The sequence below is a fragment of the Panthera pardus genome, unplaced genomic scaffold (assembly GCF_024362965.1).
Source record: "Panthera pardus isolate Hobbes unplaced genomic scaffold, ASM2436296v1 HiC_scaffold_12, whole genome shotgun sequence".
In the NCBI taxonomy this organism is placed as follows: domain Eukaryota; kingdom Metazoa; phylum Chordata; class Mammalia; order Carnivora; family Felidae; genus Panthera; species Panthera pardus.
The window spans coordinates 25,050,901-25,122,989 of record NW_026526677.1 but is presented as its reverse complement, the minus strand read 5'-3'; positions in this window follow the sequence as shown (position 1 = coordinate 25,122,989).

Sequence of the window (72,089 nt, the reverse complement as noted above, 5' to 3'; positions counted from 1 at the left end):
TAATATGCTCAGTGATACACTTCTGTGCTCCTTTAAACCAATATTCTTTCTCCTGAATTTTAATTTTAATTTATTAAAATGAGGACAATCATTGCAGTCTAACAGAGAATTAAAAAGTAACATTTCGGCCAGAAACAGGTGTTAAAAATAGCAGTGATTTGGGTTTGCTATCACTTTCAGTTTAGAAACTTTGTCTTTGCATATTTCAGTGGTTCCTTTAGCCCTGAAAAGTCACCACTTCAATGAACAACTGGCCCATTTTTATGTTATAAGGCCCTGGGAATCCAGAGGCAAAAGCAACCTCTATCCATCTTCTCTAATTTGCTTCAGTAGATGCAATATGAAAAAAGCATAGCATTAAGGAAGGATCTTTTCTCTTTTTTTCCTTTCCCTCTCAGGAGCAGAGTTAAAATGGAATACAGTCATTAAAAGGTTATCTAGTGTAACAAGCTCCCTGCCAAAGGCAGAGCAGAAGGCTCTATTCCTCTGTGAGTTGTTTTATGAAGTAGCTCATGGCTGACAATCAGTGAACTAAATCCTTTGACAAGGAGAGATTTACAAGGACTTGTCTACAGAGACGAAGTGTTTCTACAGACTTGAGCAGAACTGGGACCAGGGATTAGCAACCCTGCACATAAATACAGCTTGCGGCTTCAGGATTCTGCAGCTGGGAGCTTTGGGTAGCCACTCTGTGTAAATATGCCTATGGAATTGAGTTCTAAATACCGCTGAGTTCTGAATACTGACTGTGCTACATACAGGATTCATGTGGCTTCCAAGATCTATGGATGGTTCAAAAAAGTATTCTCCAGACACACATTGCAACAGTGGGGTTCATCTTCTTGAGCTCTCGGGAAGCTACAGTGTTTATAAACCAATCTCATCCCCTGTCACTAAGGAAGGGGCTTCCCAATTTAAGTTTTCACCCCAATCTCTTTTCTTCTGGCTTCCAACTGTATATTGTCCTTTGCAGTAGGTGACTCTTGTTAGGTGTGAGGAGTGGTGATAACACCACATGGTACAGTGTGCCCGTGGACATTTGCTATGGTCTAAATATTTGTGCACCCCCCCCCCAAATTTGTATATTGAAATTCTAACCCCAATGTGATGGTATTAGGAGGTGGGGGCCTTTGAGAGGTGCTTAGGTCTTGAGAGTGGAGCCCTCATGAATGGGATTAGTATTCTTACAAGAGACCATAGAAAGCTTTGTAGACCCCTCTGCCGCATGAGGATACAGTGAGAAGGGGGCCCTCAATGGACTGTGCTGGCACCCCAATCTTGAACTTCTAGCGTCCAGAATTGTGAGGAATAAATTTCTATTGTTTATAAGCTACCCAGTCTGTGGTATCTGTTACAGCAGCCCAAATGGACTAAGACAATGTTCAATTACACAACCTTGCTTTGACATGCGTTTGAATATTCAAGGATTAATTTTGTTAGGTCTAAATGGGAGAATTGATGATCAGAGATAAATTGTACCAGGGACTTAAGTGCATAGAATAACACAGCTTGAAAGGATCTTAAGGATCATACAGGCCATCTTTATTGTTTTTTTAGATGATAAAACTAAGACCTACAGAGGGTGACTGACTTGTCAGTGGCCACAGGGGTAGTTGAGTCCAGTATGGGGACTAGAACCTTCAGAGTATAATAGACTACACTGCTCATATGGTATCTGGATGTAGTGGTTAGAAGCATATGCTTTGGAGTCAGAGTTTTCTGGGCTTAAATCCCATCTCTGTATGAGCTGTACTATCACGGGAAATGTGTTGAATTTTTCTGTGCCTCAGTGTCCTCATCTGCAAATGGAGACAAGGGTACCACTTCATGGGGCTGGTTTGTTTATTGAATTAGTAAATACGTGTAAATCAAAGAAGAACAATGCCTGGGAAGTAGTAAACACTCGTGAAATGTTAGCTGGTGCTACCATTACTCCCCCTATCACTACTGCCCTACTACCCCAATACTACAATACATGACTGACTTCCCCCAACTCAATGTGATTTGCGAGCAAATTTTGAAAAAGACTTAAAGAGAAGAAATACACTCAGTTAAACATTTGCATCTGAACAATATATATGAGTATGTATATGTGTGTGTATTATGTAGGTGTTTAAATCTATTGTGTTTATCATTTGTGTAAAGCTATTAAATAAGCTCATGTCCTACTTCGTCCCTGAACTAAGTAGGAGCTGACTCGCATTTCATCACTCTCAGGTTGCTGATTTGAATATATCAACAATCCATTTTGAATTTGCGTATGACCTTGTAGGGGTTCCCGTCATGATATATATTACTGGGGCATGTCTGGGGGAAGCCACTTTTTTTCAGTAAGTTGAGTCATACAGCAGACTGAATTTTCATTTTGTTTATGTGTAATAGGTATGAAAAATGAATTTACATATATTAGTTACTCTCTGAATGTTTTTTCTTGGGAAGAATATGAAACTGGTTGAATGAAAACACTACTCTGCTGATTGTCCCTGCATAGGGACTGAATTAAAAGATGGGATGAAGAGAAGACTGATGGCTTATACCAGTCTTCCTTTGTTCTGAAGAACTTCAGCTCATGGTCCTGTAAAAAGTATCTATTGTGAGATTTTCCTCACTAGCTCTGTTAATGATCATAAAGAACTGGAAGCAACCTCATGAGCATTGATAAAAAAATGGAAAAACAAATTGCAGTCTATTTATACAGCAAGATACTATGTATCAGTAAAAATGAATGAACTGTAGCAATATGAAACAATTAAATTAGTGTTGATAACCTAAAGATGAGTAAGACCACAGATTCCAGAAGTCATGCTTCTTATACACTTGATCTTAGCCAAAAGGCCGAGAAGCGATGGCATGCTTCTTATAATGTTTAGAAACAAAACTAAGCAATATACTATTTAAGAATATATCTGTATATGGTAAAACTCTCCCTGTACATATATACATTTACATATTCATTTCTAAGTAGTACATAAATGAATAAATATAAATAAAAGAAGACCACGTATTGCCCAGCAACAGTATTGTATTAGGATAAATCCAAGGCTATGTACCTGAGGTCCAAGGGAAAAAAAATATTTTCAAAAAGAATGATCTCATAGAGCCACTGTTTTGCAGGAAAGAAGACTCCAGCGTGCAGTGTGTACTGAGCAAAAACCACAGAGTGTGACCTGGGAGTGGGAAACTGTTATTTAAAAGTCCTTAAATGTTTTTTGTTTTATTTGATAACATCTGTCCTCTGTAGCCTTTTGCGCTCTGTGATTTCCAGCCAAGACATTGCTATTTGTGTTTGAGTCCACGGGGTAAGACTAGGAGATAGTCTTTGTAGGACTTTGTTGAAAAGAAAGCCTGGGAGCATGTCCGTTCCCTCCAGTCCTGCTGAAGCCCAGAGTAGAATAGAAAAAAGGCAACAGATTCTGAGGTTCATTCTTCAGATTTACGGAAAAAGGCCAAGTTAAGCCTTGCTTCTACCGCTGGCTCTTCTTTCCTGTCTGCTGTTTGTTTCCTTGCTGCTGTGAGTGAGGACGGGTGAGGCCCAGAGCAAGAGAGAGGCCAAGAGAGGATACACCACTCAGCCCCGTGAGCCACCTTGGAGCAGCATGACATGTTTGAAGCATGTGTCTGGGTTTCTCTTCTTCCTAAATGCCCGGCCTTTGTTGACTTTCAAGTCTGAATCATAACAAGGAGCAAACTTGCGCATCGTAAAGTGCAAGGGTGAGCTTGCCGGAAAGGGCTGGAGCTCAGACACTGGTTTCTCTTTCTCCTTACTCTTCCGATGACAAGAAAGGCCTACTTGTCAGAGAAGCTTAGAGTTTTAAGCTGTTTCTGATGTTTTGACTTGGAACGTTCCAGCTAGCAAAATGTTCTTCAGTCCGACGTGGAGAAATTTGAATGACTTACCCCTGCCTGTCAGCAATGTTGAGTGAAAACTACCCTCTCAAGGGCCCAGGGGAAAATTAAGCCGGTGCTCCTCAGACATTTCTGCCTGAGTCCCCTTAGCAGCAAAGTACAGAAAACTTGTGCCTCCAGGGGTCCGGCATCGTAGTCCAAAGTGGCTGCTCCTGCTTCTAGAGCTTTGGGAAGCAGTATATTTTATCTTAACTAATGAGAGTTTCCCTTCCACTTTGTAATATACCTTTTCTTTTTTTTTAATGATGTGTAGTTGACACACAAGGGTCCATCAGTTTCAGATGTCCAACGTAGGGAAGCGACAAGTCTATACCATGCTGTGCTCACCACAAGTGTAGCTCCCGTCTGATGTCTTCGTACATCGCTGTTATAATACCCCGCTGTACCTTTCATCCCCATGGCTTACTCAGTTCATAACTAAACGGTATCATGCTCTCCCCTGCACCCATTGTGTGCATCTCCCTACCCATCTACCTGTTTGTTTTAATAGAAAAAAACTTTTTCCTGCCCAATTGTTCAAAAAACAAAGCTTCTGGAAGATGGTTATTCTGTGACTTCTGGTATTTCTGGAATGTGTCACTACATATCTCCAAGGGGAGGCATACTTCAGTCTGAAAAGTACAGTTAGGGTGTATAAGAAGGTAGTGGTGTTTTCTTATGCCAGGTGGTTTCACAAAGATAGTTTTTTAAATTGAGTTAACTCAATTTAAATTGATTAATTCCTCAGTAATTATTTGACTAAGCTTAAGATCAAACCACAAATGTGTATGTCAGTAGTAAGTGGCTAATTATTACTTTGTCGTATGGTTGAGATACAAAACAAACTAAAACTATTATAATATGTAGAAATTCTTAGCACATGATACTTTTCTTTGCAAAGTAGTCTTAAATTTATGTTTTTGGGGGTGGCACCTGGGTGGCTTGGTCAGTTAAGTGTTGGACTCTGGATGTTGGCTCAGGTCATGATCTCACTGTTCATGGGATCGAGTCTCTTGTTGGACTCTGTGCCCTCTGCCCTTCCCAACCTCCCCCCCGACCTCCCTCCCCCCACTCATGCTCTCTCTCTCTCTCAAATAAATAAACTTTTAAGAAAATTTATTTTTTTCAGAGAGGTAGAAATAAATAAAACAAGTATAAGCATTAAAGGAATAATTATAATAATATATAACTTGGATGTATTTGACTAAATTAATAATCTAAGAGTCTTACTAAAATTGACAGTCTACCTTCCTTCCACATTACTTCTCATTTTTTCTCTTTGTCCTTAGTATTATCTCAAAAGGTGGATTTCTATTCTCCTTTCTGTTTGCATGGAGCCCCTAAATTTGCATAACCGGCTATCTGTCACCTCTCTTCTGAGCCCCAGAGTAGCATATTCAACTTAAATATCTTTAAGATGTTTGGGAAGTATCTGGAATATAACATGGCAAAAGCAGGACTCTGTTTCCTGTTTCAGCAAATGGCACCATAAAATTCCCAAATACCAAAGCCTCAAACCAGATAGCCTTTCTTTCTGGACAATACCCTGGCTTGTACTTTTTGCCTGCCCAGCCCCTCTCCTTCCCCCAGGAGCCAGAGTGAATTTTTTAATGTAAATCACATCACGTCACATGCTTGTGCATGTGTCCTCTGCTGGTGTCCATTACACTTGGGTATAACACATATGTAGTGTGCTTTCCCTGGCCACGAGGCTGAGTGGGATAAACTCTGTGACTTTTTTTCTTATTCTTCCTCCCTACCCCTCTCCTCCTGTTCAGTGTGCTTCAATCCCTGATGGCTTTATTTCTGTTTCTGGGAGTCTGGTTTCTACCCTGGGGACTTTGCACTTACTGCCTGCTTTGTGTAGACTGAATGCTTCTGGATCTTCCCATGGCAAGCCCTTTGCATCACTTATGTCTCAGCTCACACGTCCTTCCTTAGGGAGACTCTTCCTGACCAAACTTGAAAAACCAGCACCATCTTCTCAGTCGCTCTTTTTTTTTTTAAGGTTTCTTTTTTTTAAGTTTTTATTTATTTTGAGAAAGAGAGAGAAGGAGGGGAAGAGAGAGGGAGAGAGAGAATCCCACGTAGGCTCCGTGTCGTCAGGTCAGAGCCCAAAGCCAGGCTCAAATCCACAAACTCTGAGATCATGGCCTGAGCAGAGATCAAGAGTCAGATCCCCAACCATCTGAGCCACCCAGGCGCCCTTCCCCTCAGTCACTCTTAAAGTATTACCCAGTTCTATTCTCTTCTTAGTGTTTATCACCTTCCAAAAATCTCCTGTATTAATTTACTTGCAGACTACAATGTAAACGTCATCAGTGTAGGGACCTTTTCTTTGTTATTCAATATTGTATTAGCTGGCTTAGTAAATACTGAATGTTTGTAAGTGTCTGGACAACCTTCCATTGACTTCATGCGAGTCTCATAACAACTCTGTGAGGTGGACACTATTATTGCTTTCTTCCAAGGGCTGGTGCCTTAACTATTGGTGTGTGTTTAGGGACTTTTAGCAAGTCCTCAATAAATGTTTGTCTGAAGAGTGCAGAATTCTCATTTTACAGATAAGGAAGTCTGAAGGTTTATAGAAGCCAACTGATGTTCTCCATTGTTGTAAAGTATGTAAATGGCACAGTTGGGTCTCAAACATTTGTCTTCAGCCTCTTGGCTCCTAGTTATCTGCTATTTCCATTGTAACTTGTTGCTTCCTTAATGGAAGCAAGTTTCTCTGTTAAAAATACCCTAGGGACTCCTGGGTGGCTCATTCAGTTAAGCGTCCAACTTTGGCTCAGGTCATGATCTCACGGTTTGTGAGTTCAAACCCCACGTTGGGCTCTGTGCTGACAGCTCAGAGCCTGGAGGCTGCTTCAGATTCTGTGTCTCCCTCTCTCTCTTCCCCTCCCCCATTCATGCTTTGTCTCTCTTTGTCTCAAAAATAAATAAACATTAAAAAAAAAACCCTAGAAGAAAAATTTTGGATAGTGCAACTTTTCAGATGGTGCCTACTCCATCCTACAATAACTGATGGGACAGAATATTTAGTTAGGTGCTCAGAAATTGAATCAGTTAAAAAAATTTCTTTTGAAATGTTTACTTATTTTCAAGAGAGAGAGAGAGAAAGAAAAGAAAGAGAGAAAGAGAAAGAGAGAGAGAAAGAAAGAAAGAAAAAGAAAGAAGGAAAGAAAGAAAGAAAGAAAGAAAGAAAGAAAGAAAGAAAGAAAGAAAGAAAGAAAAAGAAACTGTGAGCTGGGAAGGGGCACAAAGAGAGGGAGACACAGAATCTGAAGCAGGCTCCAGGCTCTGAGCTGTCAGCACAGAGCCTGATACAGGGCTTGAACTCACAAACCGTGAGATCAATACCTGAGCCGAAGTCGAACACTTAACCAACTGAGCCACCCAGGTGCCCTAGTGTGTGGTTTTTTTTTTTTAAGGCATGTAATCAATATATTTTTCATTGAGCTCTTTGATTTCCTTATTGTTCAGGCAGTGCTAGTATGGGCTTCATTCACGTCCTACTAGAAAACATTGACATAATAAGGTTGGAAATGTCATTTTAGCACATTTACTATTGTCTTTGCTTAGTGGTGTCTTTCTTGGTTCTCTCTGCCTAGCTAAGTGCTACTTATCCTTCATTCAGTAAATGGAAAGCTTTTTGAGCGTAAGACTTTATCTTGGTAGTGATATTTAATGGAGATGGTCCAGCCACTCTTCGGCTTAACACTGTTCGGAGTCTAATTCAGGCTTTGTTGCTTGCTAATTTTGTGACCCCAGAAAAATACTCAAGTCTCAGTTTTCTCATCTATTAAATGAACATAGTAGTAGTATGTATTTCTGAGGATTGTCAGAAGAATTAAGTAATGCAGTGCATAAATAAGCCCTTAGCCTAGCATGTAGCATTTGATGAGCAGTCAAAGCAGCTAGCTGTTAATCCTTTATGCCTTTGTAGTTCTAGTACCGAAGGACAGAGCCTGGCAACGTAGTCATCTGAAAGTGTTGGCTGGATAAATCCAGAGGCCATGTTATCCTCTAGATCTTTAACACATTTTAAATAGGTTTATCCCTGTCGTCAATTTCCTTAAAGTTATACAAGAATCACGAATTGTGCCTAATGCTTCTCCTAGCATTTGTCATACATCGCCTCACCAAACCCAATTTCTGCCCTAGAGCTATTTGACAGAATTTCCAATATAGCTGAATTCTTTCCACTGAAATTATTACAAACATGAAAAAGTGTATTGTTGAGAGAGTCTCTGCTTTCTGCTTGGATTTTAAATTGTTAAATTCTTACGGGATAAGGATGATGCCCCTCGCAAAAGCTGGTCTTTTCCTCTCAGGCCAAGTTATCCACTCTTACTCTCTCTCTCGAGCATCTACCTCTTGATCCCGGCATGCTGTGTTATCTTGTTTCCCTGTTGATGGAAACATATCATTTTTCAATATCGCCTTTAAGCTGAGAAATTCAAAGATACACATAGATTTTTGGAGTCAGGAGGATATATACCATCTGCTGCCTTCTTTTGGATTTGTTGCTGCTGAAGGGAAAGCCCAGCACGTTTTCTGTTTGCCAATTATAAGGGGAGTGATTGGGGAGTCTTTAGAAAAGAATGAAGTTATCATTTCGTGGGCATATGTTGTTCACACAGATAGAGAATCTGCATCTTTCAAGTTTCAGTATTGTGTTTGAATAAAGCAGAGATACTGAAGTGGCACTAATCTTGTCAGAAGAAAGCATGGCTTTGTTATCTAAGATGCTCATCTAAAAAAAAGACGAAAAAGGCATAGAGAATTTAAGAGAATAATCTGTAGTACAAATTCCTATGTTTTTAACCTGTGTATCAGTCAATGTCCTGTTGCCGTTTGTGTAGAGTTCTTTTTCTTTATAGTCACGTCACAGGCTCTGTGGAAAGAGAGCTTCTCATTTTAGTTGGATGATAGAGGAGAGTTGTGTCAAGCATTAGAAAAATGATACTGGGTAATCAAGTTTTTAAAAATGTGAACAGTGACATCAGGTAAACTAGAATACATCCACTCCTTGATCTTCCCAGAACCATATACTAGATTAATTGACTCATTTACCTGTGAGGCAAAGAGGAAATGAATTTATCAGAAGCTCTCTTCACTGACTTCTACTTGCTCTGCTGACCACGTGAACTCAACTATTTCTCCACGAAACATTTCTGACTCACCAGATGTTGCTTACTGCTAGGTAGTGGGTCACTCTCTAGCCCCCCTCGCGTCCCCCATCCCAGGAATTGAGTGGAGTGTTTACCAAGACTTGGTTGTGCTTGGTTCCATACCTGTGTGTGCCATTGTACTGTATTATGAAGTTTAAGGTCCTGTAAACCAAATGTATGATTTGTAAGAAAGGGGTTCTTGTTTCTGTGGAAAACAAGCTGCATGATTTGAAAATCATTGATAAAATGAGTTGATAAACAGAAAATTGCTGTTGAATTAGATGTCAAACCACTTTAAAGGATTAGAAAAAATAATAAAAATTTAGAAGGATGTCATGCTTGATTCTTTTGCAAGTGTTTTCAACCTCTTGCTTTACTTTAAAGAAATCACAGGGGCGCCTGGATGGGTCATTCAGTTAAGCGTCTGACTTCAGCTCAGGTCATGATCTCACAGTTGTGGGTTCAAGCCCTGTGTCGGGCTCTGTGCTGACAGCTCAGAGCCTAGAGCCTGCTTCGAATTCTGTGTCTCCCTCTCTCTGCCCCTCCCCTGCTCATGCCTCTGTCTCTCTCTCTTTCTCTCAAAAGTAAATAAACATTAAAAAAATTAAATCATAGCTGTAAGTCTTACGTGATTCATTGTTGTGTGTTGTTCAAGAAAGAAGACAGAGTTCTGTAATCTATGCATCTGTATATTCAAAGGAGCACATTGAGCCTGAATAGAAAGATTGGAGAATGAATATACATCTGTATGTTTTAAGGTAAAATAAAATGTCAAATGTATGTATATGTATTTTGAGGGTTTATTTTACCCTACTTTGCCAAATAATTGGCTATCTTTAGGCACCAACCAAGCCCAGTAAGAGGGTGTTTACTCATAAACCCCATGGGATTGAAGGTGGAAATGTAATAACAAAGAGAGATGTGAGTTGTCCAGGATCATGTGACTTCCGTTCCCAAGGCCTCAGTTTCATTTTCTCTGAAATCAAACTGTTGGACCGAACAAACCTGAGTTCTTTCTCATTCTCATATTTTATTTTTCTTCATTTCAAATTGGCCACTGACTGTTGGATGGCTGTGCTATTTCCTGTACTTCTGTCAGCCATACTTTTTTGAACATTGTATTGACCCTAGAATATTTATTTGACTTCCATCTTGATCTCTTGTTAAACATTCAAAAGACACTTGTCTGGAGGAGAAATCCAGATTTAGTTCAGTTTGGATTATACCCATATTGGATCATGCTGCTCCCTTCATTAAGATCCTTCAAGACCTCACCTTAAATATAGGGAATTGTTCCCATTCCTTAGCATGCATCTGAATTCACCCATCATCACATGCCTGCATGTAGTACCCATGCCTGATTCTGTGTACTTCTGTTACTATTGAATTGGCTGTTTTGTGCCTCTAAGACTTTGCTCATACTGTTTCCTCTGTCTAGAATGCTCATCCTCTCTTTTTTTCCATGTGAACTCCTTCATGTCTTCAAACACTGTCTTCAAAACATTTTCGTGCTGTCTCCTTCAGGAAGCCTTTACCTGATTCCCCCAGGTCAGGCAGTTGCTTCTTCTGTGTGTTCCTTGGAGATCGAGATCTACTTCCACCATTTAAAAACATTTTTTTAATGTTTATTTTTGAGAGAGAGAGAGACAGAGTATGAGCAGGGGAGGAGCAGAGAGAGGGAGACACAGAATCCGAAGCAGACTCCAGGCTCCGAGCTGTCAGCACAGAGCCTGACATGGGGCTCGAACTCATGGACCGTGATCATGACCTGAGCCGAAGTTGGACACTCAACCAACTGAGCCACGCAGGTGCCCCAACTTCCGCCATTTTGATATTCCATTTCTTCTGCTAAACCATAAGTTCCTTGAAGAAAAGTACTGTCTTATTTATGTTTGGCCCAACACTTGCAGTTTCTAACATGAGGAAGTTGTTAAAAAATGTTTGGTCAAACACACTGTTGCAAACAATGGAAATTTGGAAGTGAATATAAAGGAAATATCCAGACTACCTAGCTCAAAACCTTCATTTTACGCATGAAGAAACTGAGGCCCAGAGCAGTTTACAACTTTGCCCAGTGTCTGTTATCAGCACTGGAAGCTACGACTTGTCCTGCTGTGCCTTGTCATTGGCTTCGCTCCCTTGGATTCCCCAAACTCAAGAGCATCTGGCTCACAAATTTACAGGGAAATTTATTTATTGAACAAGACATTAGAAACTGGCATCATGAGAGAGGGTATTGGAGTGTTTTTACCCCAGCTCAGATTTCAAAAATGAATAGAGATGAAGGCCTGGTCAAGAAGCCTTGTCCCCAGTTATCTAAGTGAGCATCCTTCTGTCTACATTCCATTATAGCTACCACAAGCCATTATTGAGAGATACTTCTTGATGTTTTTCTTCAGGGTCTCATGCAGTGATCACTCTGTCTTCTTCTGGAGGCTTGAATCTTTGTGATATATGGCCAATTACCATTTGAATGCCTTCATGCAGATCAAAACTCTGCTGATATTGATTACCAGGTAACCTCAAGGTTACATCAAGCTCCAGGATTCTATCTTTGACTATCCAACTATACCCCAATTCTAAATGGAAAATTGTGAAATGTTTTAGTAGAAGGGAATGCAGGATAGCATTGGGCAGAGGATTAATCATTATAAAGGCACTGCTCAGAAGGAAATTAAAGAGGGAGAAGAATGATGGTCAAGGCAAGCTTTAAAAACCCAAGCCTTAAAGGTAAGTGTCACTTAAGCTTAGTGTCAATAAAGTTAGAGATAATGTATTATCCAGACTGGAACACTTGTGGGAATGGGAAAGAGGACTGTTGGTAGTGACACGAGTGCAAACCAGACTTCCCTGGTGAAATCAGGACATACGATTACCCTGAATAGTTTGCCTCATCCTTTTGTGGTTTACTCACTTCAAGAACATTCTCCCAGACAAGACAAGCCCAGCATTTGGGCTGAGATTGTCAGATGAGTTTCTGATGTAGTTTTAACCTGTTCTGCTCCAGCCTGGTCCTGATATTCCACTTCTTTAGATCTCTACTCCCTGGCTGCACACGGTTTCATTCTTCCACTTGTTACATGGTTTCTGACCCCAGCGATGTTCAAACTCTGTTTGATGTAATTCTAGATTTTACGTGCTCAATAAATGCCTTTAAGTTTTGGAAAATATATTGTAAACTTGTAAGTATTTGACTTGCCACAGCCAAGGAAAGGCTGGGAAGAAAAAACATTCAGAGAAAAATGGTGCTGTTTTAAATCACTACGTTTTGGAGTAACTTGTTTATGCAGCAACAGATAGCTAACACATTGTCCATCGCCCACCCTCCCCCACCAAGGTTAATTTCAGTCACAGCCCTGGTCCTTTTTCTTTTAACCTGGAGTGGTGGACAAGTTACCAAGGTTGCACAGTTAAGATCACTATGACTGAGATTTGGTCTTCTTACTTTTAGATACAGGTTTGTTTCTTTATGTCGCTATTTACTTGCAGATCTCCAGTAGTTTCATAGAATCCCTGCTCAAGTATTCAAAACTACTGATTGGAAATAAAACAAACTTTGGCCTTTCTCTTCTTGCCATGTGCTGCCTGTATCTGAGTCAGAGGACAACTTAAGATTTTTAATTTTTTGGTGAAATACCAGTGATGCTGTCTACATTTGGGAACTTACGCATTTCCTTTCAGTGAGCAGCACGGGGCACTTGCATGGAAGGACCTCAGTGTGAATTTGACTGTTACGCACTGCTCCACCAAAGTCCTGCTGAGAAAATTGGTATTCCAGTATTAGAGACAGTTGAACCATTTATTTTGCCAGATTCTCTAAGCTTTATTGTGGTATCAAAGCACACCATGAGTTAACCACCCACTGGAATTTATTACTCTGATTCTGTGTAGAACTGCCTTGACAAAACTACAATTTAAAATTATTCCCCAAAGTTTGAAATGAGGAGTGGTCATGAACCATATCAGCTTTTGTAAAATCATTGTCAGTGGCACCATTGGTTTGCTCTTGTTCCATGTTCTTTCCTTATGATAAATTCTTTTTAGTTCAAAGGTAGGACAAATTTTTTAATATAATTTATTGTCAAATTGGTTTTCATACAACACCCAGTGCTCATCCCAAGTGCCCTCCTCCATGCCCATCACCCACTTTCCCCTCTGCCCCACCCACCAAAGGTAGGAAATTGATGTATTTCCCTGGTGCATTGGGCACGTGTCCTTTTTAATAAACAATAAGACAGGTGTAACATTTTGTTGCTTTGTCTGCTAGGAGACACAGCTATTTTATGATTGATTATATAGTAACTATCCTTAGCCTAAGTTTGCTGCTAAGCTTCTTTTTGGTATTACATTTTATTACTTGGAACTTTTAAAATTAATTTTCTTTGAGTCTTCTTTTTGTGGTTGCTTAATTAATTGTCTTTTAATATTTCTTGTGGTTTTATTGTTTTTATGCCTCTGCATTTAAAACTATGACATTTTTGGAAGTATGTGGTGAGATGTTTGAGAAACGATTTTACTAAATTAAACAAGGAATATTTATTTCATTTATTCCACCTGTATTGTGAAAATCTAGTTATAGAAGATAGAAATATTTTCCTTTGATGGTTTTATATATATACGTATATATACATATATATATATATATATACATATATATATATGTATATATACATACAGAGAGAGAGAGAGGGGGGGGGAGGGAGAGCTCTGGAGCAGGGGAGAGACAGAGAGAGAGAAAGAGAGAGGGAGAATATTAGGAAGGCTCCACACTCAGTGTGGAGCCCCATGCGGGGTTTGATCCCATGACCCTAGGATCATGACCCGAACTGAAATCAAGACTCAGATTTTCAACTAACTGAGCCACCCAGGTGCCCTACCCCCTTTGATAATTTTAGAATAAAATCGGTAGGTATACCTTATTTGTCTTTATCCACGTTGTTGAATACAATTTTGTAGCTGGGACAAAGTCATGGGACAAAGCAGAACTGGAGTTGGAAGTGAGCAGAGTAAGGTGGTGGCCAGCTTGTACATGGAGCGGTGGTTTCTGAGGGGGAGCAAACTGAGGCCTGCCATGTGCAGTTTTGGACACTGTTGCTGCTGAGTGGGATCCAAGTGGTATTTTCAGTGAAGAAGCCCTGTTCTGTGGTTGGCGTTGTTCCTGGTTGAGAAGCTCCTTAGCCTGCCTCTCACTCTCTCAGCTATTCTACAAGCCACCTCGTATCCTTTAACAAATGCTTTCTTATTACCTACTTAACCTGTCACAACAGATTTTTATATTATGCAACTAAGGAGCCTGACCAACACAGATTTATGAACATACATGCCTCAGGGTCTACTCAAATGACAAAAATGGCTGACATGGGTCGGTATAAGCCTCAGGGAGCAGTGGGGCACATGGGAAGAGGAAAGTACATACCCTCCTATTAAGGCATTCAAATCCAACTTTTAAAAACAGTCTCTTCACCCAAACTAACTTGGTTGCATTCGCTCTCTGAATTTGGCTTGTGGGATTACCACGTGTGATGTTTGACACTCAGATTTAATGGAGTTATTTTTTATATTTATATTATTTATATAATTCCTTACTTGTCTTTTTTTTAACTTTGCATTTTCCACCTCTATATTTTGCCATCTTAGCAACATGACCTGTGACTTTGTGGGTGCTCTGGAGTTTCTCAGAGATTAGCTTGTACTGATTTTCCTTGTGGTGAGGCCCGTTATGATCCCAAGTAAGAAGGAAAGAATCATCTCTGATGTTGTTGGCCAATAACAGCAGCACTTTGCTCTGGCAAATCTTTGTCCCTATGTCACAGAGGATGGGCTCCCCGGAAAACTCTGTGTTCTAAGTGTATTTTAATGTCCCAAATACTTTCTGACTTGCAACTTCTTTTAAAACACAAAACTGGAAACCTAGCTAACATTTCTAATCCTAGGATACAGCAGGAATGGGGTTCTATTGCAAGTGATGCGCCTGAAAATTGCATCTGAAAGGGTGATTATTAGTGGCCCTGTTGGCCAGTTGTCAGAGTGACAGGTGTCTGGGATGATGCTCAGGAAAACTGTCATTTATTTCGTTCTTGCCCTCAAGAGTAGGTTAGCTTTAGTCGTAGGTTTAGTCCTTTAAAGAGGAAGCTTCAGCACCAACTAGTCTTCTCTGTTTCATCCAGAGAGATGCAGTGCTTGAAGCCAACATTTTATTTGCGGTATGAAACCGTATTTGGGTTGCATTCTGTCTTGTGATTCATATATACATTGCCTCCTTCCTTCTCATTGGAACGCTGCATCTACCGGCCTCATTATCTCTAATAGACCTTTTAGTTCTCTCAGGGTTATGTGGTTTCAAAGTATTACAGACTCATTCATGTCACTCTAATTTAAACATGATATTGTTATTACTGCATCTATTTTATAAACTACCTCTTGGCTTCCTTTTCTATGTATTGTGTGAACGAGAAGTGGAAGATAACATTCCAATAAACTTTGGAGCTAAAAAGTCTGGGTAATTGGATTTGACAAATGTTGAAACCTCAGATCTCAAATACTTACAACACTTTCTTTCCTGACACCAGCAATATTGGAAACGTCGTGGTGCTAATGAAGAGTTTCTACCACAGGCCCTTGAATGTGGTCCAAATAGTTGTCATCAGGCATAAACCATTTAGATTCTTAGTATTTCTTTATCCTTCAACTCAAGTTCCATTTTTTTCAGGATGACAAAGATGTATTTGTTCTAGACATAAGTCCTGGAATCTTTGAAAAAAGGCAAAAACAAGGGGAGGGGGGTAGAGAGAGTATGAGAATAAAATGAGAATATAATGGTTGTGTATAAGAAAGTCAATTCTGTGATTAATTTTCTTTAGCTCCCAAAGATGCAAGAGGAAAGATGACCATCAGGGGTATCGTTCTCGAACAGGGCAAGTGGTACTTTAAAGCTATAGATTCTCAGGGATGGAAGAAGGCTAGACATGGTTTTGTCTGATCCCCTTGATTTGCAGGCAAGGCAGTGTGGTTTAGAAAATGGTAGTGATGTACCATTAATGGTAGATTTGAGGTTTCAACATTTATAAGGGTGTGATTATGAGGTAGGAAGTTGGCAGAGAAACAGATTCTCTATGAGAATAGAACTCCAAGCTTCTTGGAAGGGAATAGCAAAGAAGTGAAAGTAACTACCTTTAGTGAGGGACATTAATCACCAGTGGCAGAAATGTAGCAGAATAACATTTTTTTGAAATATCTCTAGATTTGTTTTCCTTCTTTTCCTTCCTTCCTTCCTTCCTTCCTTCCTTCCTTCCTTCCTTCCTTCCTTCCTTCCCTTCTTTTGTTACTCTTGTATTTACCCCCTGCAGCACTTTTACCATTAATTCTAAAGCATGGTTTCAACATGCGTAATTTTTCCCACAGGGCACATTTGGCAATATCTGAAGGCATTTTCTGTTGTCACAATTGGGGAGATTGGTATTGACATCTATTGGGTAGAGACCAGAGATGCTGCCATGCATAGGACATCTCTGACCAGCCAAAAATGAAAAGAATTTCTGTTCCAAAATGTCAGTAGGATTTCTCAACCTCGGTACTATTCAATCAGATGCTTACTGGAAAAGGTAGGAGTTTAGGGGATAGTTGGAAGGAAGGAGAAGATATGATACAGCTACTTATCAGTGTCTTATTGTGTCATGACACTGTCCATGAGATTCGTGTCTTCTGTGATGGAGAGTATGTCACTGCATAGGACATCCAGATACATTTCTGAATCTAGCAGGGCCCTAGCAGGAGACATATGCAACTCTCAAATGCCATATGAGACAAGTTTAATAAAGGACCTATTTACAAAGCTAGTAGCAAAGTTAACAGGAAAAAAAAAAAAACAAGATTGGACAAGTGTCTTGAAGACAACAACTGAAGTGGGGAAGAGGAGGGTGTGGTTATTGAAACCCATTGATATCTCTAGCTGTGGGAGGAATCTTTGGTAGAGGAAGAAGTCCCTGCCAACCCATGGCCCAGTAGGGAGGAAACCAGGGATTACACACTCTGATCTTGGTCTTTTCCTACTCTCTGATCTCTTGCTGGTAATTCCTTTTAGTCAATTCAACTGGAAACCAGAAAGACTTGGTTAATAGAGTCCCTAGAAGTCAGCCTTCTGGAACATAGAACAGGGTAGAGAAGGGGCCTGTAGGGGAAAAAGGAGAACATCTAGAACAACTATGTTCATAGATGTGCGTTGGGTTTTATAACATGGAATCTGGGCTGTACTACACATGATATGTGTGCCCTTGAGCAGGTTACTTAACTTTTCTGTAAATTAGTTCCCTCTTCTGTATTTTGTTCTACCTCATGTAGTTGCTTTGAGGGTAAGGGGTGATAATGCATGTAAAGCATTCATAATGGTACCAGGCATATCATAAGCACTCAGCAAATGTTAGTGGTTAATTTTCCTGGTGATTTGTTCTCTAGCAGGACAGATAGCAGGGGCTGTGATTTGAGGATGCTGTAAAATAGCATTTGCTCTCCGTATTCAGGAGTATGCCTTGCTAGGGGAATCCTGAACACGAGTAGGAGAATTGGTTAAACTCTACACTGTTGTACCATTGATTTCACACTTAGTTAATTTCCCATAGAAGTCTGCTACCATCTTCTTTAAAGGATGCCTTTGAGAATTGCCCTTCTAAGAAAAATTAGTCACAATTAAAGCAAAACTGTATTGTTCCGTTGTAAATTAAATGACTAATTTTAGGATCTCATAGCTGTTTTAATGTTCAGTCATTGGATTGGGTGACTTAAACTCATAATTGGGCCCTTCACTTAATTTAGAAACAAAAACTGGTCTCTGTTGTTGTTTGGTGCATGGATGCTATTGTGTGCTTCCTATATCTCCCCTGCCTCCTTTCAGGATGGAGGCACCTATTTCCCCAGGTGTTAGAAGGGTTGGTGGTTGACAGTTTTCAGTAACTGTCTCTCTGAGAATTGTCCCCTCCAACACACCCAAATATTGGTCAATACGATATACAAAGGCCTGATTGTCTTGCCTCCACTTGAGGCAATTTTAAGGGGTCATCCCAGCCCCCTAGTTCTCTTTGGGACCAGCAGAAGCTTTTTCTGTGACTGCAAAAAGTTTAATTGCACAATTATCCCCCACCCCCACCCTGCCCAGTTCTGCTTTCCTCCCTCCCTCCTAGGTGTTGTTCCCAACAATCTGCTCCGACAAACTTCCTTTCATGCAAATCTCCATGTTGCAGTCTCTTTCTAGACAAATTTTACTTGAAACATTGGGGATCAAGAGTTAATGTTTTACAGATCTTTCCTCTGACTGTTGTGCCATCTGGAATGCTCATTAAGTGCTTCTTGAGATGAACAATAGCACTTGAAAAGTTGACTCAATAGGACCCTCGGTTTGGGGTGATATGATTTTTACAAAAGTCACCATTTTAATCTCCAGAATTGATTTGGATGCCAGTTCATTTTCCCCCTTTACTGTTCCATGTGTGTTCCACCAAAGCCACAGTCTCCATCAGAGAGGATAGCTTTTCCAGATAGAAGAAGACTATGGTTTATTTCTATAGTGGTTGAGTTCCCACTGTAGCACTTCCATTCTAAAGACCAATCTGATTTGGAATTTTTAAAAATTTATTTATTTTTAGTTTTTAAAGTTTATCTAGTTTGAGAGAGAGAGAGAATGAGCAGAGGAGGGGGGTGGAGAGAGAGAGAGAGAGAGAGAGAGAGAGAGAGAGAGAGAGAGAATCTCAAGCAGGCTCTGTGCTATTAGCACGTGAAGCCTGATGTGGGGCTCAATCCCCCAAACCATGAGATCATTATCTGAGCTGAAACCAAGAATTGGATATTTGAGCCACCGAGGCAACCCTGTGTGGAATTTTTATTATGGAATTATATACTCCAGTTAACCAGTGCATAGGCAGTAAAGCTCCATTTGTACCTTGCACAGTGAATCCTTGAGTTTGTGGCACATTTTATAGGGTTCGTGTTCTGTCTTAGTCCATTTGGGTTGTTAAAATAGCAGTGTGTCGCTTATGCAAGCATTTATTTCTTACAAATCTAGAACCTGGAAAATCCAGGATTACGTTTAGCAGATTTGCTGATCAGTGAGGGCTTCCTGGTGCACCTTCTTTCTATGTCCTCACAGAGAGGAAATGGCAAGGGAGCTCTGTGGGGTCTCTTTTATAAGAACTAATCCCATTGATGAGGCCCCACCCTCATGACCTGCTCACCTCTTTAAGACCTTATCTCTCAATACCATCACATTGGACATTAGGACTTTAACATATAAATTTTGGTGGGGCACAAACATCCAGACGATGGCAGGTTCCCACCAAAGAACTCCCATTTTAAAAACCAATTTGACTTGGAATTGTTATTATGGAATTATATATTCCAATTAACCAGCAAAGAGGCAGTAAAGCTCCATTTTGTACCCCGAGCAGTGAATCCTTGAGTTTGTGCCAGATTTTATAGTGTTAATGTATGCTTAGAGCTCCTTAGGCAGAAATGTCCACCAGAATGGGGCACACAATGATGGTAGTGCTGTTGCTTCATGCCCTGGTGTGACTCACTAAGGTTCTTACTCTATTTTAACCTTGCGTTAGGAGAGTTGGTTTGGCATATACTGTTATGATTAAGAGAAAATGTAGCTTCATTAGCAAAGTCCACCTTAAGATATAGCAATGCCTTGGTAGCTTGCAGATGTCCGAGGCATTGGGCTGACTTTGCTCAGCCAGGGGACACGCTTCAGTTTTGCCAGCTGGTTGCAGCAGGTGTGACAGCAATGGCATTGCCCACAGTGCAGGCTTTAGAGTATGAGCCATGAGCTCTCCTTTTAATGGCACTAACTTGATTGTACTCATGGCTTTTATGAAGATCTGCCGGGCTTTTGGGGAAGGTTCTGTTCATGTGCAAGTAATGCAGTAATGCTTTTTCATATGGCTAAAAGCTGGTCACACTCTGGTATTTCCACCATGGCACCTGTGCCCCAATTCAAGCTCCTGCATCATAATCAAGTTCCATCACTTAGTTTTTAAATTTAAGGCCTACAGCTGCAACTAAATTAGGAGACATTGTGGGAGATGCCATGGCAAAGTCTTATTTATAGTGGTATTTTCCTGGGAGCCCAGACTTCAGAAGGGAATTGTTCTATGGAGCCCTACCAGTATAGAGTCTCAGTGGGTTGGTCTAAGAATTAAATGAGTGAAGGAATTGAAAATACAAACTGTAAGTCATTAAGGGTAGTGTTAAAAGCCAAGTGCAAATAGCCCTACCTAGTAAGTGAGGAGTGAGCTCTGCCCCTTAGGCTGAAGTATGACACCTGTTAAGTACAGCAAACAAATATACAATCTCAATTCTGGATTAAGGCAACCTTACTGAAAAGGAGGGATCAGTGCAGTATCTAAAAACACTTAGGGCTTTTTATTCCCTTTCCAATTTTGCTTTAAAATTTTTTTTTAATATTTATATTTGAGAGAGACAGTGCATGAGTGGGGGAGGGGCAGAGAGGATAGAGACAGAATCTGAAGAGGCTCCAGGGTCTGAGCTGTCAGTACAGAGCCTGAGGTGGAGCTTGAACCGACAAGTGGTGAGATCATGACCTAAGCCGAAGTCGGATGCTCAACTGACTGAGCCACCCAGGCGCCGCTCTAATTTTGTCTTCAGTTGATACGTTGCCTCCTTTAAGTCCTTGGTAAGATGTGCACAAACACTCACATTTTAGAGATGATTATAAAATGTTGGTTTTGAAATAGGCAACTGATTCTAACGGATCAGTTTTGAGAGAAATATTTACAAGAAGGGTTTGTGAAGGGAAAATAATACGATTCAGTTCCAAGTAAACGGGATCCAGGGAAACTTGAATTGTCCACATGGCTCTCAGAGGTAGAGATGCTTTCATAATCCTAGAGGGTTTGATGAGTCAATTTAAATCTATACAGTGTGACGAATATGGTCTGTTAGACCAGGGCAGAGATGGATGTTTCAGCCAGTAGGAAAGACGCATTCCTATTCAGAGTGAGCAGACCCAAAGGAGAACTCTATAGCAGTTGAAAAAGTTAAATGTTCATCTAAATATGGACATGAAACAATTTACATAAAAAGGATGAAGAAATACATTATGGGCATACCTGAAATAAAATGTAAATATCCAGTTATAACACCTCTGAGAGTCACATTTAAGGACTCTCTGGTCATCACTGACCAAAGGAGACAGGGAAGAGTGTGCTCTATTATGAGAGCTGATCCTCAGGCTGAATCAGGGCTTGAGGACCTGGACCAGTTTCAGGTGCTTACAGTGGAAGTAGCCTTTGGGGGACAAAGTGCCACGTCTAAAGGGAGAGTGATCATAATAGTTGGTAGTCTAAGTAAATAGTGAACAGTGAGCAGGAAGAGAGAGAGTGGGGCGTCCAAGGAAATTTAATGAGGCATTAACAGGAGGGTGGACCCTAGAGATGGTGAATTTAAGGTTGGGTGCTACTTGGAAGTCTACAAAGGCAGTTGCATTGAAAAGGCTGATCAGGGCTGATGTCACAGGACAAGGCTTCCCAGGCAGACTCCGGTACGTTGGCAAGTACAAGCTAGTGCAACTCAGAGTTCTAGTTTTGGAAGATATCTTAGAGAACCATGCAAATTTTAAAAATAGAGACACGACACCAGAATATAAGGCTCAAATCCAGATAGAAAATAAACTGTGATTGGACGGTGGGGACATAATCACTCCCAAGATCATCAAGAGTCTATTTCTTACATACTCAGGCACCCTTTGAGCAAAGTTTCCATAGATATACTTGCTATTGATAGCAGCAGGCTGTCCTAACAATCAGCTGATTCCAGCAGAATGGCTTATCTAGTGGTTCCTAAGTCACCAGCTCGGTAACATAAGCAGATATAATCTGATTTTTTACTATATAATTCACTATTTAATCTTTTCCATTAGTCCTTGGGATTCCTGGAGACTCATTTACTTTGCATCTGTTTTCATTATTCTTGCAAGTAGTGAATCACTTTGCTCCATGAACAGCAGGTTCTCTTTCAAAATCAGATCAATATGTCTAACGGGTTTTAGAACGAGTACTTATGATCAATGTGCATTATTTATCACAGAATTGCCTGTGTACACTTTTTTCTTGAAATACTTTTTAAAAGGCAACACTCTAGGTATGCATGAGATAATATGCATAGTAATCAGCAAATTAGTAATTTATAAATTAAATATTAAATTGGACCTGAAATTAAAAGAAACTCTTTTGGGGCGCCTGGGTGGCTCAGTCGGTTTAGCGTCCGACTTTGGCTCAGGTCATGATCTCGCAGTTCGTGAGTTCAAGCCCCGCATCGGGCTCTGTGCTGACAGCTCAGAACCTGGAGCCTGTTTCAGATTCTGTGTCTCCCTCTGTCTCTCTGACCCTCCCCCGTTCATGCTCTGTCTCTCTCTGTCTCAAAAATAAATAAACGTTAAAAAAACATTAAAAAAAAAAAAAGAAACTCTTTTGGGGTACCTGAGTGACTCAGTAAGTTAAGCATCTGACTCTTGCTTTCAGCTCACGTCATGATCTCACAGTTCATGGGATCAAGCCCTGTGTCGGGCCCTGAGCTGACAGCTTGGAGCCTGCTTGGGATTCTCTCTCTCCCTCTCTCTCTCTGTGCCCTTCCCCCTCTTGCACTCTCTCTCTTAAACTAAATAAACATTAAAAATAAAACCTCACCTTCTTTCTCATCACTTATGAGGCTATCTTATTGTCTTAAATGACAATGATTTAAAATAGATCAGTGATAAGTATAAGTATACTTATATACTTATACTATATACTTCTACTGTATTGTTTAATGATGTGTAATACTTGTCAGCAGAAATATATACATTTATACATGGCAGAAATCATAGAAATGAAAAGGAAAGTTAGAAATCATACAGGAAAGGCTATAGTTAATGACACTGTGCCTTAAATTTGTGCATGAGCTTCCTGGCTGTCAGGTCAAGAAGGGGAAGATCTCTTTCTCTATGCCGGACTTTTCCTGGCACTGAAATTGAGATTGTATAGTGCAGTGGTTAAAAGAGTGGGCTTTGGACTCAGTAGAAGTTGTTTTGAATTCTAGCTGTCTCACTTATTAGCATGGATCCCTGGGTTAGTGATTTCAACTTTGTGAGTCTTAGAGTCTTCTTCAGAAAAATGCATACAGTGATACCTATTCCCTAGAGTGGCTGAGAAACTGAAAATAGGAAATGCACGTAAAAGGCCCAAGGTAATGCATACCACATGATAACTGCTTAATAACTGTCAGTCAAAAGTCCACAACACATGAGCCGATCCAGACCATTACATTCTCCTGCAGGTAAGGTACTAGTTGAGGAGAAAATGCACAGGATTTGTGAAGTAATGGTGAAAACTTCATAAACTCAAGAAGTATAATTCTCTTCTCCCTGAATTTTTGTAAAGGTAAGGTGAATCCAAAGTGGGTATTCAGGGCTAATGATAATTAATAACTGTTGTTAGCTTTGCTTTGTATATTTATTTCAACGCTGTATAGAGGTGAAAATATTTGCTATGTCCCACCTATTGATAAAGTGTCCTATTCTGAGAATAACACCTGAGCGTATTCATTACTGAAGAAAGATAAACTAACAAATGTTTACAGCTGAGCAGTTTAAAGAACTACTTAGAAGTTGGAGGCATGCTTACTGTTCAAGAAGCCAGAAGACTCCCCTTCCTTGCCATGGATGGACTGGACACTTGAATGGTGCGCTCATTGAACATGTGGCTATTGTATTGTGTTGTCTGATGTCACCTCAGCATCACCACTCCCTCCTTACACAATCTTTACTGGACTGTAGAGATTTCAACAGCAGCATTTCCAGGCTCCTTTTGCTGAATGGTTCTGCCATTCTTTTGACTGTAATCCACCTGGTTGAAATTTAAGCTGACTTTTCTTAAGGCTGGAGTCTGGTGATAAAGACGAACCCTTTAATAACAACCATCTCCCCCACTGATTGTCTTGGGCTCACTTTTTCCCTTTTCATCCTCTTGGTTGCTCCCTTGTGGATTTTAAAGCAGCACACTGTGCTATGGGAAGAGTATTGCTAGTGCTTGCCAGCCTTACAATCTCTCTGTATAAAAGCTTTATTTCCTGACTCCATTTATTTCCTGACTTCCTGAGCCCATTTTCAGTCTTGGACTAAGTAGATGATGAGGGTAGAGGTTATGTTGTGGTGAAGGAGACTTTTCAGCTGAGTTGGCCAAAGCCAGCCAGCCACCCCTTAGTTTTACCTGTTTCCTGCCAGGATGTTGTACCTTTAACCTAAAGAGATTATCTCAGTTTATGAGTCAACTCAGTCAACTTGAATGAAGACTTCCATTCATTCAGCAGACATTTACCAATGTGGGGCTATGGTCCATGAACTCTGCTAGGCACTGGAGAGGGGGTGGTTATCCCAATGTGAATGAGCCACTCTCCCTGTCCTTAGGTTGTCTGAAGTCCAGATCAGTGCAGCAGGTGCTGTGATAGAGGGAAGCATAGAGGGCTGCGAAGCCCATGCAGGGAATCCAGCCCAGGTCTAACTTAGCATCAGAATCAGGGAGACTTGAATTTGAAATTGGATTCTGTCCCTTAATAGCAGTGTGATTTTTGAGAACATTTTTCAACCTTAAGTTTTCTTATCCACAGTGACTAGAAATGTAATTCTTAAGATTGTATTGAACATTACATGAGATAATTTGTACGAATGTTTACTATGGTGATCACTTCCAGTATTTAGTAAATAGTTATTTTATTATTTCCATAGGCTGGCCACATCTGTGATCTCTGCCTTCTGAGATGATGATTCACTCCCTTTTTCTGCTGGTATCCATTAACAACTGTGGGCTCAGCATTCAGAGTAATAGTGCCAGAGGCTCAGTGACACTCAGGACACCAACCCCTTTGTGCTGCTACTTTAGTTGACTTGCTTTTTCCATCTCGTTTTTTATAAAATTATGCCAAGCATCATTGCTAACATGGCTTCCCTTGCTTGGAATTCTCTTCTTAGTCCTCCCCATCTACTTAAATCCTATGTGCCTTTAAGTTTGCCTTAGGAAGCCTCTTTCTCCTGCCATAATCCACAGCTGTCTCCCACTCTTGGGGCTCCCGTGGTAGATCCTGTCAGCATATTCAGCTGATCCCACCACTTGGCAGCCATTTTATCACAATCCTGTGAAGGGACTTGACTTTATACGTGTTCTGTATTTCCACTATGCTTTGCAAAGAGTAGGTAGCTAATAAATACTTGTTGCTTGAGGAAAAATCCTATACACCTTCTGCCTCATTTTGCCCTGCATCATTTGGGAATAATTTTGGCTGCAATCCCTTAACAGTGGATTAACCCAAAGAACACTTGTTTACCAAGCAAGAAGTCTGGAGAGAGGCAGTCCTACTGTTCATTCTTTAGCTCCATGATGTTATGGTGTTGAGTCGGCATCTTGCAATTCTATTGGCTTATCATATTTCTCATGCTTACTAGATTTCTTCTGCAGCCCTGGAAATCTCTTCTGTACCCAACTGTGTCCAGAGGACAAGGCAAGAGTATACCTGTGTATGTATATGTTACACACACACACACACACACACACACACACACACACACACATAGAAAAGGAAATTGAAATTTCATTGAGGGTCATTCTCCGTTCTTTTATCAGGGAAGAGAAAAGCTATCTCAGAAATCTCCTTATGTCTGTTAGCAAGAATGGGCTCCGTGAAACCCTTGGCTGCAAGACAGGCTGATATACAAGTGCCTGCCCTTTTCTGTTTTTATGGGAGGAGGAAGACAAGGGGTAAGGGTCCTGGCAATGGCTTTAGGTAGCTAAATAACAGTGTCTTCCATGTGTTCGTGGCATAGAGTTGGTATAAATCAGTACTGCTGACATCATAACACTTTGGGTAAGAGCTCATGGGAAGAAGCACTTGGGAGGGAAACTAGAGACCTTCTGGGAGTGGAACATGCAGCAAACTTCATCCTTCCAGGGGGAGGCTTTGAAGTGTTAAGACTAAGTGAAATAAGATGCCATTGAGGTAATAATGCTAGTTAGGGAATGCAGGATTGAAGAGAAGGACTGGTTCTAGGAGAACCATGAAGGTATAGGGTTGGTATGAGTTTGAGAGTGTGGATCATGGTCAGAAGCATTCAAAACCAGATGCAGGAGCAAGAGTAGTTGCTGTTGGAGTGTGGGGCTGGTGTAAGCAGATTGGAGATAGTAGGTGAAATGTTCCCTTGACTATTACCTTTGTTCGTTTTCACAAAAACTGACCCTGAGACAAGGATTTGGGTGCAAACAGTTTCTCTGAAGGGTGATCTCAGGAAGACTGGGGAAGAACTGAGAAGGGAGGGGAAAAACCAGTAAAGGTTATATCCATGAGCATGTTACCACTGTGGGCAATTGGGGCTCAATCCCACTGTGGATCCTCTAAGAGACCGTGTAACACACACCCCAGAATTGTCCCACCAATGAAGTGAGGAACTTGAAATATTTATCTGCCAATTTCCATCTCTCATTGATGGGAGCCAGTCCTGCAGGCATGAGCTCCTTGGCACTTCTGCCTATCTTGCCACATGGAGCTAAACATGGTCCCACAGCTAGGGGATCCCATTTGACAGTGAGTCCCAAGATGTCATTGGCAGGTATGTGAACTGATTACAGGTGGGATCTGGGATGTGCTGAGGTAATAGGTGCAGGGCACTAACAGCTTCTGCTACAAGGAGCATCCTCCTTGGAGGAGGCTGGACAAACCCCTAGCTCTATGGGAGTTTGGCTGATCTGAAAGGAAATAGGAGGTTCAAACCTCTCTATTGTAGGCACAGAACAAACACTTAAGCACCTCCTGAGGGTGGACGGAAATACAAACAGCTATTGTGTCCTGAATGACATTCTGAATGGATGGTGCTGTCTGCAAACACCTGTGGCTACATCTGGAACAGCTGGGTGGACTTGGAATGAAGTGAGTTGCAAAATTCTCCTTGAAGTTTAGGCATCCAAACTTTGTTTTAAGAGTGGTGCAGGACATTGATACATCGCTGGCCTGCCCATAGTTCCGTCTTAGTGAAACCAGCAAGCCTAGAGTCCTGCTTAAGGCATGATTTATGAGATCAGGAGTGGGTAAAAACCCCTACTTGGGTCAGCCACCCACGGCATGAGCTAGTGTGGAAAAAAAAGAGGAGCAATCAGATACTCTCCTGAAAATTTAAACTCAAAACTTGGAAAATCTGCTAGTTTAAGCCAATTTCTGCCAGGACTAAACTGAAGTGGAGGGAGAGACCTAATAATCCATATATGTTTATTTCCCAATAAATGAACATCCTTCATTTTTCAGCTATAACTCAGTGGGCCTCTGTTCCTTATAACTAAAACAGCATAGCATAAAATATATATGTATGGATTCATTTTCCATTTTAATAGTTGATCAAGGAGGTATTGGTTTCTTTACCTTGAATATCTTGACACATTTTTTTCACCAGAGGGATAAAAGAGATCAATTGATTTAAGTTAATGGTATTATAAAGGGAAAATGGTTTTTTTCTCTCTCTATGCCCTGAGGATATTCAAGATTGGTTTGTTCTCTTTTTGAACTCTTAGAAACTGCTCCATCCACTCACCCTTTCTCTGTTTTCAGTCTCCATAGGTATCAAGGCTCTGTATCTTATGCAAATTCTTTTAGGTTGCTGTTTCTTGAGTTTTTCCAGGGCAGTCTTAATTTCCAACATTTTGTTCTGTTGTTCCCATATGCCATCAATGTCCCAGAAATGCCAATATTTTGACATTTAAACTACATCTCTCAGACAGCTTAATTCCCAGAAGTAGAAAAAGTCCTTTGTTAGACTTTATGTCCTGATTTTTGGCCTGGAAAATAAGGTCATCATAGCCTTATTCCACTATTCTTTCAGATCAGGTCTTGAAATTTGGAAGTTGTCATGACTTTTCCTTGAACATGTACCTCCCATGCAGACTTCATCATCAAAGCACCATATTATATAGAATAAGACATGGATTAGAATTTATTATGTTCATTCTCCCTTGGGATACTTATTTCTGGGCATTGGCACACCCAATGGAGTCTTCACTGAAGGAGAAGGTACAATATGGATACCAGTCCCATGGAGCCAGTTGACCTCCTACCCTGTCTCAGTTAGGATTGGTTGGGAGGAGAAATCTGAGTTAAGAGTGATATACCATTCTAAGGACTTGTAAAGACTTTATCTCTTCCAAAAGCTTTTTGTTTTTGCTATCTATGGTCCTTGGAGATTGAACAATTATTCTTATTAACAGAAAAAAAATGTACTTCAGTATGGTTGCTATGACCCTATGAAATTCACCGTACCTGTCAAAATATCATGTTCCAATTGACTTTCTCTCCCACTAGACTCCAAGGTTCATGAAAACAATGTAGTGCTTGTCTAGTTCATGGTCATCCTGCATGTCTGGATTGGTACTGATTCATTTAGCTGATCAATATAGATGCAAAATTCATGCATGAATATGTTCTTAGACGGTTAGCATTCCTGGGAGTACTCTGGATGAATATAACTATTGAATGGTACATAGAGACTTTTGGTTTTTATTGGTCTCTTGCTGTTTTTGAAGAGTTTCTGGCAGATGATGGCTGATTAAACAAAATTTATGGTCACAACCATTTTGCTGCCATAATGGTTCTCTTTAAAATTTTTCTGTAATCAGGATAGATGTTTACTTGTGGGCTGAAGTTGGTAGTCTAAAATTAACAGTAAGTAAATTAACTAATTAATTAGAATCATCAGATATCTTTAGTCATTTGAAACAATGGTTCATTTATCCCGTTTCTTACCAATTAGTGTCCTGAATGCTTGTTAACAAATACTAATGTATGTGTGGGTTCCACATTTTACTCATTTTGCTTTGGTTTCTGGGATCTAATCTTTAAGAAGGGAAAGATAATGACCCCATTTTCACTCAGATGGCTAACAGAATGCTGAAATGATAAATTAGAAACTAATCATCCAGAGAGATTCAGTATGATGATGATCATGATGTCTATAAAAATAATAGCTATTTTATTGAGAGATAAATATGTGTCTGACACCATTATAAGCTTTTTTCATGCAATAACTAATTTAGTCCTTGCACAACCTGTGTTACAGATGAGAAAAAGGAGGCACAGAGTCATTAATTTGCCCAAGGTCACATATAGAACTAGTCGATGGAAAAGCAGAGATTATGATGCTATAAAAACATAAGGATATGTTATGAATCAGAAGAATTAGTTGTCTTGCATTTTTAGGTAGGGGAAGAGGTTTGGGGATGGGGAATTGTTATTTCAAGAAAATTCACTTGTGATCGATGCAAGTTTCGTGAACTTCAAGATGATGGTACACTTTGTGATGGGATTTTCATGATTTGTGTTTGAAATTAGGTTGGTAATGAAAGGATGAGTGGGCCTTTGGACAGAAAAGAGTCTAGATATCCTTTTAAGCATCAAATTCAGCCCAGTAGGAATATGGTAAAAACCAGGAAGCAGTGGCGGTTATCACCTCTTCGGTGCTTTCTCCTCTCTTCCCTGGTTCTGTCACTTCTCTGGAAAGGACTCTAGCTTACCTAGAAAGGAAAGGTAGCTGTGTTCACAAGGTTGGAACTCCTGGTTAGTGAGTATTTATGTGAGAGCCACACCTCTGCCAGCATTATACATTGTTTTTATGTCTTTCTACCTTAGCTTTCCCCAAGCTCTGCCGTGGGACATTACTTACAAGATATGTGAATGGGTGTTAGGTTCAAAAAAGAGTTTCCTCGGTCAAATAAATTTGGGGAAATGGGGTCTAATGAAAGCAAACTCATTTCATGACACAGTGCTCAGGGTTCCGAAATACTTTGTGAATGTCTGCAAGGAGCTTAAAGTACTTGGCATTTCTCAAACTTCTTGGTGGCTTTTTTCCCCCTAGAGGAGCTTATTAGACTCAGTGGCCCACAGAATGAACACATTTTTAGAGATGGTTTTCTTTCTACATTGATGAAGTATAAGAAAGAAGAGAACTCAAATAGCTCATTAAGGCAGTGTGGTCCAATGGAAAGAGTTGAAAATCAAGAAATGTCAGGCTTTTATTTTAGTTCTGTTTCTAATTAGCTGTGAAGCTAGAAACATGGACATTCTACATCTTAATTTTTCTATTTGGAAAATCAAAGATGGAACAGGGTCATGGTGGGAGGGGTGGGGAAGAGAGGATGAGAAGAGATAGGGGAAGCTATTTAATTACAAAAGGAAACACAGTATCAAGTAGTGAAGGATTACCATTTTGTCCAGTGTTTTTATTCACTGGCTCATTCATTCATGCATTCCTTGATGATTTTTCTGTACTTACTGTGCACTGGAAATGAACAAGTATCCTGCCTGTCTCTGACCTCTTAATCTGGGCATGGGGAAGTGGAAAATAAATAAGGAACCAAACTGATAAACACATGACAACAAGCTGTGAAAAGTAAAAAGAAATGAACTGGGTTTCGTGATGGAGGATAGTGGAACTAATTCCTAGGATGTGTTCTCCAAAGACCCAGAGGGGAGCAGGCTTCCTGTTGGCCTCTGATGGGGGGGGATGACTAATCTCTCCACCCTCACATAAACCTTCATGGGGCTTCCCATTATGGTTTTAAAACAATGCAGCATTTCATTGGTGAGTCATAAAAGAAAAATGGGAAGCTGTGGTTATAATATATTTTGGATAGCTTGCTGCCCAGATGTGCCGTGAAATACTTCCAATTCCAGCAAATGTCCTGACACTCCATTACTATCCCCGTTTAGGTGGAGTCGAGAAGAGTCCATGTGCTGGGTGCCAAAGAATTCATGTCTCAACTCTGCCACTAAAGCACTAAGCCATCTGCGCAATTCACTCGACCTTCTTGACTTTATTTTTCTTCTTTTGAAAAATGAGGGAATAGGATATCTTGTCTCAAATGCCTTCTAGCTCTTAAACATCTAAGTCTCCTTTCACTCTTGTCTTTGGCATTTTGGATCTGATGCTGAGGCCGCATCCTTTTCTCCCAAAGTATCATTTGTGATTTAGCTCATTCCAGCAAGCTTATACGCTAAAAGGAACCAGCAACTCTCAGGCTCCTATATCACACAAATAGAAACATTAAGAAGTCATCCCCCATGCCAGCCGTTTGATGCTTGTGAAAGGCTAATTTAATACTAGGAAATTTAGGTAACTTCAGAATTGGAGGTGCCCATTTACTCACTGTCATGGGTCAGGCAGCTCAAGTTAATAACTACGCTAATTGAACACATGAATCAGGGAAAATGATGATTGGTTGCAAGCATGTGTGTGCTTAAAAAAGTGGGAATAATGAAAAACTAACACAAGACAAATTGAGCTGTAAGAAATTGGCAAATGGAAATTCCTGCCCAGAAAAAGAACAAGAAATATATTGAGGAGCCTTGAAGGTCCCTAGTGAGCTTCTCATTTTTCCCTGGCTGGGCTCTTTTTCTTTGCAGGTGTAATTCAGTATCGTAAATAAAATTGTGTCTGCTGGAGAGGCTCTGAAGGCCTAGGGAGAGAGGAAGATCTGCTGAGTGTACCTAGTCAGAAGGGAAAGATGACACTGACTCCTGGGAATTCTTTATTTTTAGACCTTGGTGCACGTGTGTGTGTGTGTGTGTGTGTGTGTGTGTGTGTGTGTCTGGACGGTGAGTGCACAGCTGTGCAAGTTGCTTTCCTTGGCTATACACTGCTGGCAGGGCGTCTGAGGCATCTGGCTCACTTCCCTTGTTTCCTGGTGGGTTATTGTTCTTTGTCTTTAATGGGGAGGATGTGGTAGGTGTGGAGATACACTGCCCAGACCCTCTTTCGGGGAAGGACTTGGTGCCCCAGTGTTGGGAGTGCTTGCTTCAATATCCTTCAGCTGTCAGCACTTTGGTGCCCTGGTGCAGAGGGTACCCAAGGCCAGTCCCTTCACCCAGGGTGGCCCACATCCGGGGAATATTTGAGGCAGGGTATAGTGTCCTGGCTTTCTCATCTCATCCCCTCTCTGAAGGGCATTCTGGCTCCTGAACACCCTGAGGGTTGGGAATGTATCGTAGGGGTAGTATCGCAGCCTGACTTCTCCCTCTGCTCAATCCTGCTTCCACCCTCCCTATTTTTGCAGCTGTTGATCCCATGGGCACTCCTCAATAAGCATCCACAAGTTCATCTTCGATTTAGAGTCCCTTCCTGGTATACCTGACCTGCAGCTGAAGACAATGGGAAATGCAAATCAGATCGTGTTTTTTTCTTCCTGGGATGCTGTCAAAACTCTTTTTAATGTTTATTTACTTATTTGGAGAGAGGGGGAGGGCACCATTGGGGGAGGGACAGAGAGGGAAGGAGAGAGAGAATTCCAAATAGGCTCCTTGCTGCCAGAGCAGAGTCCAATGTGTGGCTCCATCTCATAAACCATGAGATCATGACCTGAGCCAAAATCAAGAGTTGAACGGTTAACCAACTGAGCCACTCAGGTACCCCTGAAGTCCAAACTCCTTAGCAAGGTTTAGAGGTCCTTCATGAACTGGGCCTTATGAGGCGTTCACCTTTTGAACTCCCATTTCCCATTGCTGCCAGACTGATACTGCACCCTACTTTGTGGTTCCTTGACTGTCCCAAGCATTCTCATGCTGATGCTTTATAAATTATGTGTGTGTATAATATATATTATTATTAATATAATATTAATATAATAATTATATAATATAAATTAAATTACATAATATAAATTAATACATTAATTATATATTATGTATATATTATATATATATATATATATATATATATATATATATATATATATAAAGAGTTAAGCCTCTGATCTAGTGTCTACTCTGAACACTGACTACTTGGATTCTTACATCTTCCCTGAGTGGTAAAATATCAGAATTTGAAAGCAGATGAAGAAATTGGACTTGCTCAAGGTCACAGAGTAAGCCAAGGGTCCAAAACCCAGTTTCATCGCCTCCTAGTCCAGACTCTTCCTTTTTCCTTTGGATCTTATCTTCAGACTTGCTTCTGCATTTTAAGCATTAAAGGGCCATGGAGGAGCTTACATGTTGCTTCCTCATGTGGCTTTTGCTGATTCTGCAGTTAACTCAGGTGGCCCTTTTATGTGTTCCTGTGGCACCCTACACTTCCCCTTAATAGCACTTACATCATTTTAAGGATCTGCTGGATGGCTGTTTTCCTTAATAGACCTTAAGTTCCCTGAGTTCAGGGATTGGGTCTGTCCTGTTCACTATCCCATGTACCTAGTAAGTTTCTAGCATATAGGAAGTGGTCAGAAATATCTATGAGAATACAAGTAGCCAATACATATTTGACTGTCAAACTGAAGAGTGTGTACTGTATCGTAATTCTTCTTGGGTCCCTCTAGTTGAGCTCATCAGGAAGGCCACATGGGGCTGAACGTTTATATCCTCAGACTCCAACAGTCTTCTTTCCTTCCCCTTGGGACATGAAGATTCCATTTTCTCAGGTACATTCTCAGTTCGATCCCTGAACTATTTCCTATGTAACCCCCCATGACCATTATTATCAGAGCCAATAACTGAAGGAAAGGAAGTTGGTCATCAAATGGCTTCACAGTTTCCTTTCAATCTTGAGATTCTGTGATTCTTATCATTTATTCATTCTCAACAAATATTTATTGAGAATCTACCATGTTCCAGACATCATACTAGGTGCTAGAGGTACACTGGTTAAAAAACAAACACACAAACAAACCTCATGGAGTTTGTTTTAATGGGGGGTGGGTGGGAATATGACAATATACATTCACATAAATCAGATAGTGGTGTGTGCTATTGCGGTAAAGTGTGGCAAGGGATGAGGGTTCTAGGAGAATGGGGTGTTTTATTTTATAACACTGGGTGTCTGTAAGTGCTTGATGGATATCTCAAGTGATCCAGATCTGCCTGAGACACATCCCACACCAGGGAAGGATGAAAATCCTACCCATCACATCTTCTCTGCACCCCCTCCATAGCCTTTGCTGTTTGCTGAAAAGGCATTTAATCCACTTGGGGTTGATCTGGTTTTGCTGGAGCTGAGGCTCCAGAGCTGGAAATAACTGAGGATGAAGCATTAATTTCTAGGGAAAACACCTCCAAAGGCTATTTTGGTGTCAAAGTGATTTATATGTTTCACTGATAGGTAAAAGTTCAGGAGTCCCAGGGACTTCACTCACCTTAATGCCATTAGAGCTATAAATACCCTTTAAAGACATAGACTGTTGGTATTGAAATATCAGCCAAATGATCTATACAGGCTGTGGAAATTTACTACTTCCCTTGAGAAGTGACTCTGCACATAGCCTTCTGAGCCTGTGGAGGCCTCTGAGGCTGCTCCTCTTATTCAAACTGTACGTTACCTACCAGGATCCTTCATAGTACCCTTGGCCATCTTGAAAGGAGGACAGACTCTACTAAACCATTATTTAGGAGGACAAGGAGGGCTATGCCTAGGGTACCTTCATTAATTTTCATTATTTGCTCCTGAATTTATTTTTTCCTATGAAAAAGCCATTAATGTGGTGTCAAGATCCATTTGTTCTAGGCATTTTCCTTATTGTGTTAATTTTGCATATCATTAGGATCAATTTTTCTAGTAGGTTCCCCCTTTCAAGGAGAAACTCACAAAAGCAACCATGCTGGCCAGCATAACATGACACCCCAGCTCCTGGGCTTATTATGTCTTTATATGTTCTGTGCTGCACTTTGGAGATTCACAAATCTGAGGTGATGGAAAATAATCCAGGAACATGTGTTCTTTAAGGGTCATGCAGCGTCTCTAGACCTGTGCTCAGGGTTTGAAGTGAAGCATTTAAAGTGATACACACATCTGTAACTGCAGTGTAACCCATGCTCTGCCCATTTTGGGGTTTAGGCATGCCTACAAATCAGGGATCTGGGATGGACAAGGTGAAGGCAAGAGAGTGGAACATGAGGACAGCTAATGGGGGTCTATTTGTATGAGGAACATCTGCAGTGAGAACTTAAGAGGAGAAATACCTGTGCATTTATACAGTCTTGGTTATTGGTGTTATGTATGTATGTGGGAGTATGTGGTTATGAGTAGAATGTGGTGCCGGTCCCTCAGATCTGTGCCCGGATCAGTCTTAAGGGACCTGTTGCTGAGCTGGGGGGAGAGAGGAAAAGCTGCAAGCTATTTCATTAATACTCTCTATACTTTATGTTGCACTCAATGGGAGGGTTCTGGCAGGACTGATTATCCTGCCCTATTATTCCACACACGACTTCTCAGTTTTGGCTGTTCCAGAGTGTGAGTGACGATGTCAGCTGAGTGACTAGTAACTAGATGTCAGAGGTGGGGTAGCAGTGTGCCCAGAAAAAGCTGCATGGTGCTGGCTGGATTTGCATGTGTACTTATAAATGGACCCCTGGAGATACTCATGGGGCTTAGGGGTCTTTGTCAGAGGCCAAAGTCCTGCATTATTAGATGAGGACAAGGACGGAAAAATATTATTATTACTGTTAACGTAATGTCACTTGGATTCACAGGCTGTGGAAGTGTGTGTGTGTGTGTGTGTGTGTGTGTGTGTGTTACATTATGCCAACTCAAGCATACTCAATTAGGACTCCGTATATCCTTGGAGAGTGGAGGCTCTTTCTCTGCCTCTCTGGCGCTTATTTGAAATATAGCTGGGCCAGCACGTCTGGGTGACTTCCCAGCTGGTTTCCCAGGGGGAAGAAAACAGCTCAGAGCACTTGTTAGTCCAAAGGTTTGAATGCACCAGAGGCAAGATAATTAAGGATCTCCAGGAGAGCACAGAGAAGAGTAATTGAGAGAAGCCAAGTGAAAAATAATGGGGGAAGAAAGGGAGACGAAGGGCCATAACTCACAAGGAGTTGGCTGGTCCTTGTTTGGATGATAGAAGGGCTGATTTGAAAGCTAGAAAGGATGGGATGAGTTGTAGGCAAAGGAAGTTTCATTTGAAAATTTTTCAGGATGTCTAAACTGAATGATCCAATAAACTGGGGCACAGAAAGTGAGTCATGTAACTCCTTAGGAATGAAAATTCTCCCAGTGGGTGAGCAGAGAACAGTAGGCTGAGGGTCTGGTTAGGAAAACACCTTTCTGGTCCCTGATACTTCTCATCCTGAACAGAACAAGGCTGGCTTTGGAAAGAAGAATGAAAGTACCATGAAGACAAGACTTGGGTCCTGCTGTGCCAGTGCCATCCAGAGATGTGAGCAGTTAAAGAAGGAGGTGGTATGGAGCTGGGAGATTGATATTCTTTGGCCAGGCAACATGGCTGGGGACAGGCAGTCCACAGGAGGTCTCTTTGCTAAGTACTTGGCTTCCGTTCTGCTTGTCAAGGGTGGCTTGTAGCTCTGAGTAGTCCAGGAGATTTCTCCTGTTTGTTCCTTCAGATTGAAGGCGTAGACAGAAAGGAAATGCAATTTTCTAGAAGCTCCAACTGCTGCTGGATATGTGAGTGTTCTATATTAGGACAATACCTTTCTGATGTTGAATTGTTGGCATTGAGACTTCCCCATTCAGTCCAAGATGGTCCTGTGTTAGATAATAAAAATGAATTTAAGGGAAACCACATGATGACTCCTAGTCATTAAAATAGCTGTCATGTACTACCTCAGCACTGTCCGGACACCAATGAATATGATACCTCACTGTTATCTTTCCTTTGGCATTATGCCATGGGCATTTGTGGCCAGGCTTCCTGGTTTGTCTGAGACTGAGGGGTTTCCCAGGTTGTGGGACATTCAGTGCTAAAGCCAAGAGAGACCCTGGCAAATCGGGACCATTGATCACAGTTGTGTGGGAGAGCCTGATTAGCTACACCCTGTGCTCAGCTTTATTTCATGTGTCTCCTCTACCACCTCTGACCCAGACTCTATTTGCTTTGGTTTCCATTTTATCAATAAGAGTAACCAGGCAAAAAGAGGGTAGCTGACTTGTCCAGCAAAACATTAATGTCCGTTATCTTTGGGTAATGAAATTTCAAGTGAACTTTACTGTTTTCCTCTGTTCTACATATTGTTTGAATTTATGAAATGAGAACGCATTATGTAATAATAATAATAAACCCAATAAGCCTGTTTTCCTTGTGGAAAAGTAAGTAATTTACCAAAGTCATGTGTTTAATGAGCTGACTCTGGAACCTTGCTCTGATGGATTCCTAAGCCCAGGCTCTTTACGACCATGCAGGCAGGATTGGCTTAGAGGAGAGCCTCCCTTATTATAAAGTCCTTCTAGTTCTTTGGAAAGTTTCCATTCTCACGCCCGACTGACTTAGAACCATCCTATGCTAAATTCTCTATAATGAAGAATGTTATAATGAGTTTTCATTGTTTAACAGCTGCTCAGCTGGGCTGAGCATTCTCTTTTGTGGTGAGCAAATTTCTTTTCAACTACATGATGCCAGATATGAAAATCTTATTCTTAACATATTTAATTAGCACCCTGGGGCAAATACTGATAAAGTTCTTCTATTTCTCATGAATATGGGAGAGTAAATTGGGAGCCCAGTGGAGGGCTCCTAAATTTCTGTATTTTATCACCAAGGCTGTCCATCCCCTGCCGTCTGGAGCATCTGTCCACTTCCCGTTGCTGCCTCAGAAAGGAAGTATGATAAGGGGGGTTGGCCAGCTGACCCCACTGGTGGAGGAGGCTTTGAGCCCAGCGCAGTTCTCAAAATTATTTAGAAAACTACACTCTTTCGTACAGTTTTGTCCAGTCTGCCTTGAATGTTCCAAATTAATGGGACTCATGCTCATTCTAAAACAAATTTCTTTGCTCTTTCTCTGAAACATGTAAGAGGACTAGAGATTTCCTGGCAGTGTTTCTTCCATTTTGTCTTGTACTCATTCATAATTTCGTGGGAGACACTTCAAGACTCACAAGCCTGTGATCCAGGCTTCAGATTCAGACTGCCTGCATTCGGATGACAGAGCTGGCCCCCTTTAGCTGTGTGATGCGGGGTAATTCATGTCACACCGCCAAGTGTGAATGATCTTATCTATACAATGGGATAGCAATCATACCTACCTCACTGCATTCTTGTGAATATGAAGTAATGCATATATAACATCTACTGCAGTGTAAATGCTCAACACCTATCTCAGTCACGATTTAACCAGGACAGGCAGAGGTCATGGGCAGGTTTGATCGCACAGGCATGGGCCAAGGGTATGATGCATGGTTGTCAGAAAGACAGAATCACAAACAGGCTGGAACTTCATGGTGTGGTCTGATGCTATTGTCTTATAGGCAGGATTTCTTCTCTCTCTAGGGCAAGTCTGGGTCCTGCTTTTCATCCTTCCAACAGAGATAGCCAGGCTCACTCAGGATCATCTCCCTTACTTAGAGTCAAATGATCAGCAAGGTTTTTTTTTTTTTAATTTTTTAATGTTTATTTATTTTTTGAGAGAGAGAGAGAGAGAGAGAATGAGAGAGAATGAGTGAGTAGGGAGAGGCTGAGAGAGGGAGACACAGAATCCGAAGTAGGCTTCAGGATCTGAGCTGTCAGCACAGAGCCTGATGCGGGGCTCAGACTCACAAACTATGAGATATAAGCCAAGCTGAAGTTGGACGCTTAACCGACTGAGCCACCCAGGTACCCCAAGGAAGTATTGATTGAGTAACTGAGGATTGTAGCCTGGTAAAGGAGACACGTATAAAGCTATCACCAACTGTTAGTTGTTGTTATCTGTATTAGTTTCCTGTGGCTGCTGTGACAAATTGCCCCAAGCTTGCTGGCTTAAAACAACAGAAATATATTCTTCCACTGTTCTGGAGGCCAGAAATCTGAAATCAGTATCCCTGGGCTGCAATTAAGGTGTCAGAAGGACCATGCTCCCTCTAGAGGCTCCTTGCTTCTTCCAGCTTTCAGTGACCACTGGCATTCCTTGGCTTGTGAGCATATCAGTCCAATCTCTGGCTCCATGGTCACATTTGTTTTTTTCTCCTCGGGGGGCATCAAATCTTCCTTTACTTTTCTCTTATAAGAACACCTGTGATTACATTTAGGGCCCACCCAAATAGTATAGGATAATCTCCCCATCCTAAGATACTTTAGTTATATCTGCAAAGACACTGTTTTTTGATATATGCTAATATCTATAGATTCCAAGGATTAGGACTCGATATCTTTGTGGACTATTATCCAGTGTGCTACACCACCCCCTTGTATGTTTAGAGGCTTGCTTTGTGGCAGGGGCTTTGCCAAACTGTGGGGAATAGTTATAATGTTAACTATATAATGTTAACTATAATAGTTAACTAAAATGGAATAGTTATAATGTGTATTAGAGAAATAGAACCATAAATATATAAAATAATAAATCAGCTCATGTGATTATGGAATCTGAAAAATCCTACAACCTGGCATCTGCAAGCTGGAAACCCAGGAGAGCCAGTGTTGTAGCCCCAGTTCAAATGCAAAGGCCCAAGGACTAGGGAAACTGATGGTGTTAGCCCTGGTCTAAGTCTGAGGGAAGGAGAAGACCAGTCAGTGTCCCTTCTTCCACATTTTTGTTCTATTCATGTTCCCAACAGATTGAATAATGCTCACCCACATTGAGAAGGGCAATTTACTTTTCTGAGTCTGCCAATTCAAATCCTAATCTTATTCATATACACCCCTTACAGACATTCTTGGCAATAATATTTAGCCAAATATCAGGGTGGTCTGTGGTCTAGTCAAGTTGACACACAAAATTAACCATCACATCATCCTGCTTTAAGGAGCTGACTGGTAATAAATGGAGAGTCTTCAGACACATGAGTACCCATAATACAAAGAGGAGAGTCAAAGTGCCTCAGGATAGTTACCCCAAAATGTGTTGCAGGATTTTAGAGGAAGGTGGAGATCACTCTTGATTGTGAAGATCTGGAAAGGCTTCATGGGTGAGGGAGCATTTGAATGAGGCCTGAAAGGATAAGATTGTCAAGGCAGTCAAACTCAAACTTGAGCATGAATGAGAATTACTAAAACACAGATTCCTGAGCCTCCCCTCCCCTCCAGAGTTTCATATTCAGTAGCTCTGGAGTAGGGCCTGAGAATGTGCATTTTTAGCAAGCTCCCAGGTGATGCTAATGAGGCTGGTCCGGGGGCCATGGTTTGAGGACCACTATTCTAGACACGGAAGGACGATGGTGGAAGGAGAGAGTCCTCCTCCCTCCCTCAAATTACTTTAGGTCACAATTTATCTAAATTAGATGTCATTTTCTGAGAGGTACTCCTTCTTTAAGAGGATATTTTTCATTTTTGCCCTGCTGTTTTCTTTCATGTTACTTTACCATCACCATCACGGGGTGGGGGTTGTCTATCTCTCTTGCTAGAATGTAAGTTCTATTAGGGTAGAAACTCTGTGTCTTCTGTTCATGGCACTTAGAACAGTGTTTAGCACATAATAGGTGCTCAATAAATAAATATTTGTTCAGTGAAAGGATGAATGATCTCCCAGGTTCCACAGAGTTGATAGTTCTTCAACTACCCTGACTTTGTCACTGCAACCCTAAACCAGTTACTTCTTCCTGAGCACAATTATTTAAATAGAATTAAATTGGTCAGGTTAGCTATTTGAGAGGAGTTTCATTTTTTCAACAAGATGTTCTGGTTGACACAGCCTGTGCAGAACTGAAGATAATTTGGAATTTCCTTAAGCAGTGGAGAAATGCCCATAAAGTAATTAGGATGGTTTAAATTCATTTAATTCTTAATATTTCCATTTTTGAATAAATATTTCATGCATTGCTCTTCTGGGAGGCAAAGAGCCAGGAAATTTCAGCAATAATATGTGTATAAAATTTCTTTTTTCCCTGCAGTGGCACATTTTGAAAGATATCTCAACAGGTTATGACAAGTAGAACAGGAAAATATTATTTTAATTTCCCTGGGTCAATTATTAGAATTACTGAAAAATATACTTAAATTGCACTTTATCAGTATGATCCCCTCTGAGGAGGAGGATAGGTAGCAAAGAACTGTACTGGTTTATCATAATTAAGTTTGTGCCCAAAATGCCAAAACAAATCAAATGCATTGGATACATCTGTCTTGTGGCTACCAGATACAACCCTGGAAAGGCGGGAGGTCAAAGCTGTGTAAATGTGACTTGCTACTATAAAGCAGGTTGTAAAATCTAAAGAAAATTGTCAGTAAAGTGCATTTTATGAGCTATGTTCCTAAGATTTCCCTTCAGAAACAGATGTCATATAATAAACAGTAATGGAAACTGTGTGTGGAAGGACATTTTGAATAATCAGGAATTTGTTTTAGTCATTGGGTCTGATGACACAGTGAGTGATGGACCCGTCCTGGTTTGCTTGGGACTTTACCAGTTTTAGCACTGATAGTCTAAAATCCCTGAAAACTCTTCTGGGCTAGGCAAACCTGGACAACTGGTCACCTGAAGAACAGGCTGGCTCCCTTATTTGGTAATGACACCCAATTACTAGGGGCAGTAAACAGGTTGAATGGCTCTTTCCCCAAATTGATAAAGAAGTGATTCTTGCATGGGGTGGGTCAATCTCTAATGGGCTTTAGAGGCCAATTGACTGCAATCGTCTTATTACAAAACAAATAAACCCTGACTTAAAAGAAGCTAAGTGACTAATTACACTTACATAAAATAGTATTTACTCCTGTGATTTCGTATTCTATTTTAAATTTAAAACAAAGATTGGTGGGGGCGCCTGGGTGGTTCAGTCCGTTAAGCGGCCGACTTCAGCTCCGGTCATGATCTCACGGTCCGTGGGTTCGAGCCCTGCGTCCGGCTCTGTGCTGACAGCTCAGAGCCTGGAGCCTGTTTCAGATTCTGTGTCTCCCTCTTTCTCTGACCCTCCCCTGTTCATGCTCTCTCTCTCTGTCTCAAAAATAAATACATGTGAAAAAAATAAAAAATAAAACAAAGATTGGTGAATGTGTTTTTAATCCTCCCAGTTCACAATCTTTGTTTTTTTTAAGATCATCAATATTTGAAAAATAATTCACCCCTGCCAAAGATGTATATAATTAATTGGTGTGAAAATCTCCTAACCTTGTACCAAGATCTTTTTCCTTTTGTTGGTAAAAGGACTATTTTAAGTCTGTGTGTGTGTGTGTGTGTGTGTGTATGAATGAGAGAAAAATGCTACATGATAGGATTTTTTTTCCAGATTTTATTATTTATTAGCTCTGGTAGTGATCCTCATTTGAAGCAAAGGTTAAACACTTTGTGTTCTGGAGGACATTTAAGCTGTGGCTCCCTTGTCTGTTCTCCCCATGGGTATGGATGATGTGTGGGCAGCGAGGAACCTCAGACTTGGTCTCACATCCACAGTCACAGGGCAGTAGAGCTGAGAGGTTTTCCATGGGGGAAGTGGAGGCAGCCAGCCCCGATGGAGGAGTGACGTTTACTTCCTCTTCTTCCTACCATCCTACCTAATGGCAAATAAGCATTAGATCTTGTGTCTGCTTCAGTAAGGATGAACTGATTCCTTGGACAGTCAAGTGTGTATGTACGAAGGGAATGTAAGCTGCCTACCTGATATTAATCTTCCCTTTTTTGCTTACAGATTCCTAATTTAGGTTGAAGCAGAAATATGAGTAGTTCAAAACACTCCGTTTCAAAGCTTCTCTTACACATTGGGTGGCCATGCAGTACAGTTCTGACCAATGAGGTACAAGAAACAGAGTCCTTTGCTTTCCCATTACTCCTTCTTCCCACTGAAAAGAGGTTGTAATGCCTGGAGATGCAGCAGCTGTATTGTGACCACGAGATAACACACGTGATGAAAAGGCCAAGGAAATGTCACAGCATCAGCCTTGGCATTGTTAAGCTGGTGAACGAATGCGTACTTCCAGAATTTTTGTTAAATGAGATGACTAGGTTAAGCTTGTATGTAGCTCCAGTGGCAGGTTTTTCTGTTTCTTGCAAACAATTGCTTCCTAACTGGTCCAGGATAGCATGAAATGGTGGGGAGAATACTATAGTAGGAAGCCAGAAAAGTGTGTTCCAGGCTGCTTTTTCTGCTTCTTTTTTCCCCTTGGAAACTTCTGTTAAGATATCCCCATTAAATCAAGTCCTCAGTCCCCTCTTCTTGTGGTGTGGCACACAGTAGGACCTCTGTAAATTTGGCTCAATTTGCACATAGCATAAAGAGTACCTTACTGTTCTAATGCAGATGGAGGAGGTAGATGATTTTTGAGGTCTGCTTTAGGTTGAAGAGGTGTAATCCAATTCCAAATCATTTCTGAAGAGAATTAACTATTTCAAAGAAAATTGGAGTGTGTCTGTGTGTTGTACATGCGTGCATGTGTGATGTTTAGAGTTAAAAGTTTAAATACTTTGAAAAATGCAGGGGCACCTGGGTGGCTCAGTCAGTTGAGTGCCCAACTATTGATTTTGGCTCAGGTCATGATCCCAGGATAGTGGGATTGAGCCCTGCTTCAGGCTATGTGCTGAGTATGGAGCCTGTGTGAGATTCTCTCTCTCTCTGCTCCTCTCCTCGTGCTCTCTTGCTCTCTAAAAAAATGCGTGCCAAAAATTATTTTAAAAAATGCATATATATGTGTATATAAGCATATATTTAGGCCTATGACAGGTAATAGCAATAGTGAAGGTATTTTGATTAAATGTTTTTTTTAACATTTATTTATTTTTGAGAGACAGAGTGTGGCAGGCGAGGGGCAGAGAGAGAGGGAGACACAGAATCTGAAGCAAGCTCCAGGCTCTGAGCTGTCAGCGCAGAGCCTGATGCGAGGCTCAAACCCACAAACTGTGAGATCATGACCTGAGCCAAAGTCGGAAGCTTAACCGACTGAGCCACCCAGGAGCCCTGGCATTTTTAGTTTAGAACACAGCTGATTTTCCTGCTGCTTATTATTGTGTTTCTCTGGCGAAGACCCTTGTCTTCTCTGACTGAATTGGGCTCAGCTACAGCAGTGCTGTAATGTATTCTGCCTTTGTACCCCAGACTTATGTTAAAATTGATTAATGTTGAAGAATTGCCTGAGCTTCATGGAGATCTACGATTATTGCAACCTAAGGTAGGAAGGGCTATGCTGTGTGACCAAGACAGAGGAGTCTATAACAGAATCTGTTCAGTTTTTCTATCTGGTAAACCGCACTTGTGAATGGACCCTGTTTCCTCAATCCACAGGCCTTGGGGCACCATGGAGCTGAAATGCATTGAATCCAAATGCTTGGGCTTTGTGTGTGATGTCACAGCCATTGCCTAGACAGAGACGCAAGTGGGGCTTTGTGACTTCTTAGAGGTCGTAAACCATCTACACCTGGGATGACCTTGATATCTTCCAGGACTCCAGACCTCTGTTCAGTATAATTGACTGCAACCAGTGGGAACTCTCAAGAGGGACAGTCTTTTCCTCTGTATTGATGGACCACTAAAGAAAGCAAGCTGCCAATCAAGATAATTATCAGCATGCTGCCAATAACCGAGTGAAACTTTGACGATATTCATCAGTGTAGTTGTTTTGCAATAGATGAAAAATCCCCATGTTGATTGCCCTAGTTGCTCTAGCTGAGAAACAGACTGACATGGATTATTTCTGTCTGGTTATCCCTACCAACTCTGCTCATAAATTATGTTCCTTCCCCTTCCTCCTCCAGGACTACCTCATCCTCTACTTCCTGTGACTCCCATTTCATGTATTTCTCATGGGGCTTCTAGCTACCTCTTCCTTGTGCTCCCCCTCACAGACTGGCTACACAGCTTATATATCTCTGAGTTCCTCTTTGGAGTTCTGGGTGGAACTTTTCTTGCAGTCAGTATCTGACGATAAGGTAACTGGGGTGGCAACAACACTTACCTTAGGGTCATCTTTGCCCTCTTGATAAAGTAAATGAGTGTGAAGAGTCTGTACAGTATTCTCTCACATCATAATACCTCTAGTGAGGACCATTACAAGAGAACGTAGAATTCAGGTCATTAGAGCTCATCTTCTTCTTTTTTTTTTTTTTCCTCCAGTGATGCATCTTTGTCTAAAGGAGTCTAAATGTCTTGTCAAGTGTACACACCTTTAAAACTAAACTGTTACTGAGGTATGATGAGTATGTTTTTCCTTTATTTTTAATATTTTCTTTGTATTTGATATCATTCCATTCAGCATATTTCAAGAATGCTGGACCTGAACCTCTGTGAATCAAGTATGTTATATTATCCTGGGAGGCAATACTAACCAGAAATGAAAAGCACAGGCTTAAAAAATTCTATATGCCCTACTTCAGTGCCTGGTACTGCCCCTTTCCAGTTGTCTGATCTAGAGTAAGATTCACAATCTGTCTGTAACATAGTTTTAGAATGGGGAAAATATGGGTGCCTGGCTGGCTCAGTAAGTAGAGCATGCAACTCTTGATCTCGGGGTTGTGAGTTCAAGCCCCACACTAGGTGTAGAGATTACTTAAAAAAGTAAAATCTTAAAAAAAATGGGGAAAATAGTTTCTATTTCCTGGGATAGTTGTTATGAGTTAAAAGGAGATAATGTAGGAATGACAGTTAACATAGGCTTTGACATAGAGTAAGAACGTTATAAACGATGGGTATGTTGTGTGTGTGTGTTGGGGGGCTCCTTGAGACTGTAGAATCTGGAAGTAAATTGGGGTCTAGGTTACATACTCATACATCTATGTAGCCTCATTAACCTTATACAATTATATTTATTTTTAGTTATCTATAAGCATGTTTATATATGTGTTTATTTTTATAAAAGTGTGAATATGAGTATAAGAACATTATTTGGCAGCTGGTAAGAAGTTGCTTTGCAGCATAAATTTCCAAATTTTCTTTAAATTGTTCTATATGTACTGAATCATTTTTATTTTCTCTAGTCCATGTTTTCTAACAAACGAATTTCATTTTTTTCAAAGTATAAATGTGCTCTGTGCCAAAACCTTCATTAACTCCATAGACCCTGCCGAGTAAGCCCTGTCTCCACAGCATGGCATGCTTCCAGTTTGGCCCCATCTCATGATTTGAGTCTCCTCACCTTCCTTATAGCCCTCTGAATAGTTTCATGCCCCAATTTATCCTTGTTTAGTCCTCGAGCCCATCTTACTATTTATTATCTCCATGCCTTGACAGGAACCATTTCATTCATCCTCCTTCTCTTTTCATCCGGGATTTGAGAAACCTCGATCCCTCTTGAGATGCAGCTAAAATGTCATTCCTTTTCCCCAAAGTCACCCCCTAGGAGCTCTTATTTCTGTACCTTTATTATAGTATCTATTTCATTGGATTGTAATGATTTGTCACAGGAATTTCTCCTCCACTAGATTGAACTCTAACTCCAGGGCCTAATGCAGAGCTGGGAACATGTAAGGATTCTGGGACATACTCTTGCTGAATGTTGGAATGAGTGTGTGTTAAGTGTAAAACACTGAACGTGATGTTTACATTAAAATAAAAACCAGCAACATGTTTTTTTGGTTTTTAACAGATAATCAAGATATAATTCACTTTTACCGTATTATTACATAAATATTTTAACATTTACTTTAAAAAGTATCTTGTAGACCTTAACAGTACTGTCAGTAGAACTTTATGTGAGATGGAGACATCTGTGCTGTCTGATAGGGTCTCCCTCCAGTAGTCACCCGTGGCTGTTGAGGACTTGGAGTGGCCAGTGACCGAGGAGGTAAATTTTTAATCTTATTTAGTTTTAATTAACTTAGATGTAAGTGAAAATAATCATATGTGGTTAATGCCTGTCCTATGGGATAGTAAAGGTTTACAGGACTTAGTGAAAAATTCTCAGGGTTCATGTGTAGGTTCAAGGGTTATTTTAAGGAGCCATAAATTCAGGAAGCAAATTGATATCAACTTGAGGTACCTGGAAGACAAAACATAATCCATCTGAGTTTACTAATTAATCACTTTATTTATGTGAAATGTTAACTCACTTTTAGAAATTAATCTATTATGCTTAGCTTCATTAAATATTATGTAATAGAGAACAAATTAGGCAAGCAATATTTGCTTTCATTCCAATAAAATTAACTTCCTTTTCTCCCTCAGTATTTGTTAAAAAATGTTTTGGCTTCCTTTTTAAAAAAAAATGTTTATTTATATTTCAGAGAGAGAGAGAGTAAGAGAGCATGAATGGGGGAGGGGCAGAGAGTGAGGGAGAGAGAGAATTCCATGTAGGCTATGCACTGTCAGCGCTGAGCCCCACGCAGGGCTCAATCCTGTGAACCATGAGGTCATGACCTGAGCCAAAATCAAGTCAGACACTTAATCGACTAAGCCACCCATTTGCTCCCAAAATGTTTGGCTTCGAAGCACATGCTCATAGGTCATTACTTTTAGTTCTACAGAGAGCGACAGAAGACAGGTAAATTCCAGTAGCTGAAGGGTACTATCCAATAGTATAGAACTTCAAGGTACAATTTAGTAAAGCTTAGACTCAGTGTAATCATTTATTCCTTCGGCATACCATTTGAGCCTGTGAAGCAATAATTTCCTAAATTGCACCCTTGTGGCCTAAATGTTCATTCAGCTTCCAGAGACTTGTAGTCAAGGAGTAAGTTTTATAGTATGAAATCTGGGTCTGCTAATTTTATTTCCTTTAAATCTCTAGATTAAGAAATCACAGCTTTCAAAATCAAACCACAAATTAATAGATGGAGGAGGAGTCAACTGTGAATCAAAGGACTGAATTGCATACTTGTGAAATTTTTTTCAGATGCTAAGAATCCTTTGACTCAGTTTCTAGGAACCTTGAAACAAAGTTTTGTGATTAATTTTGGTATTAACTATCTCAGGAGGCTAGTTTTATCTACTTCTTTATTCATTTTAATTTCATTGGTCTACTTTAACTTTTATTGACCTGTTTTATAATGTGCTTGGTTTTGTAAGCTATATCTGGTAGTTGCAAATTTCCCCTCTCTACACACTCAGATGTGCAGAGCAAATGCATTTCTTTTCTGACTTTACTGACTAATAATATCCCAGATGAGCCCCACATTTTGGGCAAGATAAAGGCAATTTATTTAGTCCAATTCAGAAAATTTAACAGTCTCCTTAAATAAAAGTAGATTCTGAGGTCTTCATTTTTTTTTTTTTTTTTTTTTTTTTTTTTTTTTTTTTAGATTTTCATACCTTCTCTATTTTGCTTTTTTCCCCAGAAGCTACCAGGTGTGTAAGCGAGTGTAGCTTACATGGCCTCAAGGGGAGGTAACACTTGTTAAGTCTGGGGTCAAGTTATCTGTACCCCTTCCATAGGATGATAGCTGTGGAGTGGCAGCAGTTTCTGGACCAGAGAGAATCTGTCAAAGTCCTGAGTATGTTCTCCTTCCTTGTTCTCTTCTCAGCGTGAAGCAGTGGCTGGGGCAAATGGGTTGGCTTTGCAGACTTGCACTCTTCTGTGCTTGCTGTCTCAAGTCTGGACACGGATCTCAGTAGAGAGCTACCAGGCCCATCTGGCTTTCACAGCAAGATGCATTCTGTGATCTATGTACACCACTACCCAAAGTGATATTTCAAAATAGCATCTTTACTCTTTCACTGTATTTCTCAAACAGTACATCTTGAATTGGTGGGTGGAGTTTGGAAGAGGGATTGCCACTCAGATATTCCCAGTGCACTAGTGTCTTTGTCAAGAACAGGAAGAACTAAAAAACTGGAATTTTGTATTTGTGGAAAGACTTCTAGGGAGGCAGAAAGATGAATTCTGCCTCAGTTCCTTCCTTCCTTCCTTCCTTCCTTCCTTCCTTCCTTCCTTTCCTTCTCTCCTCTTATTTTTTTTTTTAGTTTTGGTTAAGGCCCAGTTTGGACTGTTTCCTGGGCTTTGGCCCGTGGAAGGACTGTATTCCCCTGTGTGTTTCTCAGCCAGATCTCAGGGCCACTAGGAAGTGTCTCTGGCTTTGAGACAGTAAGCATTGACCCTTGTCAGGGGTCAGGACAGGACTGATCTGGAAATATGGGATTTGTCTGCATTCTTTTGCTGACGTCTCTGACTCTCTCTCTCTCCACCACCACATACAGATTTTGCTTGTGAATTTTAGAGTCAGACAGCAGCTTTACCAAGATAAATGAACTTTGTTAATGAGCAAAATAAAATGAAGCCCTCACTGTGTTGGTATCAGTCTCAGCTTGGGTGGAAGAGAAGGAAGCTTGACAAATTATTACAGATCCAAAGCCCAACAAGAGAAAAAGATCATTAAAGAAAGTTTTTATCCGAGATGCTTTATTCCCGGGAATTAGATGGCATTAAAACAGAACAGGCAGCCTCAGTAATGCCCAAATTTGTGAATGCTACTAAAGCATATACTTTACATGTTATTCTCACTAGAACTATTTCTGACGTTGAATGAAATCATGTTGTATATAAGAATCACATCAGCATGTATGACTCAAACTTAAACCTCTACAACACCACAGTTTACCACATATTATTTGTTTGTGAATACAGTAGTTGAATTAATGATTGTGTAATCCATGAATGCCAGAATTTGATGCATTTAAAGGACTCTGCATTATACTCTTTTTTTTTTTTTTTTTTTTTTTTGTTTTTTAGTATTAGTTTTAGGTGTACAACATAATGATCCAACATTCATATGCATTACGAAATGATCACCGTGGTAAGCCTAGTTACCATCTGTCATCACACAAAGTTATTACAGTATTCTTGACTATATCCCCTTCTGCTGTACTTTATATCTCCAGTTTAGGATATCTTTGTTTGTTTTGCAGTTGATGAAGAAAGTGGTAGTGGGAAATGTCCTGTCAGATTGGTGCTGGTCTGGTACATCCTCCCAGCTAGCTATGCTAAGCAATAATGTGCAGAGTGCAGAAAGAAAGTTATCTTGAGGTGCAGTGTATGGTTATTTTAGAATAATACAGTCATCTGCTTTTAGTCTCAGGCAAATCAAACACTAGAGCTAAAATTGTATCATGATTTTCTGAACAGCCATATGTAATGCCAAGAGTCACTCTAGCTTAAAAATCTGCAACATGACACAATGGGAGAGATGAAGAATTATCCGTTTCAAATCTGTTTCCCCTCTGTCATTCCATCAAAGATCTAGATGATAATTAGTAACCATAAATTTACCTCAGGGAGTATTTATTGAATACTTGGGACTGAGAAGGATCCAAAAGCTTTCAACAAGGTCTTCACCTCATGGAATGTAATTGATAGGAAAGGACATCCTCACAAGAACAATCAAGGAATGATATAAGAGCTTAAAATCAAATGTCCAAGAAATTGGTAGAAACAATTTCTTTCAGAGTTCAGTGTGAATGGAGGTTGCTGTGGGTTTAGGAAGTTTAAAGAAACTGGGTTGTAAAGAGTGAATAAGAGAGTAGAGGCCAGGTTGTGAGGACTAAATTCAGAGGGAGGTGAGACATAAGAGGTAGACGGCAGATATGAGACCACAGGGGGCTACTAAGTCAGGCTGGTGAAGAGAGTCTATGAGGTGGAGCTCTGATTTTGAGGCCAGACTGGGCCAGAGAGTGATGGTCAATTCTAAGAAGGTTGTAGGAAGGGAACTGAGGGGCGTGGCTTCCTTTTGCAGGTAGTCATGAACCACTGGAGAAAGTCAGTAGCCATGTACGTAGCCATTGTGGTCTTGGGACATGTGTGGGCATGGGTGTGTGGGGCAATGTTGTGCAAGTCTTCAGTTAGGAGCAAAGTGTGGGGAGCTCTATTGTAGAGAATGATATTGGGTTAAATGTCAAGAAAATGCTTTTTCAGGCCTCTGAGTGGGGATTCCTGTGGCTGGCAAAAGAGAGTTAATAAAGTAGTTTACCCTCTATGGAGGATCTGCCTACAGTCAAGAGAAACCTTCACACATGACTTTGGTTCTTTGCCAAGGAACAGAATCTAAAGGCTCATTTGTATGAGGAGTGTTCTTGTGGCTACAACCTAACTAACTGTGACTAGTTCTCCTCTGGCTCTTCTTCCTGAGTTGCCATAATCTTGACGCTTTCTTTCCCTAGTCCAAGAAAGAGAAAAAAATATAGGAAAGGATAAGAATGGAGCCCTTCTTGGAACTTTAAAAAGTTGCCATACCAATATGCTTATGTGCCTCTTTTATAATGTCATTTTCTGTTTTTAAACATAAAATAGCTACTTAATTCCAACTATGCTCTTTGTAAGTCCCTTTAAAGATTAGAAGCTGCTTATCTACCTTTCTGTTTCTCTTTATCATCCTCATTATCTTATTAAATTCCCATCATTAGCGATTTCTGTTCTTTATTTTAGTTAGGCTTGTCTCCATACTAACTTACATGATGCCATAGCCATTCTTGTTTCCATGGACTCATTCTTGTATACCTATCCTGGAAATAGCAAAGTTTTGGCTTGGATCCAAATTCTAGTCATTCTTTCCATCTCAATCCCCACCTGCTTCATAAATTTTTCTTTCTCAGTGTGAATCTGGGATGATCTTTATTATCTTTGGACCATTACAAGCCTTGAAAAATGTAGAGCATAGAATTAGAAAGGACCAAACCATTAGAATGTTGAGGACTCCAGAACATACTGAGTTGTAACCTTTGTAATTGTACTTCCAGTTTTATTTTAAAAGGATCAAGAGTATTAACCTATAACAGTCCAGGCTTTGTTTAATATATTTCCAGTGGCAGGGAAATGTCAGCTCAATCCCTTTTGTTTTTTGTTTGTTTATTCAAAAAAATATTTCATGTGTTTTTTCTTTTTTAAAGTGTAACTAACATACAGTGTTATATTAGTTCCATGTGTACAATATAATATTCAACAATTCTATACATTACTCAGTGCTCATCAAGATAAGTGTGCTCTTGAACCCCTTTATCTAGTTCACCCCTCCTCCCACCCACCTCCCCTCTGGCAACCACCAGTTTATATTTGAAACTACCAGTTTCTGTATTTGAGTCTGTTTTTTGTTTCTTTTTTCTTAAGTTTTACATATGAATGAAATCACATGGTATTTCTCTTTCTCTGAATGATATTTACACTTAGCATTATACCCTTTACACTATCCGTTTTGTTGCAAATGGCAAGATTTCATTCTTTTAATGATCTATCTATCTATCTATCTATCTATCATCTATTATCTCACATCTTCTTTATCCATTTATCTAACAATGGACACTTAAGTAGCTTCCAGATTTTGTTTATTGTAAATAATGCTGCAGTAAACATGGGGGTACACATATCTTTTCAAATTAGTGGTTTCATTTTGGGGGGGGCGGTAAATACCCAAAAATAGAATTGTAGAATTACTGGCTCATATTGTATTTCTATTTTTGATTTTTTGAAGAACCTCCATTCTATTTTCCACAGTGGCTGCGCCAATTTGCATTCCCACCAACAGTGCATAAGGGCTCCTTTTTCTCTACATCCTCGTCAACACTTGTTACTTATTGTGGTTTTGATGTTAGCCATTCTGACATATGTAAGATGATATCTCATTGTGGTTTTTATTTGAATTTCCCTGATGATTAGTGATGTTGAACATCTTTTGTCTGTTGGTCACCTCCTGTGTCTTCATTTGGCAAAATGTCTATACATTTTTTAATCAAATTATTTGTTTTTTTGGTGTTGAATTGTGTAAGTTCTTTACATATTTTGGATATTAACTCTTTATCAGATATATTATTTGCAGTTCTCTTCTTCCATTTAATAGGTTGCCTTTTTGTTTTGTTGATGCTTTCCGTCATTGTGCAAAAGCTTTTAATTTTGGTGTATTTCAAGTAGTTAATTTTACTTTTGTTTCCCTAGCCTGAGGAAACATATCTAGAAAAATGTTTATATGGCCAATGTCAAAGAAGTTACTGCCTGTGTTTTCTTCTAGGAGTTTTATGGTTTCAAGCCTCATATTTACATCTTTAATCCATTTGAGTTTATTTTGTGTATGGTATAAGAAAGTGGTCCAGTTTCATTCTTTTGCATATACCTGTCCAGTTTTTCCAACACCATTTGTTGAAGAGGCTGTCTTTTCCTTGTTGTATATTCCTGTCTGCTTTGGAATAGATAATGGACCATATAAGCATGGCTTTATTTCTGAACTCTCTATTGTGTTCTTTTGATCTATGTGTCTATTTTTGTGCCAATACCATGCTGTTTTGTTTATTATCCCTTTGTGGTATATCTTGAAATCTGGGATTGTGATAGCTTTAGCCTTGTTCATCCTTTTCAAGATTATTTTGGCTCTTAGGTTTTTTTTTTTTTTTTTGGTAGTTTCATATAAATTTAAAAATTTTTCTAGTTCTAGTTCTGTTAAAAATATTGTTGGTATTTTGATAGGGCTTGCATTGAATCTATAGACTGTTTTGGATAGTATGGACATTTTAGCAATATTGATTCTTCTAGTCCATGAGCATGGAATATCTTTCCATTTATTTGTATTATCTTTAATTTCTTTCATCACTGTTTTATAGTTTTTGGAAATACAGGTCTTTTACTTCCTAGGTTAAGTGTATTCCTAGGTATTTTATTCTTTTTGGTGCACTTGTAAATGGGATTGTTTACTTAATTTATTTTTCTGCTACCTCATTATTAGTACATAGAAATGCAAGAGATTTCTGTACTAAATTTCTGTACTAAATTCTTTACTAAATTCATTTATCAGTTCTAGTAGTTTTTTTGTCTGATCTTCAGAGTTTTATATTTATGTCATGTCATCTGTACATAGTGAAAGTTTTACCTCTTCCTTACCAGTTTGGATGCCCTCTTCCTTTTTCTTGTATAATTCCTGTGGCTAGGACTTCCAGTAGTGTGGAATAAAAGTGAAGAAAATGCACATCCTTGTCTTGTTTTTGATTTTTGGGGGAAAAACTAGTTTTTCACCAGTGACTATGATGTTAATTGGGGTTTTTCATATATGGCCTTTTATTTGTTGACGTATATTCCCTCTAAACCCACTTTGTTGAGAGTATTTATTAGAATGAATGCTGTACTTTGTCAACAGCTTTTTCTCTATCTATTGAAATGATCATATGGTTTCTATCCTTTCTCTTGTTGATGTGATGTATCACATCAACTAATTTGCAAATATTGAGCCATCCTTGCATCCCTGGGAATAAATCCCACTTGATCGTGGTGGATGACTTTTAAAATGTATTGTTGGATTTGGTATGATAATAATTTGTTGAGGATTTTTGCATGTATGTTCATCAGAGATACTGGCCTGTACTTTTTTTTGGTGGTGTCTTTTTTTTTTTTTTTTTTTTTGACTTGGTATCAGAGTAACTCTGGCCTTATAGAATAAATTTGGAAGTTTTCCTTCCCCTTCTATTTTTGAAATAGTTTGAGAAGAACAAATATTAACTCTTCTTTAAATGTTTAATAAAATTCACCTATAAAGACCTCTGGTCCTAGACCTTTGTTTGTTAGGAGTTTTTTGATTACTGATTCAGTTTCATTGTTACAATCAGTCTGTTCAAATTTTATATTTCTTCCTGATTCAGATTTGGAAGGTTATATGCTTCTAGGAATTTCTCTATTTTTTTTCTAGGTGGCCCAATTTGTTGCCATATAATTTTTTCATAGTATTCTCATATGATCCTTTATATTTCTGAGGTGTTTGTTATTTCTCCTCTTTCATTTCTGATTTTATTTATTTGAGACCTCCCTCTTGTTTTGATGAGTCTGACCAAAACTTATCAATTTTGTTTATCTTTTCATAAAACCAGGTCTTGGTTTCATCAATGTGTTCTATTGTTTTTTAAATCTCCTGGGGCGCCTGGGTGGCTCAGTCGGTTAAGCGGCCGACTTCGGCTCAGGTCATGATCTCGCGGTCCGTGAGTTCAAGCCCCTCGTGGGGCTCTGTGCTGACAGCTCAGAGCCTGGAGCCTGTTTCAGATTCTGTGTCTCCCTCTCTCTGACCCTCCCCCATTCATGCTCTGTCTCTCTCTGTCTCAAAAATAAATAAACGTTAAAAAAAAATTTTAAATCTCTATTTCATTTATTTCTCTTTTAATCTTTATTATTTCCTTCCTTCTACTGGCTTTGGGATTTGTTTGTTACTCTTTTTTAGCTTGTTAAGGTTTGAAGGCAGGTTGTTCATTTGAGATTTTTCTTGTTTCTTTAAGTAGGCCTGTGTTGCCAGTATTGGTACTTATTGCCATTTTGTTACTTGTTTTGTGGTTGTTTTTGTAATCCACTCTGTTCCTTATTTTCTTTTCTTGCTCTCCTTCCTTATATTTTGATGGCTTTCTTTATTGTTATGATTGGATTCCTTTCTATTTATTTTTTGTGTATTTATTATAGGTTTTTGATTTGTGGCTACAAGTAGGTTCATGTATAACATTTTATGCATATGGCAGCCTATATTAAGTTGTTGTTCACTTAAGTCTGAACTCATTTTTTAAAATATTTATTTATTTTTGAGAGAGAAAGAGGGAGAGAGAGAGAGTGCCCAAATGCTGGAGGGCAGAGAAAGAGGGAGACACAGAATCTGAAGCAGGCTCTAAGCTCTGAGCTGTCAGCACAGAGTCCTATGTGAGGCCTGAACTCACAAACTGTGAGATCATGACCTGAGCCAAAGTTGGACACTTAACCGACTGAGCCACCCAGGCACTCCAAGTTTGAACTCATTCTAAAACCACTAAACTTTTATGCGCTCCCCATGTTTGATGTATATGATGCCATACATCATATCTTTTTACTTTGTAAATCCCTTGACCAATTTTTTTTTCACTTTTCAAAACATTTTATTTTATGTATTTATTTATTTTTTAATTTTTTCAATATATGAAATTTATTGTCAAATTGGTTTCCATACAACACCCAGTGCTCATCCCAAAAGGTGCCCTCCTCAATACCCATCACCCACCCTCCCCTCCCTCCCACCCCCCATCAACCCTCAGTTTGTTCTCAGTTTTTAAGAGTCTCTTATGCTTTGGCTCTCTCCCCCTCTAACCTCTTTTTTTTTTTTTCCTTCCCCTCCCCCATGGGTTTCTGTTAAGTTTCTCAGGATCTACATAAGAGTGAAAACATATGATATCTGTCTTTCTCTGTATGGCTTATTTCACTTAGCATAACACTCTCCAGTTCCACCCATGTTGCTACAAAGGGCCATATTTCATTCTTTCTCATTGCCACGTAGTACTCCATTGTGTATATAAACCACAATTTCTTTATCCATTCATCAGTTGATGGACATTTAGGCTCTTTCCATCATTTGGCTATTGTTGAGAGTGCTGCTATAAACATTGGGGTACAAGTGCCCCTATGCATCAGTACTCCTGTATCCCTTGGATAAATTCCTAGCAGTGCTATTGCTGGGTCATAGGGTAGTTGACCAATTTTTATAGATATTGATTTTACTACTTTTGTGCTTTAACCCCTGTACTGGTTTTTATAAGTGATTAACTTACTGCTTTTATTATATGCTTGCATTTACCTTGAAATTTTGTCTTTTCGATGGCCTTTCCTTTCCACTCAAAGAACTCCCTTTAACATTTCTTGTAAGGCTGGTTTAATGAGCTATTTTAACTTTTGTCTGGGAAACTCTATCTCTCCTTCTATTCTGAATGATTATCTTGCTGGAGGGAGAATTCTTGGTTGTAGGTTTTTTCCTTTCAGCATGAATATATCATGATATTCCCTTCCCAGCCCCAAATTTCTGCTGAAAAATCAGCTGATAGCCTTATGTATGTATGTATTGTATGTAACTGTTTTCTTTATTCTTGCTACTTTTAAAATTCTCTCTTTATCAGTACTTTTGCCATTTTAATTATTATATGTCTTGGTATGGATGTTTTTGGGGGGCTTACTATGCCCCAAATTAGGGAAGTTTCCAGTTGTTATTTCCTCATATATATTTACTGCCCCCTTCTCTCTCTCTTCTCTTTCTGGGATTCCTATAATGTGAATGTTATTATGCTTGATGATGTCACTGAGTTCCCTTAACCTATTCCCAGTTTTTATTATTCTCTTTCCCTTTTACTATTCAGTGTGGTTGCTTTCCATTACTCTGTCTTCCAGGTCATTGATCCGTTCTTTAGAATCCACTAATTTGCTATTGATTTCTTGTAGTGTATTTTTTATTTCAGTTATTGAATTCTTCAACTCTGCTGGTTCTTTTTATATTTTCTCTTTGTTGAAGGTCTCACTGATATCCACCACTATTTTCTCAAGTTAGTAAGTATCTTTATGATTATTACTTGGAATTCTTTATCAGACATATTACTTATCTCCATTTCATTTAGCTCTTTTGATGTGGTTTTCTCCTATTCTTTCATTTGGGACATATTCCTCTGTTCCCTCATTTTTTCTAACTCTCTGCTTTTATTCTATGAATTAGGAAAGACAGCTACATTTCCTGATCTTGAAAGTAGTAACCTTATGAAGAAGAGGTTCTCTGGTGCCCTGTAGTGCTATGTCCTCTGTTAACCATAACTAGGCACTTCAAGGGTGTCTCCTATGTTGGCTGCATACACCCTACTGTTGTGGCTGAGCCATATTTTCCTTTAGTCTAGTTAGCTGCAATAGCCAACTTTGCCTATTATGGGTGCACCAGGCAGGGTTTTGTCTCTGTGCTGTTAAGGGGCCAGTCTGGGGCCATCATGGGCTTGAAGTTGGGTGGTGTTAGCAGTCAGACCAGATGCCTGCCCTCAGCCTTTCTTCTAGGGCTGTAATCACAATGATCAGCAGGGCACTCGTAATAATGTTTAGCCTCTAGGGCTCCAGTTGAACTGCTGTGTGCCCTTCTTTTCAGGGCAGGAGTTACTTTGGAGTGGCAGTGGTTCCTTCCAGGGCTGCTTGCAGGGTATATTGGGGGCAGGAGCAACTTTGGAGATCATCTGCAGAGTTGGGCAGGTGAGATGGGGTAGAGACGCAGAGAATGTTGGAGCAGGATGCCATGGTGCTAGCAAGATAGTTAGATAGTGTTCACATTGGTTCCTCCAAGTGTCCTGATATCTATGCTGTGGGTTGGTGGGGGGGAGCAAAATGGTGCCCACCAGTTCTTTTGTTCTTTGAGAAGTTTCCTACATATCCTTGCCCCTCCAGCAGACTGAGATTAGTAAATAAACATGAACTTCACATATACACGATGCACTTTTCAAATTGGTAGAGTTATTTGTTATACTGTCTTTTTTAAGTGTGGGGACTTAGTTTCCTGTTGCCCTCTACATTTCATAGAGCTAAGCCTGCCAATTTTTGAAGTACCCAGAGATAAGTCCTACTGAATATAAAAATCGACAAAGTTAAATCCCATTGGATTTCAAAGTCAAATGTTATGGGGACATGATCCCTCCTCCTCTTTCCCATGTGTCTTCTTCTCTGTGATTAACCATGGAAAGTCTGTTCTGCCAGTCTTCAGGTCATTTCCTGAATTAGTTACACTGATGTGTCCATCAGTGTGTAACTGATGTATCCATCAGTGTGTAACTGATGTATCTTGGTGTATCCATGCGGCAGGGTGAGCTCTGGATCCTACTACTTTGCCATCTTTTTAGATCTTAGCCCATTTACTTTTGCTTCAGAGGGGCTTCTTTTGTTTGACTTTTTTTTTTATACTATAGAGGCAGGACAGAGAACTTTATTTCATGTTAAAAATTTTATTTTTTTTTAAAGTTAACAATGTTACATTAGTTTCAGACATATAACACAGTGATTTCACAATTCTGTATGCAGAGAACATTTTTAAATGGCTTTGTATTGTGTGATAGATCACAAATTTATTGAGCAGCAACTGGCTTTCAGGCATGGTACTAAGTACTGGAAATTTTAAGGTGACAAAACACAGTCCCTTACTTGAAGGTGCTCATAGTATACTCTGAGAGTGAGCCTGGTCCATAATGTGTGATCAATAAATGTTTGTTGAAGAATAAAATAAAAATAGGTAAGAAAATCATGTATTATCACTGATTTTTAAGAATACAGTCTCTTGGGTTAGATTGACTGCCTTTGAATCTGGCTCTGACACTAGCTATTTACTAAACTTTGTCTCAGTTTCCTCATTATAGAATAGAACATTAGATTTGAATGAGATAGTATATAGAAAGTGCTGAATCCCTTGTCTGGCACATAGGCACTCCATAAATAGATGAGCATGACAATGATTTATTGGATAGAGGCATTTGCAGAATGCTATGGGAACATAGAAGAGGGGCATTCCACTCAGACCAGTTCGTGGGAGGGTGGGGGGGACTGGCCAGTGAAGGTGTGTGAAAGGAAGTCCTCTGGGAAGCCTGAGCTATGCTGAGCTTGTAGGAAAATGTATACTAGTGATTGAAAGAAAACATTTTTGACCTTTAAAAACCTGAAGATGGTACAAGTGTTCTTAGGCTCAGTTAGAGATGTCATCAGTAATGTGACATTATTCTAAGAATTTCAGGGCAAGTATTACTTTCTGTGACAATAATTGATTGAAATAGTTTACCATGTGCTAGCTCTGCACTCAGTGTTTTTGTTAGGGATGTCTGAAAATATCTATAAGTAAGAAGGGTAAACAACTAAAAAACCACTGAGCAACACATTTTTTTTAAGTTTGTTTGTTTGTTTATTTATTTATTTATTTATTTATTTATTTATTTTGAGAGAGAGAGAGAGAGAGAATGAGCAGGTGAGGGGCACAGAGAGAGAGGGAGAGAGAGAATCCTAAGCGGGATCCTTGCTGTCAGTGCAGAGCCTGATGTAGGGCTTGATCTCACAAACTGCAGGATCATGACCTGAGCTGAAATCAAGAGTTGGATACTTAATTGAGCCACCCAGGCACCCCTAATTTTTTACTAGCACCTGGACTTATAAAAATGGTATTAAATGCAGAGTCTGTTTTTTTTTTTAATTTTTAAAGTATTTATTTGTGAGCGAGAGAGAGAGCGAGTGAGAGAGCATGAGTGGGGGAGGGGCAGAGAGAGAGGGAGACACAGAATCTGAAGCAGGCTCCGGGCTCTGAGCTGTCAGTGCAGTCACCCAACGTGGGGCTTGAACTCATGAACCAGGATATTGTGACGTGAGCTTAAGTTGGATGCTTATCTGACTGAGCCACCCAGGCACCCCAGAGTCGATTGTTTTTATGTATACTGATCTCCTTAGTTTGTTGGGGGAATAAATACCCTCACAAACAAATGTTAGAGGGCCAGATGGAGGGAATTCTATTTTGTATAATCACATGTGGAGTTTTGCTGTTGATTTTACTTTCAAGCAATGGGATAGAAATTATTATTTCTGCATATTTCTGGGCAGAATAAATACTCACATTTCTGGGTATCTTATTTGCAGCTATCAAACAAAGTGTTTTTTTTTAAAGAATAAATACTTTTATAGTTTTATCTCATAGCTTTTGGTAGTCAAGTGTCAGAGCAAAAGGTGTATCTGGCTGCATGAATTTATGTCCTATTAAAATCGATACCCAGCACTGGGTGGCTCAGTGGGTTAAGCGTTCAGTTCTGATTTCTCCTCAGGTCATGATCTCAGGGTTCATGAGTTTGAGCCCTGCATTGGGCTCTGCACTGGTGGCACAGAGCCTGCTTGGGATCCTCTGTCTCCCTCTCTCTCTACCCCTCCCTGGCTCATGCATACATGTACATTCGTTTTCTCTCTCAAAAATGAATAAATAAACATTAAAAACAATTGATACTCAAACTCTTTAAAAGTATCTCAATGTGTAGTTTGATCTCAGTTTTAATAATGTATGCATATATACACCAATACTTATAATAGATGTAGATATACTTATAATCAGAGAAAAATTACACAAAGGTGTTAACAGTAGATCATCTAAGAGCTGTTCTACCATTAGGTAGAATAGGTGGACATTCATAATCTACATGCCTTTTAAAAATGTTAATTTATTTATTTTGAGAGAGAGAGAGAGAGAATGAGGGGGGAGGGGCAAAAAGAGAGGGAGAGAGAGAATCGCAAGTAGGCTTTGCATTGCCAGTGTAGAGCCCGACATGGGGCTTGAATTTACAGACTGTGAGATTATGATTTGAGCCAAAACCAAGAGTCAGACACTTAACCTACTGAGCCCCCCACGTGCCCCAGAATCTTAAGCAGGCTCCATGCTCTGTGTGGAGCCTGACATGAGGCCCAATCCCATGACCCTGGGATCATGACCTAAGCTGAAATCAAGAGTTAGATGCTCAACTGACTGAGCTACCCAGGTGCCCCTTATATGCTTTTGAATTATAGTAGCGAGGCTAGGCTACCTGCTGTAACAAATAGACTGAATAGAGTTGGTGGCTCAAAAGACATAGAAGTTTAGTTTTTCCTTGTGAAACCAATCTAAGGCAGTTCTTAGTGAGAAGGGTAGGAAGGAGCTCTGCTTCACATAGTCATTCAGATGTCCATGCAGCTAACAGAGTTTTCCCGATAATCATATCCAAGCCTCTGGGCATTGACAGCTGAGTGGCAGAAGTGAAATAAATATAGAAGATTTATGGTGGTGGCATATGTGTTTGACGAACCATTCCTGGACATGGCACTTTTATACACAATTTGCTATAACTCAGTCATGTGACCACATCTAACTGCAAGGATGGCTGGGAAAGAGAATCTATGTTCCCAGGAGGAAGACAAGACAGATTTTGGTGAACAGCTAGGTCCTACCATAATCAAGCTCTCTGGTCACCAAATATCCAGGTTCTCCCTTCTATTTAACATGGAGAACACACTTATGCTCTTCCTTAAGGGAGATGGTACTGAGCTTTGTCTAAATGCTATATAAGATTCAAAGGCAAGGGTCCCAGGGTGATGTACAGTCTTCTCAATCATTTCCACATATGCTTCTTAATGGTCTGGGGACTTGCGTGTTAAGACGATAAGTCATCTTTTCCTTCTTTCAGTAACACACACACACACACACACACACACACAATCACACACACAATGATGAAGCTGGGACCAGATAACTATTTCTTATTCAGGAAAAGGAAGAATGGGAGTCACATAGCAATCACTGGTTCAAGGCAACAATGAAACCTTGCTGTGCAGACATTGTGAAGGCCTCCTTCCCTGGTAGTAGGGAAAGTTCCCTAAATAAATCCTGACTCTGTCCCCTTGGAGGAACTCCTTTGCCTACTGATTGACCCCAGTCTCTGAGCGCATCTTCCTTGTGCATTATCCTCCCTAGCCATATGTGAAGTGAACGTGAGGGACAGCTTTCTCAGCTTGCTTTCTGCCTGTGCCAAGATGGGCTCTAAGAGTTCTTTAGTGCTTGAATAGTCAAAAGCTTTTTTGTTGTTTTTTGTTTAGGCATAGGTTTCTTTGGTAGCATGATTTCCTCAAATATTTAAAATTTTTTTAATGTTTATTTTTGAGAGAGAGAGAAAGAGCAGGGAAAGGGCAGAGAGAGAGAGAGAGAGAGAGAGAGAGACATAGAATATGAAGTGGGCTCCAGGCTCCAAGCTGACAGCACAGAGCCTGATGAGGGGCTTGAACTCACAGACTGTGAGATCATAACCTGAGCCGAAGTCGGACACTTAACTGACTGAGCCACCCAGGCACCCCTGATTTCCTCAAATATTTAGCAGGCTTCTGATCTATTTGTGTCTAGTAGCTTCCATAGGGGAGAAATGTGATCCCCAGAATTCTTTCCTAAGCCAAAACACACAAGCCTTATCTGTTTCTTCACTTCCATAATCTAGCACTTATCTTCCTCAATTTAATGGTGACTTTCTGGCAGCCATTTGAAACTAAAAGCTTAGATGGCAAGGAAACAGACTTAATATTATTTGCTGCAATGTTAAGTACCTCTGTTTAGCTGGACCTTCAAGGCCCATTTTTAGTCTTATTTCCTATTGTTTGTGGTTTGGAAGCAGTTTTGCAAAGTTTGATTTTCTAGATTTTCTTCATTCTCTTTCATTTCTGCTTGCAAATCAACCAATTTTTTGAGCTCATCTCTTTCTTGTAAATCCTTCCTAAATACAAGTAATAGTCAACATACTCTAATATTTGTTTTGTAATCACTTCCTCAACAGCTAAAAGCATAGAAGGCACTGGGCCTGCCTTTCAAGGTAAAGGTGTTAGCAAATGTCTCATCAGTGCATATCGTGGGTCTCCATCTCTCGAGGAATCCCCTGGACTGCTCTATGTTTTCTCTCTTTTTAAAATTTTTTAACGTTTATTTATTTTTGAGAGAGAGAGAGAGAGAGAGAGAGCAAGCAGGGTAGGGAGAGAGAGAGGGAGACACAGAATCTGAAGCAGGTTCCAGGTTCTGAGCTGTCAGCACAGAGCCTGACACAGGGCTTGAATTCATGAACTGCAAGATCATGACCTCAGGTGAAGTTGGATGCTCAAGGGACTGAGCCACCCACGCAATCCTGCTCTATGTTTTCTTTACTCAAGTGTTTTCCAAGTTCTCCCTCTGCTCCATTGAATAACTACCCAGTGGTAGTGCAGCTTTGTATAAAACACCCTCAGATAACTTAATTTTCTTACTTAAACCCTATAATAATCCCAGGAAATAAGAGTGGATATTTTTATGATCAGGGATCCAGTGCAGAAAGATGAAGTGACTTTGCCATACCTGTCATACCTGGTGAGAATTGGGGCCAAGCCTCAAGCCCAGGCCTTCTCTGGGTACACCCTGTCCATGCCACATTTCAACCCTGGCTGCACCTTTACATCACCAATTCCTTGGTTTCACTCAAGAACAAGTAAAAAAAAATAGCCACTATGTTTTTAAAACTCTGTAAGTCATTCTAATATGCAGTCAGCTTGAGACCGTCTGTCCAGTGCCAGGCTGCCAAAGGGACTAAACTCACTGAGGCCTGCATTATGGGGAGCTGGGGACATGTTCTTTTGCTTCATTTCCTGTTGTATGTGATAGAGAAAACCTTTGAGGTGAGATAAATGTTGGTAGTCTGGCAAAGACCAGGAAAGAATGTTAACTCTTGGTTCTTGTAACAACGCAAAGGAGTCAAGAAAAGGGAAAAGAGGGGGAAAAAAGCCAAGATACTTGTTTGAGCCTGAGAATTGATTCCAGTGGCTTAAGATTTCTTCCCAAAGGCTCTGGAACAGCCCAAGGCAAATCTGTAGGAAAGAGAAACGCCTCTCTCCTTGTATTGTTCTCTTTTCCCTGTCTGCTTCCACACCCTCTTCTACCACATTTCCTATGCTCCTATAGGCATGATCCTGGGAAGAGATGATGGTGGCTTGAGCCAGGGTGTATGGAGGAGGTGGTGAGATGTGGTTGAATTCTGGATATATTTTGAAGGTAGAGTCAGTGATTACTTTCTAATGAAATAGATGTGCAGTTTGAGAGAAAGGCATGGCGAGGGACTGGTAGCTTCTGGAAGGATGCAACTGGCATAAAGTGATACAGGGAATATAGTGGCGAGTGCAGTTTTCAGGGAGAGGATGAGGAACTCATTTAGCACTGTGTTGAGTCTGAGCCTGTTAAATTTGAGAGTCTGTTAGACACTTTGGGGAAAATACTGTGGAAGCAGTTGGATATTGGATATGTGAGCTTAGATTTCAGAGTGAGGTATGAGCTAGAGATCTAAATTTGGATAAGTAGCTATGTCAAGAAATCATAGATGTAAAATAGCAAAGTGTGTGAACAAGGCTCTGAAGCATGGTTGCCTGGGCTGGACTCTTGGCAAATAATCTAACCTTTAGGCACTCAGTTTCCTCATCTGTGAAATGGGGATAATAATTATAGTGTCCAGGGAGTTGCTGTGAGAAGTTAGTAAATATATGTATATTGCACAGATAAAGACCTTGTTCTATGGAGTACTAAAAATGTTAGTTATTATTATTGTTGTTCCTGTTTTATTATGAGTTGCTTTTTGTTGTTATAATTGTTAATGCCTTTCATATTATTATTGCATTCAGTTATCATAAGAAACGTATAAGGTAGATATTATTATTTTCCTTAACAGAAATGGGGAAGCCAAGACCCACAGAGGATAAATCACTTGCCCAAGGAGACCCAGGCCTGTTTGACCCCAAAGACTGGGTACTTAATCATTTTTTATAAATAGTAAAATCTAGTCTTATCTATAGGTCAAGACAGGAGATTAGAGTCATTAGTTTATATAAATAGCCAAACTAGAAACTCAATGAGTTTAAGCTTGAAATAATCCTATGAACAAAGCAACAGGACAATTTGAAATGTCAATGTGACATTATGTTCCACAGTAGATTAATAAGATGTGACTGAAGGCCTTTCTTGTCGTGGCTATAACAATCAGAAGCCACACTTCTCTCCCCTCTAATGTCAGGCGATGACAATAGGCAATCAGTAGGAACATCGTTCAAATACCATCTAAGTCTTTTTCATACACAAAGTTGATGTATTTGCAGTATTGAATTTTATTCATTTCTGTTGGAGGAAATGTGGCTTTAAACACTATTATATAATGACACGAGCAGTGTAAAAACAAAGTCGGTTTCCAATAATTAATTTGGTATTGGTAGAAAACTCTCATTCTCCTTTTTGTTGTTGTTGTTGTTCAGCTAAGAGTTCAGCCAGGTGTTTTGAATGCCTTTGAGGCATGGGCCAAAAGCTGTGAGGTCCCAGGAAGTATTTAAGGCATTTGATCACCCTTGTGATTACTCCTCGTATTTTGAAATCCTTTCATTTTGGCCATTTCTTTGGTTAGAGATTCTTGGTTGCCAGTCTTGTCCATGGCTCTGGCCACCTTCTCCATTCAATATCATTGCTACTTCTGAATCCTGTCTAGATCATCCTGATAACTCTGTCCTATGGATTATGGTCAGCTCCCTACTTACTATATTCTGGTACTTATCTAGCAACTGGCTTAATAATTAACACTCCTTTTCCCAAGTAGTCTAGAGTGAAAACATCCCCATGGATGAGGATGGTTAGTCCTTGTTGCCATAACTCTTATTCAAGGAGATGAGAGGGCTCTCAGCTAAGATTACAGATTTCCAAACCTGGCGAGTGCCCCTAGGATTTTGACAATATGGACCCTTCTGTGCTCAAAATGAAGGTTTAATATTTTCTTTTCTTGGGAGATGAGATTGAGAGGGGGCATCTTTTTTCTTTTTTTAACACTTATTTATTTTTGAGAGAGAGAGAAACAAAAAGTACGAGTGGGGAGGGGCAGAGAGAGAGGGAGACACAGAATCCAAAGCAGGCTCCAGGTTCTGAGCTGTCAGCAGTACAGAGCCTGATGTGGGGTTCAAACCCACAAACCACGAGATCATGACCAGAGCTGAAGTCGGACGCTTAACTGACTGAGCCACCCAGGCGCCCCAAGAGAGGGGGCATCTTTAATTCAGGTGTGTGTGTGTGTGTGTGTGTGTGTGTGTGTGTGTGTGTGTGTGTGCGTGTGTGTGGAGACAGGTCTTCAGAGCATATGGACATTTGAAAGACCAGATCTCACAGACACCTAGACCTCATCTATCTGTATTTCTTTTTTTGCCTTATCACCTACATTCAAACTATCAGCGATTCTTGTTAGGTCTACCTGCAAAATATATCCATTATCTGTTTACTTTTCACCATCTCTTCTCCTGCTACCCTGGTCTGTGTATCCATATCTTGTAACCTGCAGTCTTGTGATAGCCTCAGAAGAAGTGTACATACTTCCCCTCTTGTGCTCCCGTAGGTTATTCTCTACAGAGAAATTAAATAAACTTGTAAATCATAAACCTTATCATTTGACTCCCCTTCTTTGAAATACTGGCTTCTCCTAAGGCCCTGTGTGGCCCATCTCACTGACCTCACCTAATACCTCCTTGGTCACCATATTGACCCACAAGACTTTGTTCTGCTTTTGAACAGAACAAGTTTGTTGTAGCCTCAGGGCCTTTGTACTTGCTATTTCCTCTACCATGGAAGTTCTTTGTGATGGTCTTCCTAACCAGGGTCCTTTTAGTAAAAATCTTAGTTCAAAGAGAGGCCTATTTACTCCACCTAAAGTAGTTCTCTCCTGCCCCTCCATTATGTGTATTCATACAACAAATATTTATTTAATGCCTGCTATATTTCAGGCACTGTCTGAGACACCAGAAATAAAGTAGTGAGGAAGACAAATAGTTCCTGCCTTCATGTATCTTATAGTCAAGTGTTCCATCTGGCTGTTTACTTTTTTTCATTGCATTTACATCTATCTGAATTACTGATTGGCTTTCTTGATTTAGTCTTTCTACCCCAATCCAAAAAAGATAGGGAAAGACAAATTGTTTTTGTCTTTTCAGAATCCCTGAGGTGATCCGTCTCAGGGAGGCTGAAATTAGAAGGCTTTAGAGACATCAAGGATCAAAGTTCGCACAGTTTTCTGACCTCCCTGGCTTCAAACATTTTTGAAACAAAAATTCAAGAATGATACTATCAAAGACAGTGCACAGATGTGTCCTTAATTTACATTGGAAACAGTATTGCCCATATCCCATTTTTTGGTGGCAGTAAATTTTGCTTCATTGGCTAGAATCTCTAGACACCAGCTTTGTCTAGATTTTGGTTTCTATGTGAGAATTGCAAAGTCATTCAGATTTTACCAAACCCAGTTTTCAGTCATTTAGATTACTCAGTGATTCAGAATTATTTAATAATTCAGTAATTCTGCCTCTGGAGGTTTTAATTATTAGGGTTAAGCGGGATGACATTTTTAAAAACCACTCCAAGTGCTACGTTTTGTAAAATACTTTGTAGAGTGTAGTCTGATATTATAAGCCCTGATTCTTACTTTCAGCATCTGGGGTCCCAGAGAATCTGCAACTGCAGGATCTTCTGAATTTAGGTGGCTATGTATTTAGGTTTGCTTTGGATAGTCCTGGTGTATATCTGTTTTCCTGGCTCATTATTCACAGTGACACCTTTCACTGTCAGAAATGTCCCAATTTGGGTGATGTATTATATGGTAACTCTATGTGGATGGTATCACACTCAAGAAACTATTATGCACAACTTCTTCATTAGGGATTAAAAAGATAGTCTCATAAGAAAGGAATTAAGTGGGAATCTGCGTCCTGGCTCAGAGCTTCTGCCATGGAAATTTTTGGACTAATCCAAAGTATAATAAAGTCATCCCTCATATTTCAGGAATTTTTGTTTCTTTTTTCTCCTCATTACTAGTCCTCTGACAGACTTAAGTTGGAAATACATTTCTTTGTCTAGATCTGTGCTGTCCCGTACTACAGACAATGAATGCAACATATGACTATTTCAATCTTAATTCACATTAATAAATATCAACTCAAATAAAAAATCCAGTTTTCTTAGTCTCACTAGTCCCATTTCAAGCACTCACTAGCTATAAGTGGCCAGGGGCTGCTATGTTGGGCCATGAATTACAGAACATTCCATTATTGTGAAAAGTTTCTATTAGACTGAGCTGGTCTAGGTTGTATTTCCATAGATTTTGCCCACCTCGATTTGTGTCTAAGACTTTTCCAAGTTATGACTTGAGAAGGGTTAGAAAAGTAAAAATAATGTTGTTGGAAATTGTTTTAGAGATTATCTAACCCAATCTCTTGGTATAATTGATGTGTGAACAGCTTCAGAGAGATTAGGTAGTTGGCCAAGATCACTTGGCTAGATCTTAGACAAAGTTAGCTCGATTGAGTATTCAAATTAGTTATGTGATCTTAACTAATTGCTTAACTAATTGTCCATCTGCAAAATGGGAACAATTACAATAGCCCTTCCTCAGAGTGACAGTGAAGTAGCCTTGTAGCATGTGAAGATGCCAGCTGCCAAATAAGTACCACCTTGTGTCATTAAATCATACACTGGCTTTGCCAGGACCCTATGGATTGTTTAGTGTAATTCACTATGAATGCGATACAGAAATGGAGTAAAAACCAAGCTAAATCAAAATAATCGTCAGTATGATTAGGTCCAAAGATGAATTACACACACAGTCTATTTTGTCATCAAAATAAGTTCTCCTAATGAGATGTGCCCCATTTCACATGGTGTTGTAAAATGGCTACTACTTTGGGGGCTTTGAAGAGCCTTTAAGCGATGCTGTTCATAGTGCTTCATATTTATTTGACATCTTCAAAGGAAATCGTAAACCTGTTCCTGTCTGTCCATTTGGCCTGGTTACTAACACCCTGGCCTTCTTCAAAAGAAAGAGCAGTTCAATACTGCTTCCCTCTTGTGGAACACCCTCTCAGGTGGTGGATTTGCTGCTCTGGGAGAACGCTTTGATACATGTGTGTGGTGCATGAAAGAAGATGCACAGAACCCTTGTGTGATCACGGTTTGGACTTTGCTTCTTTTTGGTGGAATGTGCGAAGAAGAGGGCTGGAGAGAAGAGCAATGGATGGGTTCTGGGTATGAATTCAAAGCTCTCTTATTATGTATCAAACAAATAAAAATGGGTATTTTGGGAGACTTGTGAGCCTAGATCTTAAAATCTAAGATGTGGCAGAACTCTCATGGGATTGCCTCCAAGGCATAGGATTTAGAGTCAGAAATCTTTAGTAAGATCTGTTAGTGACAAATGTGTAGTGATGGGCATGTCATTCTTCCTCTCTTAGCCTTAGTCTTTATCAGTGGGGGATAATATTCCCGCTCTTCCTTTGCATAGGGCTATTGGGAGAATTATGTGAGAAATAGATGTGAAAATACCTGTTGATTGCAATGCCATATGTAGAAACAGGTAGCATTTATTCTTCTTATTACTATTAGTATTATTAGTTGAACATACCTTTATTATTTGCATCTCAAGTGCCTGGAAGCACTCTGGTAACCAAGTTCTTGAGAGTGTGGCATGACCTTTTTGAACTGAGCAAGGAACATGAGTTGTCTTAGTTTGTTGAGAACCTTGATATCTAGAGATACCTCAGTTTTTTGAGAACCTCTTTGTCTTCTCTCTCCTTTTAGTCCTAAATATGGCTTAAGTTTTGTACCTTCACTAGGAAGCAATGAACTCATGCCTCTGAAAAATAAGCCATTACTAATTTTAAGGCACCCAAACAGGATTGGCTAGAGAATCTGGGAACTCTTTAGATCATCAGATGAGGGCTCAAGATTTCTTCAGTGGGAGATGACCAGAGTAAAAGCTCACTTGAAATAAGAGCCCATCTTTCAAAGAAGGCTATAGACATATGGACGACTTTTTGGTGAATTAACTAGACAAACTCAGGGGTCACTCTGTGGGTATAAGAAGGACTTCATTTTTCTAACCGTTTGAAAGTCTCTGCTTGCTCTTGCCCTGAGATTTCAGAGGGTATTACACAATGTTACTGTCTCCAGAATCACTTTGAATTTTTTTTAATGTTTATTTTTGAGACAGAGACAGAGCATGAATGGGGGAGGGGCAGATAGAGAGAGAGACACAGAATCCAGGCTCCAGGCTCTGAGCCATCAGCCCAGAGCCCGACGCGGGGCTTGAACTCACGGACCACGAGATCATGACCTGAGCTGAAGTCGGATGCTTAACTGACTGAGCCACCCAGGCGCCCCACCAGAATCACTTTGTATGATTGCCCTGCTTGTGTCTTGTGCTGGCTGAGGTGGCCAGGGGGAGCTGAAATCCAGGCTCTTCTCCCATAGCACTATGTTCACCTAGAGGGGGTGGCCTTTTCAGTGTCAGACAAAGGCATTTTATGGCATAGTGGAGCTTATGGGAGGTCATATCCTCAATAAAGGAGGAGACAATATAAATTCATATCTACCATCCAGGAATGGGTAAAACATGAAGGCAGGCTTAGAAAAGAAATGTAGAGGCTCCTGGGTGGCTTAGTGGGTTAAGCATCCAACTTTGGCTCAGGTCATGATCTCGCAGTCTGAGTTCAAGCCTTGCGTCGGGCCCTGTGCCGACAGCTCAGAGCCTGGAGCCTGCTCCAAATTCTGTGTCTTCCTCTGTCCTGCCCCTCCTCCACTCACACTGTCTCTCTCTCTCTCAAAAATAAAATAAAAACATAAAAGGATTTTTTTTTAAAGAGAAGATGTAAAAGAGCTTTGGTTAAAAATGGAGGTCTGAACACATGTGTTTATATCTACTTTCTCTTTAAGCCCCACTTAAAAATAAATATATGTGTATTCGTGTATTATGTACCTACTATGCACCAAGCGGCACACTTGCTAACAGGGACAGTGAAAGATAATTATTATTATCCCTTTATATAGGTGAAGAAACTGAGGCTCAGAGGCATGAAGTAAATAGTCTCTGGTTATGCAGCAGGGAGGCAGGATTCTCACCCAGTTGTTTGGTTCCAGAGCCCCCAGTCCATCTACTGATTATTGTGCTCTCTTTGTGCAGTTCAAGAAATGCATTTGGATCCATTTTCTCATTTGACACTACTCATATCCTGTTAGGTGGACTGGCAGGTATCAGTATCCCTATTGCTTAGACACATCCTCTGAATGATACGGTGATTTGCCCAAGGTCGACCAGCTTGGGTGAGTGTCTGAGTCTCATGTATACACTTACCCTGCTACTGAAACTGTCAAGACACCAAAATAGATGGGAAATATTGCTGAAAGCTAACAGCACTCTGCCCTTAAAGCATGATTCCGCATGCAGCGGACACTCTTGTCCAGCCAGCACTCCTGCTGTAATGAGACATTTGTCCTGTATGTTTTGATGCAGTCTCAGTAGGTCTCGTATTGCTGTGTCACAGAATGGCATTTCATATGGCTTTCTGGAAAAATAGATGAGTGTTCAAATGGCAAAGGCATCTGATGGGGATAAAGAGACCAGTGATTAAAAACACATGCTGAGGTCCCTGGAAATGCCAGGGTCAGGAATTTCCGGGGTGCAGCGGGAACGTCAGCATCACAGCACGAATCTCTCAGCTGGCCTGCTGAGAAGAAAGTTACTTCTGCCCAGCTGTGTAAATGACCATATTGGAAATATCAGAACACATGAAATTCTTTTTTTGGAGGGGGGCTATTTAAAAGACAATACTAATAGCAGAATTAGAAATGCATTAGCTTTGTTGTACAAGGTCTGTGACAGCGTCTCTCCTTGGCACGAGAGCGGTCCCTAATGCACAGAGCAGGAGAGCAGTTGACAGGTTTATGATCTTCCCCGTAAAACAGTTATTGCCTGTTGATTCCTATACCATATATCACAGAGCTCATAAATTGATCTACAAATCCTATAATATCAAATGTCTGTTCTGATCAGCCCTTCAATCTTTTTAATATTTATATGATTTCCTTTGACAGAGCTTGGTGCACTTTCTGGGTGTTGGAGCCTAGAGGAAGGATGGGGTGAGGTGGCTCGGAGAAACC